The sequence below is a fragment of the Pongo abelii genome, chromosome 8 (assembly GCF_028885655.2).
Source record: "Pongo abelii isolate AG06213 chromosome 8, NHGRI_mPonAbe1-v2.0_pri, whole genome shotgun sequence".
Lineage (NCBI taxonomy): Eukaryota > Metazoa > Chordata > Mammalia > Primates > Hominidae > Pongo > Pongo abelii.
This window is the reverse complement of record NC_071993.2, coordinates 138795778-138867397: the sequence shown is the minus strand read 5'-3', so window position 1 is coordinate 138867397 and position 71620 is coordinate 138795778. Positions and strand designations below refer to the sequence as shown.

The 71620-nt window shown below is 49.0% G+C and overlaps 1 long non-coding RNA gene across 1 annotated transcript; it reads right to left on the bottom strand.

Moving 5' to 3' along the window:
• Window positions 1-24328: 24328 nt before the first annotated feature.
• Window positions 24329-44581, bottom strand: LOC129048399 (uncharacterized). Its single transcript, XR_008510725.2, has 4 exons — window positions 43624-44581; window positions 29030-29135; window positions 25943-28375; window positions 24329-24881 (listed from the first exon to the last, which is right to left on the bottom strand). It is a non-coding gene; the product is annotated as an uncharacterized LOC129048399 (long non-coding RNA).
• Between the last annotated feature and the right edge of the window lie 27039 nt (window positions 44582-71620).

The following is a 71620-nucleotide window of genomic DNA, read 5'->3' as shown; positions in this document are numbered from 1 at the left end:
CCAAAGGTCAAAGAGGAAGCCTGAGAGAAAACTAATAAGAAAAGCGGCAGAATGAAAACAAAAACAAAATATGTGAGATGCAACTAAGTGCTGAGAGTGAAATGTATAACACTTAATATTTATGGCAGAAACACAGAAAGATCTCTAATTAATAACCTCATTTTCTGCCTCAGGAAACTTGTAAAAGGAGAGCAAAAAACCCAAAGAAGCAGGAGGAAGAAATGATAAAGAGCAGAAATCAATGATATTAAAAATGAGAAGCCCCGGCATGGTGGCTCATGCCTGTAGCCCCAGCACTTTGGGAGGCTGAGGCAGGTGGATCACCTGAGGTCAGGAGTTCAAGACCAGCCTGGCCAATACGGTGAAACCCCGCCTCTGCTAAAAATACAAAAATTAGCCGGGCGTGGCAGCGGGCACCTGTAATCCCCGCTACTCGGGAGGCTGAGGCAGGAGAATGGCATGAACCCGGGAGGCGGAGCTTGCAGTGAGCCGAGATTGCGCCACTGCAGTCCAGCCTGGGGGACAGAGCAAGACTCCGTCTCAAAAAAAATAAAAAAATAAAAAAATAAATAAAATAAAATAAAAATGAGAAAATAATAGAATCAATGGGACAAAAATCTAGTTCTTAAAAAATCAAGAAAATTGATAAATTTCTAGCAAGACTGATAAAAATAACAAGAAAGAAGACACAACCTACCAATGCCAGGAATGAAACAGGGGTGATCACTATAGATTCCAAGTAATTAAAATATAGTAAAATATAGTGAGAGAGCATTACAAAAATCTTATGCTCATAGATTTGATGACTTAAAAGAAATGGACAAGTAGTTCCTTGAAAACCACAGGCTACCAAAACTCAACCAAGATGACATAGATGATCCCAGTAGCCTTTTGATAACCATTCAAAAAGTTGAGTTTGTAACTAAAATACTCCCTCCAAATAAATCTCCAGGCCCTGATGGTTTCACTGGAGAATTCTACCAGACCTTTTAAAAATAATCAATACCAATTTTATAATTCTTTCCATAAAATGGAAGAGAAGGAAAAATTTCTCCACTCATTTTGTGAGGCCAATACTAAGTTGATACCCAACCAGACAAAGACAGTACCAAAAAAAAAGGCTATAGATCAATATCTCTTATCAAGTTAGACACAAAAATCATTATTAAAATGTTAGCAGGCCAAATTCCACAAAGTATACATCATGACTGAGTGGGATTTATTCCAGGTGTGCAAGGCTGGTTCAACATTTTAAGTCAGTCGAGGTAATCCACCATATTAATAAGCCACTGGAAAAAGATAAATGATCATATCAATTAACTCAGAAAAGTCATTCAATAAAATTTATACTTATTCATGATAAAATCTCTCAGCAAGTTAGGGACAGGGAGAAATTATCTCAATTGGATTAAAAGCAGCTAAAAATATCCCTATAGCTGGCTGTGGAGAAATAGGAATGCTTCTATACTATTAGTGGGAATGTAAATTAGTTCAGCCATTGTGGAAGACAGTGTGGTGATTCCTCAAAGATCTAGAACCAGAAATACCATTGGACCCAGCAATCCTATTACTGGGCATATACCCAAGCAATATAAATCATTCTATTATAAAGATACATGTACGAGTATGTTCATTGCAGCACTATTCACAATAGCAAATACATGGAATCAGCCCAAATGCCCATGAGTGATAGACTGGACAAAGAAAATGTGGTACCCGCACACCACGGAATACTATGCAGCCATAAAAAGGAATGAGATCATGTCCTCTGCAGGGACGTGGATGGAGCTGGAAGCCATTAGCCTCAGCAAACTAACACAGGAACAGAAAACCAAACACTACATGCTCTTACTCATAAGTGGGAGCTGAACAATGAGAACACATGGACACAGGGAGGGGAACAACACACAATGGGGCCTGTCAGGGGTTGAGGGAGGAAGAAAATCAGGATAAACAGCTAATGCATGCTGGGATTAATACCTGGGTGGTGGGTTGATAGGTGCAGCAAACCACCATGGCACATGTTTACCTATGTAACAAACCACTGCATCCTGCATATGGATCCCAGAACTTAAAATAAAATAAAATTAAAAAACAAAAACCAAAACAATAAAACAAACAACAACAGAAATTCCCTACAGCTAATATCATAGACATTGGTGAAATACTAAGATCAGTAACAAGGCAAGGATGTTCACTCTCACCAGTTTTATTCAACATACTACTGGAAGTTCTAGACACTTCAGTAAGGCAAAAAGTTATATTAAATAAAAGGGATATGTATTGAAATGAAGAAATAAAACTTTTTTTTATAATCTATAACACGATTGTAGAAAATTTCAAGGAATCTACAGTCTCTTAGAATTAAAAAGTTAGTTTATAAAGATATTTGGATGCAAGATGAACACAAAAAGATCATATCTCTACATGCTAGCACTGAACATACAGAAAACAAAATTAAAAGCACAATACCTTTACAATAACTCCAGACAAATCAGTTATGTAGGTATACAATTAAAACAGGAACTGGAGTGGTATGTTGATAATTACAAAATATTGATGAAAAAAATTAAAGAAGGAGATTGACTCAGTAGAAAAAGTATCCCATCAAAGCAATCCTCTGGACCCGATGGCGTCACTGCTGAATTCTACTAAACCTTTAGAGAAGAACTAATATAAATTCATTTGAAACTCTTCCAAGAAATTGAAAAAGAGAAAATACTTCCAAATTTATTTCACAAGACCAGCATTATGCTGATAACCACAGCCAGACAAGAACACTACAAGAAAAAAAATTACAAGCCAATATTCCCGATCAACATAGATACAAAATCCCTAACGAAATACTAGCAAACAAAATTCAAGCACATTAAAAGGATCCATCTCCGTTATCAAGTGGGATTTATCCCAAGATGCAAGGATGGTTCAATATACACAAATGTATAAATATGATATACTACATTACAGAATGAAGGATAAAAGCCATAAAATCATCTCAATAAAGGTGTAAAAAGCATTTGACAAAATTCAACATTCTTTAATCATAAAAACTCTCTACAAATTAGGTATAGAAGGAATGTACTTTAGTGCGATAAAGACTGTATATGACACACTCATAGCTAACATCGTACTCAATGGTTAAAAAGTTGAAAGCTTTTCTTCTAAGATCAGGAACAAGACAAGGATGCCGATGCTCATCACTTCTATTCAACATAGGATTGGAGGTTGGCCCAGTGTGGTGACTCATGCCTGTAATTCCAGCACTTTGGGAGGCCAAGGTGGGCAGATTACTTGAGCCTAGGAGTTCAAGACCAGCTTTGGCAACACAATGAAACCCAATCTCTACAAAAAAATAAAAAACTAGCTAGGCATGGTGGCATGTGCTAGTCCCAGCTACTCCAGAGGCTGAGGTGGGAGGATCACTTGAGCCCAGGAGGTGGAGGTTGCAGTGACCTGAGGTCACACCACTGCATTCTGGCCTGGGCAACAGAGCTAGACCCTGTCTCAAAAATAAAACAAAACAAATACTCCCACCACCCCAGCCCCCACAGAAAACAGAGTACTGGAGGTCTAGCCAGAGTCATCAGGCAAGACAAAGAAATAAATGGCATCTCAATTGGAAAGGAAAACTCAAATTGTCCCTGTTTGCAGATTATGTACACAAAACTCTAAAGACTCCACCAAAAAACTAGTAAGTTTTTTCAGACTTTTATTTTATGTTCAGGAATATATGTGCATGTTTGTTATATAGGTAAATTGCGTGTCATGGGGGTTTTGTATACAGATTATTTCCTCACCCAGGTGATATGCATAGTATCAGACAGGTAATTTTTTTATCCTCACGCTCTTGCCACTCTCCACCCTCAAGTAGGCCCCAGTGTCTGATGTTCCTTCTTTATGTCCATGTGTACTCAGTGTTTAGCTCCCACTTACAGGTGAGAACATGTGATATTTGGTTTTCTGTTGCTGTGTTTGTCTGCTTAGGATAGTGGCCTCTAGCGCCATTCATGTTGCTGCAAAGGACATGATCTCATTCTCTTTTATGACTGCATTGTATTCCATGGTGTATATGTACCATAGTTTTTTAATCCAGTCTATCACTGATGCGTAATTAGGTTGATTCCATGTTTTTCCTATTTTCACCAGTGCTGCAATAAACATATGCATGCATGTGTCTCTATGGTAGAATGACTTGGATTTCTTTGGGTATATACCCAGTAATGGCAATTCTGGGCTGAATGGTATTTCTGTTTTAAGTTCTTTGAGGAACTGCCAAACTGCAGTACACAGTGGCTGAACTAATTTACATTCCTACCAGGAGTGTATAAGCATTTCCTTTTTTTCTGCAGCCTCGCCAGTATCTGCTATTTTTTGACTTTTTAATAATAGCCATTCTGACTGCTGTGAGATGATATCTCATTTTGGTTTTGATTTGCATTTCTCTAATGATTCGTGATATTGAGCTTTTTTTTTTTTTCATATGCTTGCTGGCCGTGTATATGTCTTCTTTTGAAAAATGTTCATGTCCTTTGCCCACTTTTTAATTTTTTTTTTTTAAGATGGAGTCTTGCTCTGTCACCCAGACTGGAGTGCAGTGGCACATTCTTGGCTCACTGCAAGCTCCACCTCTTGGGTTCACGCTATTTTCCTGTCTCAGGCTTCTGAGTAGCTGGGACCACAGGCACCTGCCACCATGCCTGGCTAATTTTTTTTTTTTTTTAGTAGAGACAGGGTTTCACCGTGTTAGCCAGGATGGTCTCCATCTCCTGACCTCATGATCCACCCGCCTCGGCCTCCCAAAGTGCTGGGATTACAGGCGTGAGCCACCATGCCCAGCCCTTTGCCCACTTTTTAATGGGGTTGTTTGCTTTTTGCTTGTTAATTTAAGTTGCTTATAGATTCTGGATATTAGACCTTTGTTGGATGCACAGTTTGCAAATATTTTCTCCAATCTCGTGGGTTGACTGCTTATTATGTTGATAGTTTGTTTTGTTGTGCAGAAGTTCTCTAGTTTAATTAGGTCTCATTGCCAATTTTTGGTTTTGTTGCAATTGCTTTTGGCATCTTCATCATGAAATTGTTGCCAGGGCCTATGTCCAGAACGGTATTTCCTAGGTTTTCTTCTAGGGATTTTATAGCTTTAGGTTTTAAATTTAAGTTTTTAAATCCATCTTGAGTTGATTTTTGTATATGATAAAAGGAAGGAGTCCAATTTTAATCTTCTGTATGTGGCTAGCCGGTTATCCCAGCACCATTTATTGAATAGGGAGTCCTTTCCCCATTGGTTGATTTTGTCAAGTTTGTTGAAAATCACATGGTTGTAGGTGTGCAGCTTTATTTCTGGGCTGTCTATTTTGTTTCATTGGTCTACGTGTCTTTTTTTTTTTTTTTTTTTTTAATCAATACCATGCTGTTTTGGTGACTGTAGCCTTATAGTACAGTTTGAAGTTGGGTAATCTGATGCCTTTAGCTTTGTTCTTTTTGCTTAGGATCGCTCTGGATATTCAGGCTCTTTTTTCGTTCCATATGAATTTTAGAATAGTATTTTTCTAATTCTGTGAAAAATGTCATTGGTAGTTTGATAGGAATAGCATTGAATCTGTAAATTGTTTTGAGCAGTATGGTCATTTTAACAATACTGATTCTTCCTATCCATGAGCATGAAATGTTTTTTCATTTGCTTGTGTCACCTGTGATTTATTTCGGCAGTAGGCTAATAAAGAAGAAAAGAGAGAAGATCCAAATAAATACAATCAGAAATGACAAAGGGAACATTACTACCAACCGTGCATAAATACAAAAAAAAAAACAAAACCCTGAGACTGTTACAAACACCCCTATGCACACAAACTAGAAAACCTACCAGAAATGGGTAAATTCTTAGGAAGAGACAACTGCCCAAGATTGAACCAGGAAGAAACTCAGATCCTAAACAGACCAGTAATGAGTCCTGAAATTGAATTAGTAATAAAAAGCCTACCAACCTGGAAAAGCTCTGGACCAAATGGATTCACAGCCAAATTTTACCAGACTTATAAAGAAGAGCTGGAACCATTTCTACTAAAAACTATTCCAAAAAATTGAGAAGGGACTCCTCAATTCATTCTCTGAGGGCAGCATCATTCTCATACCAAAACCCGGCAGAAGCAAACAAACAAAAAGAAAAGAAAACTTCAGGTCAATATCCTTCATGAATATAGTTGCAAAAATCCTCAACAAAATACTAGCAAACTGAATCCAGCAGCACACCAAAAAGCTAATCTACCATGATCAAATAGGCTTTATTCTTGGGAAGCAAGATTGATTCAACACACAGGGATCAATAAATGTGATTCATCACATAAACAGAACTAAAAACAAAAACCACATGATCATCTCAATAGATGTAGAAAAGGCTTTTGATAAAATTCAACACCGCTTTATGTTAAAAACCCTCAACAAACTAGGCATTGAAGGGACATATGTCAAAATAATAAGAGCCTTCTGTGAGAAACCTACAGCCAACATCATACTGAATGGGCAAAAGCTGGAAGCATTCCTTTTGAAAACTTGAATAAGACAAGGATGCCCACTCTTGCTACTCCTATTCAGCATAGTATTGGAAGTCCTAGCCAATCAGGCAAGAGAAAAAAATAAAAGACATTCAAATAGAAAGAAAGTCAAATTATTCCTGTTTGCAGATGATATGATTTTATGCCTAGAAAGCCCCCTTGTCTCTGCCCAAAAGCTCCTATATTTGAAAAACAACTTCAGCAAAGTTTCAGGATACAAAATCAATGTACAAAAATCAGTAGCATTTCTATACTTTAACAACATCCAAGCGGAGAGCCAAATTAAGAATTTAATCCCATTCACAATAACCACACACACAAATAAAACTCTTAGGAATGCAACTGACCATGGCGAACTAATACGTTAATTCAGTAAAGTTGCAGGACATGAAATCAACATACAAATATCAGTAGCATTTCTATATACTAATATCACACTTTCCAAAGAAGGAATCAACAAAACAATCCCATTTTAGTAGCTACAAAAAAAACCCTTAAGAATAAATTTAACCAAGAATGTACAAGACCTGTAAAGTGAAAACTATAAACCATTTATGAAAGAAGGTGAGGAAAATAAGGAAATGGAAAGATATCCCATGTTCATAGATTGTAATACTTAATATTGTTTACATGCCCGTACTATCCAAACAGATCTATACATGCAATGCAATCCATCTCAAAACTCCAATAACATTTTTCACACAAATAGAAGAAACAGTCCTAAAATGTATATGGAACCACAAGAAACTCCTAATAGCCAAAGCAATTAGAGCAAAAAGAACAAGCTGGAGGCCTCCGTGCTCTGATCTCAAAATATATCATACAGCTATAGTAATCAAAACAGCATGGCACTGGCATAAATATTAGACACATAGAGTAATGGAACAATTTATTTCTGACAAATTTGCCAAGGACACACAGTGTGGAAAGAACGGTCTCTTCAGTAAATTGTGCTGGGAAAACTGGATATCCACATGTAGAAGAAAGAAATTAGATTCTCACACAATATACAAAAAATCATCTCAAACTGGATTAAAAACTTGAATGTAAGACATGAAACAGTAACCTACTAGAAGAAAACATAGAAGAAAATCTCTATGACATTGGTCTGTATAATGATTTTTTGGAATGAACCCAAATGCACTGGCAACAAAAGCAAAAATGTACAAATGGCATCACACCAAACTAAAAAGCTCTGCACAGCCGGGGAAGTAAACAGCAGAGTGAAGAGACAACCTATGGAATAGGAAAAAATATTTACAAACCATTATTCTCACAAAGGTCTAATATCCAAAATACGTAAGGAACTCAAACAACTCAATAATGAGAAAACAAGTAACCCTGTTAAAAAATGGGCAAAGAAGCTGAGTAGACATTTCTCAATATGAATGGCCAATAGGTATATGAAAAAAATGCTCAACATCACTAATGGTTACAGAAATGCAAATGAAAACTACAATGAGAGGTCAACTCACATCTGTTAGAATGACTATTACAGGAAAGACAAAAGATAACTAGTATTGGGGAGGATTTGGAGGAAAGGGAACATTTACACAGTGTTGGTGGGATTGTGAACTAGTACAGCCATGATGGAAATCAGTATGGAGGTTCCTCAAAAACTTAAAATAGAAACTCCCAGATGATCCAGGATGTGCTGGGGTATGTGTCCAGAGGAAATGAAATCGGGGTGTGGAAGAGATACCTGCACCCCAGTGTTCATTGCCGTGCTGTTCACAGTACCTGGGATATGGAATCAACCTAAGAGTTCATCCATGGCTGAATAAAGAAAGAAAATGTGCTGTATCTACACAGTAGAATTTTATGTGTAGATTCTAAGGGAGATATCCTATTATTTGCAACAACATGGGTGAGCTTGGAAGGTATTATGTTAAGTGAAATAAGCCAGACACAGAAAGATGAATGCCCTGTGAGCTCACTTATATCTGGAATCAAAGAAAATTAAACTCATAGAAGCAGAGAGTAGAATGGCAGTTACCAGGGGCTGGAAATAGGGAGGATGTGGGAGGCAAAGCTCAAGATCTATTATACAACATGGTGATGATGGGGAATAACACTGTATTGTTAAAAATAAATTGGCCAGCCATGGTGGTTGATGCCTGTGGTCCCAGCATTTTGAGAGGCTGAGGTGGGCAGATCACTTGAGCTCAGGAGTTCGAGACCAGCCTGGGCAACATAGTGAGGCCCTGTCTCAATTAGAAAATAAAAAAGAAAGAAAGACAAATAAATGGAGAGACAAATCATGCTCATGAGTTAATGGAATTCCTCTCAAAATCCAAGAAAGGTTTTTGTTGTTATTGTTGTTGTTTTTGTTTTGTTTGGTTTTGTAAATACAAACAACCTTATTCTGAAATGTATATGGAAAGGCTCAGGCTGTCAAATAGCTAAAACAATTTTGAAAATAAGGCTGGAGGAATCAGACTAACTGATTTTGAGACTGTTTAACGGCGCTTTAATATCGAAACAGCATGCTAGGAGATGGAATAGATGCATATGTCAACAGAACAGAGAACTCACAGACAGAACCCACAAAAATATGTCCCACTGATTTTGAAATAGATGAATAGGGCAACAGAACAGAGAACTCACAGACAGACCCACAAAAATATGTCCCACTGATTGTTGACAAAGGTGCAAAAGCAACACAATGGAGGGTGGGTAGACTTCTCAACAAATGGTGCTGGGGCACTGGACACCCCCAGACAAAAATGTGAGCTTCAATCTCAGTGTCTCACACCTTATAGGAAAAGTAACTCAAACTGGATCACAGATTAAATGTAACACATTAAATAATAAAAACTTTTAGAAAGAAATAAGAGAAAATCTTCAGAATCTAGGGCTAGGCAGTTTCTAGATTTGACACCAAAAGCACAATTTATATAAAAGGAGAAATTGGTCAATTGAAGCTAATCAAAATTAAACATCATTGCTCTGTGAAAGCCCTTGTGAAAAGGATGAGAGACAAGCCACAAACTGTGTGAAAAATGCTTGCAAACTACATGTCTGACAAAGGACTAGAGTATCTAGAATATATAAGGCTCTAGAGTATATTAAGTATCTAGAATATCTAAAGCTCAAACTTAAACAGCAAAAAACCAAACAATCCTATTCATGGAAGGGCAGAAGACATTTCACCAAAGAGAGTATATAGATGGCAAACGAGCACATGAAAACGTGTGTGATATCATTAGCTAGTAAGGAAAGTCAAATTAAAACCACACAGATCTCAGAGCACACCTATGAGAGTGGCTAAGTTTAAAAAACAGAGACAATATCAAGTGCTGGAGAGGAGGTAGGGAAACGGGCCCCTCATTCATTGCCAATGGGAATGTCAAATGGCACAGCCTCTTGGGAACACAGGCTGGTGCTTTCCTGTAAAACTACATGTGCAGCTTCCATGCGACCCAGTCCTTGCTCTCCTGGGCATTTCCCCCCTAGAAATGGAAGCTTACAGTCACTCAAAAGCTGTGTGTGAATGCTTATAGCAACTTTATTTGTAATAGAGAAAAACTGGAGTCTGCCCAGATGTCCTTGAAAGGAGGCGTGGTTAAATAAACCATGTGCATTCACACCGTGGGTCACTATTCAGAAGTAAGAAGGAGTGAACTGTGGGTGTGCACAATAACCTGCATGGGCGTCCAGAGAATTCTACTCAGTGTAAAAGGCCAGTGTGTGGCCGGGTGCGGTGGCTCATGCCTGTAATCCCAACACTTTGGGAGGCTGAGGCAGGGGGATCACCTGAGGTCAGGAGTTCAAGACCAGCCTGGCCAACATGATGAAACTCCGTTTCTACAAAAATAGAAAAAAATTAGCCAGGCGTGGTGGTGCATGTCTGTAATTCCAGCTACTCGGGAGGCTGAGGCAGGAGAATCGCTGGAATCCAGGAGGCAGAGGGTGCAGTGAGCCAAGATTGCACCATTGCACTCCAGCCTGGGCGACAGAGCGAGACTCTGTCTCAAACAACAACAACAGCAACAAAAACAACTCAGGGTGTGTGCTGTGTAACGGTGCACACACACAACATATGTACCATATAATCCCACTTTATAGCATTTTCAAATGACAAAACTTTAGAAACAGAAGACAGTTAGGCCTCTGGATTAGTGGTAGCCCTGGTTTAGGATGGGCTGAGGCAGAGGAGGAGGCTCAGGGAGGAGGAGCGGGAGGAGGGTGGGATGGGCAGCAGGTGTGGTTATGAAAGGTCAGGATGAGGGATACTTACGGGGCTGGAGCCATTCAGGATCCTGACTGTGAGAGTGGACAGTTGACGTCATTTCCCCTCAAATTTATCTGTAGATTTGATACAATTCCCATCAAAATCCAAGAAAGGTTTTTTTTGGTAAACATAAACAAGCTTACTTTAAAACTTATATAGAAAGGCTCAGGCCGTTGAATAGCTAAAACAATTTTAGTTTATAGAATTATATAAATCTGAACACACACACGTACATAATGAGTATGAGCAAGGCTACATAGGTTTGGTTGATTTATCAATGCCATTATCCTGGTGATATTACCCCGCTGTTTTGCAGAATGTTGCCATTGTGGGATGCTGGGGTAGGTGACGAGGAGTCTCTCTGGCATTTCTCAGAACTGCATGTCACACTCCCATGACAGCGACATGCTCACCTCAGCGGATGTTGTGGAAGCAACGTGCTGCTGGCCCCATTGTGGAACTCTGGGTCTCAGACTCCTGGGTTCCAGCTCTAGGACACTCCAGCTGCCCTCCCCTGAGACATGGGGCTGATCCCAGTACCCTCCTGCTAGGATGGCAGTGCAGGTCCTCCCGAGCCGTTGTTTCCGAGGCATGGAGAATAGCAGGATGCACATCGGGCTTGCAGGTGTGGAGGGCCAGGGATGCTGCGCCCATCCAGCTGGCTGTGGAATGAGGAGAAATGGCTCCCCCAGGACACCTGAGGCTCAAGCCCTCACCCCAGGGGAGGGACAGGCAGCTTTGTGTCTCCCTCCTGCAGGGACACGTGAGGCTCACGTCCTCACCCCAGGGGAGGGACAGGGAGCTTTGTGTCTCCCTCCTGCAGGGACACGTGAGGCTCACGTCCTCACCCCAGGGGAGGGTCAGGCAGCTTTGTGTCTCCCTCCTGCAGGGACATGTGAGGCTCACGTCCTCACCCCAGGGGAGGGACAGGCAGCTTTGTGCCTCCCTCCTGACTTCCCTGGTGTGTGGCCCAGTCATTCTGAGCCCAGACCCTTGTGTCCCTCCTGGACACCCTCCTAACTGTCCTAACTGGAACATCCTGGAATTTTCCATGCCCTCTCATGGCAGCTCAGGTCGATTTCCTCACGTGCCCAGATTTGGGGGGAACGTCCAGCATCCTCTGGTTTGAGTCCTCCCGTGGGCCTCTCCTCGACCCACACCCACTTCCACGTTTCTGAGTACTCCTGGTAGAATGTGCACAGAGAACCCAGAAAAGGGGCTTTGCCTACCTTATCTAGATATTTAATGCAAACAGGAAATTTTGGATTAAATTAGGTTCGCAGCTTCATTGGATATGCACAGCTTGTCTGGGGCAGTCACTGATTGAAGGGCAGCTGCTGAGGCACTGGCTTGTGTGTGTGTGTGTTGGGGCAGGAGTTGTCTCTGTGTGTGTGTCTGTGTCTCTGTGTGTGTCTGGCAGGTGTGTGTCTCTGTGTATGTGTCTCTCTGTCTCTGCATGTGTGCTCTGCGTGTGTGTCTGTGTCTGTGTGTGTATGTGTCTGTGTGGCAGGAGTGTGTCTCTATGTGTGGTGTGTGTGTTTGTGCCTCTGTGTGTCTGTGTGTATCTATATCTCTCTGTGTTTCTGCATGTGTGCTGTGTGGGTGTCTTTGTGTCTCTATGTGTGTGTGTGTCTGTATGGTGGGTGTGTGTCTCTATGTGTGATGTGTGTGTGTGTCAGTGTGGCGGGTGTGTGTCTCTCTCTGTTTCTGTATGTGTGCTCTGTGTGTATGTCTGTGTCTCTGTGTGCATGTGTCTGTGTGGCAGGTGTATGTCTCTATGTGTGTGCTTTTTGTGTGTGTGTCTGTGTGGTGGGTGTGTGTCTCTGTGTCTCTTTCTGTTTCTGCATGTGTGCTGCGTGTGTGCATCTTTGTGTCTCTCAGTGTGTGTCTCTGTGTGTGTGTATGTCTGTGGTATCTATGTGCATTGCTGGGTTCCGAGCAGATGAAGTGAGTCTGGAAAATCTGTCTGAGTCTAGGATGGACCCAGATCGCCCAGACAGGGTTGTGCTTGATGAGAAGCAAATTCCTGAAAACAAATGAAGGTGCAAAGAGTTTTCAAAAGCAACCATTGAGCACAAAGTAAAGGAGGATTCTTTTAATCCTGGTCTGTTGTCATGCGTCATAAACAGCCCTAGCAATTGCTTCTGGGGAGAAGATGCCAGAATACGGCCAGCTTAATAGATGGGAGGGTTGGGAGTTGCTGGGAGAAGTACCCATTTGCCTTTCCCAAGTGTTACACTTTTAGAAAAAGTGCAGTGGTTTTATTTCTGGAACTGGTAGCATGAACACGGAAGGCGGGGTGCACTTTAATGCTATGTGCTGCATATCAGGTATATTTTCCCCAGTAATAAGTTTCAATTTGACAGTTCACTTATCTGTGATTATTAACTGTGATTTTGACCCATATGAACAGTGACAAATTGTCTTTAGGGTATATTTGTATTTGCTACCTTACAGGCTAAATTCTAGACACATTTTTCTGTAATATTTGGTCCAAGCCTGTCTAATCACATGGACTGAGACTCCTGAGATAATAGGAGGCTGTCCTGCTCTAATCACTGGCGTGTCACAGGGTAGCTCCAAGTCACGTATGCCATTGTGTTTGGTAATGGAAGGAAAGCGAGTTTCTGAGATGTTTCCTCCCAGCTCCCAGTGCAAGCCAGCTAACCATGTCATTAGAGCAGCTGTGCACATTTTGAGCTGCTTGCCAAGTGCCTTTGGAAACCAGGCTTTGAGACGCCTTTGTGACTCTTGTTTGCATGTTTTTTGGCTGTGATATCGAGGCATTTGGTTCTGCATCCACGCTGCTGTCTATAGCAGCTCCCGCTCACCACCTTGCATTGGAAGCTCCCAACATGCAGACAGGGTCCCTGTGGGAAGCACCTTCTCCCCTGGCCGGAAGTTTGCTGCCAGCGAAGATCAAGTCCATAAACAGGAGGTGCAGCCGAGGCCTTCCCTTGGGGTTCATGCCTGGCAGGCTGCACAGGTGAGGCATTCTCTTGACCTTGACCTGCTCCCAGGCACGCCTCCCTTCTCTGGCACGCCCCTTCCAGGCATGCCTCTTTTCTCTGGCACGCCCCTGGGGCTCTTTCTCTTCCTGCACCTGCTTCCCTCTCAGACTTTCTGTGGACTTTCCCTGCACCCTGCGGTTTCTCTGACTTTATCAGCCCCATCCTGTGCCTTTATCATGGAGTTGCCCACCCTGGTGCATTGCCCACCCTCAGTCACTATAGGGAAAAGCCATGGGCTGTCAAAAGCTTCCCTCCAGATTCCACCTAAGGCTTCACATCTCCAGGCTCCATTCCACTCTCACCCAAAGTCCAAGTTCCGGCTGCACCTTCCACTCTTGGCTCTGGATTTTTACCCCTGGAACCTGAGGAAGGATTCACCTTCCCAGGTTGATGTCAGCTCTATCCTTGTGTGCTCAGATGTTCACCCTCTGCTCACTGATCCCCCTGGTTGTGCTTGGGGGCACATGGGGGCACAACCTTGGGTCAGCTCATGGAGCTGATGCTCACAAAGGCCCCATGTACCAGTTGTGAGGCCTCAAGGCCTGTGCAGTCAGACTTCCCTGGAGATGCGTGTCCTACTGTATGCTTCATTGTTCTCTTTCCAAAAAGGCAGGCGATAGCAGAACCATCAGTATGTCATGGCTTTAATTTCAAAGCAAAAGTGGGTCCTATGGGCACAGGAGACTTCTTCTACCAGTGCTTTGGGAAAAACCGTAAGTGGGCTTGTTTGGATTTGGCCCTCACCCCATATGAAGCTCTCACCATCTCCTGTTTTCCCTCCAGCATGGTCCCAACCCCCCACATGCCTGTTATTTCCCTAGAAACTGGGAATAGAAACAAGCTATTTTCTAAAGATGTGTTGGTTCTTTTAGCAAATCCAGCCCTGGGACTCCTGATCAAACAGCTATGTGTGTCTGCATCTGAGCATGTTCGTCTCTGCATTCCTGTCTGCCGTAGGTCATCTCAGTACCCATCATCCATGGTGTGTAACAAGTCACTCCAACACATAGGTTTAACACTGAGGTAAAGCAGCAGGCAGGTTTTTTTCTAACAATTATGTGGTCAGCAATTTGGGCTGGGCTCAGTTGGGTGGTTCTTCTGCTGGTCTTATCTGGGGTCACTTTCTGACTATAGTCATCTGGTGGCTTGATGGGCAGTTGGTGCTGGCATTGGCTGTGTGGCCTTCCACTCCAGAGCCGTGGTCCATGGGAAGCAGAGTGAATCTTTCAAACTCTTGAGACCTTGTCTCAGAGGTCACCAGGCTTTGCTTCTGCAGCTTTCTGCTGGTCAAAGCATGTCACAAGGTGGGTTCAGATCCCAAAGGCAGGAAGGGGGCATTGGGGCGGGGATGAGATGATTCACTATGGCCATCCTTGTGTTTCACAGACAGGTGGAGGGAGACTGGCCAGAGCTGGCCTTGCCCTATTTCTGTTTCAGGGAGGAAGGTGACAGGTTCTAGGGGGCATGCATGGGGAGTTCAGGAAGGAGAGGAAATAAAAAAAGCTCCCTCAAGGAGAGAGAGAGAGAGACGGATGCGAAGGAGTGAGAGAAGCATGTGCATCAAGCCGCCAGTGTGTTGTCTTCCACTAACCAGACTGGCAAAGATGAGGAAGTGTGGGAACAGTCGGTACTGACAAGGATACGGCACCGCACGCTCTCAGCTCTGCTTGTGATCCTGTGGGCAGGGCTTCCTGTGTGGAAGGAAATGTGCTGACAACTTAGAATGTGAAACTCCCTTGATGTAGCAGCCTAGTGCTGGGATTGGTCTTGGGATGAACCACACAGGAGTGCAGCATCTTATGTGTGAGGCAGTATTTCAATAGCAGGGAGGCAGGGGAGAGCCACCTGTCCACTGGCGGGCTAGGTGAATGAAATATGCTTTAGCCATGCCATAGAGTTCTGCGCAGATATTAAAAAGAATATCTATTCGTACTGATAAGTACTGGTGAGATCACCAATATTAAAAGTATTAAGATGAACTTATTAAGTGAAAAAGTATATAATATGCTCTAAAATGGTATGGCACATGCAGGCTTGGCTTCCTGTCAACATTGCTGACAGGTGCCAGGGGCTGTGGCTGTCTCTGGGGACAATGGCAGGGGACAGGGGTGGAGGGAGACCTGCTTTTTGTGATATCTGCTTTGTGCTGTTGAAATTCTTTTAAAGTAATGTACACACGTGGCTAAATGCAAAAAGACAGTGGGGTAGGGAATGAGTTTGCCTTTGCTGAACTTTACATTGACTAATAAAGGCACCCTTAGACAAATATGTTGTCACCTATTTCGAAGACATGGCTAAGCCAAAGAATGTGACACAGCAGAAAAGAGGAAACAGACTTTCTCCCCCAAGAAGGCTTCTGGTGGGCAGGAAGATCCAGAAATTGCAAAGAACCTCCATGCCCTGTTCTCAGGAATGCACAGGTGGGTGCTAGCCGAGACCACCAGGACCAAGCGATACGTCCCAGGAACTGGGGATCTAAAAGAGGAGAGGAATCTGTGGATAACTCAGGCCATGGGGGGCCCATCCCAGTGGGGACAGCGTGGCGACAGAACACAGAACAAACCCACCCCCGAGGGCTGACAGCACTGGGACCCAGGAGGGTGTGTAGTGGACGAGATGGAGGTGCCATGTGCTCAGGATTATTAGGGGCTGTGCCACAGGCTCCTTTTTCCCTGTCCTCTGGCGGCTACATGCGTGCATCCTCTGTAAATATCTTGAATTTTAGAGAGAAATCCACAGTATGGGAATTGAAAAGAAATAACCTGGCATCACAGAAGAAAGAACCTCCTTCTAGAAATTAGACCTTGTCAAAGAGCAGAGGCACCTGGGTCATGGTTTCCAAATGCCTTTTCTCCCCGAAGGAACCAGGGTCGGCTCCAGACCCACACTGTGGGAAGCCTGCAAAGTGGGCCTGGAACAGCCAGTTGTGCTAGAGCAAGTCTCAAAGTATCACCACAGGCTGCTTTGTGCAGGTGCCTTCAGGATCGAGAAGGTGGAAGACGAGCCACAACCCAGTGACAAGGCATGACACCCCTGGTGGAGGAGCTGGCCCCGTGTGGGTGCCCGGGGCAGGATGCAGCAGCCACGACAGCTTTCTCTCAACACGGGAAGCAACCAGGCGTTTCCAAATGAGGTACCTCCAACAAAGCAACTGGGCTGGACCTTTCAAAACAGCAACAGGTAAATAAGAGCAATACAAAGTAGAAGCTGCTCCACGCTAAAGGAGACTGGAGACACTATGACTAAACGCAGTGTGCAACTATTTGCTGGGTCACCTGCGTTAAAAGAAACCTGCCAAGGACGTTACGGGATAATTGAGGATATTTAAATAAGGACTGCACATTTGAATCTTGAATAATTGTGCTGATTGTTATGCAGGTTCTTGTTTTTAGGAGATAGAGGAGAAGCTGAAGTGTGTGGGCGTGGGGGACCCTGAGGTCTGCAAGCAGCTGTCATGTTCCAACACCACACCCCGCTTCGAGTGTGCACGCACAGCCCCGGGGCTCCTCGCATAGAAGTGCACGCAGAGCTCGGATTGTCATTGGAAGTGTTTGGAGGTGGGACTTGAAGCCCCTGAATCCTGTGTCATCCCAGCCAGGAGTGTGTCTGAGTGACCTAAGGTCGCCGCTGTGTGCAGCCTTCCCAGCCCTGGATGAGCAGGACCCGTTCTTTAGGTGACTGAGCTTTCTCTGTTCTTGGCACTTTACCAACACCCGCTTGCGTATTGCATGGGACAGCCCTTCCCGTGAGCTCCGCAGTGGCACCCTTTGGCTAATGGAGCTGCAGAGCCCAGGGCTGTGATCTCTCGAGGTTGCCTGAGCATGGGTGGGTGGCTGTGTATGAACGCAGTCCATGTGATCCTCCAGAACTGCTAGTTCTGCCACCTGGGGGCTGTCATCTCCAGAGTGGGGCAGACAGCCAGACACCGATGTACTGAGGCAGGAAAACCGCAGCACTCAGAAGTCCCCACAGCTGGGTGGGTGCAGCCACAGGCCCTGCACACGGTGTGACCTGCAGGGCCAGCAGCACAGCCAGCAGTCCTGGTGCAGCACTGACTCAGGCGCAGGGCTCCAGCACATCCCTGCCCCCGCGCCCGCTGCACCTGCCCTTGGCTGGGAGCTGGTGGTTCCCAGCCCTGGCCGGGGAGGGTGGCTCATCTCCATGCTCTGCAGGTTCTCCTTGCATTTCATCCTCCTATTTCCTAAGTGGATTGATTTAGTCCCAAGGACGTGGTTGACTTCCATGTAGGCCTGTGTGACCGGACGAGAGAACCTGCCCCTTTAATCATAAAACCAGGAGACTCTCAGCCCAATCATCGCTTCACTGAACCCAAAATGACCACAGTGAAAAATGCTTATGACTCCTGGTGGGAATAATTCATAAAAGTTTTAAAAACTTCCTCATGGTGTTCTCTAAGCTTCCAATTTTCTGTGACAAGGAACAAAAAATGACCTCCGTTGTGCAGCCGTGACTCCTCATCACACGCTGAATCTCAGCAGGGTTGGCTGAAAGATGAGGGAAAACACAGCTGCATGGGGCAGGCAGTACCCCAGCTCCTGGGAATTTCCTCCTCAGTTTCATTACCTGAAGCTGCAAGGGCAGTTTTGTTACGAGAAAGTCCTGGATTCAGAGGCTACATACTCTTGTGTTCCTGGAGAAATCCACTAAGATGGGTGAATCATGGGGGAAATTAAGAACAACAGCACTATCCAAGGGCCAGTGTCACTGGGCTGTGCTCAGGGCGATGCTGTGTGGGATGCACGTCCCTTTGGGGACAGTCAGGTGTGTGGGGGCAGGGAAGGTCTGCACAGGGGCCGCAGGTGGGTGTCTGAGGGCCACAGGGCAGCAAACACCCACTGGAGGGGGTGGGAGGACCTGCTGTGCACCTATGGGTCACCTCTCTCCCACGCTGCCAGGCCTGCCATGGAACTCAGGTGAAGCCTCAAGAACACAGCCTCCCTCCCTTGGAGACATGACTTTCTGCACGGTTCCTCCAGCTCACACTGCTGCAGGGAGCTAAGATCCCACTGGGCTCCACTGGGCTCACAGTAGCCAGATACAGAGTCTCACCAGCTCTCCTCGCAGGTGTCCTGATGGGAAGCATTCAGTGCCTGTGGTCCACGACTGGGGGCCCTGAAGACATCCCCCTCCTCCTCCCCGGAACCTGGAAACATGGAAATTAAGCTCGCAGATGGGATTGAGGGGCTGATCAGGTGACCTTACGGTAGGGAGATTGTCCTGTGTCATCCAAGGGTCCCTCACAGCGGAAGAGGGGCTTGGAGAGGAGGTTAGAGAGACGGTGGCATGAGAAGGACTCAAGGCATGGGAGGTTCTCCCCTGGAGCCTCCAGGAGGAGCCAGCCCTGCTGCATGTCAGGTTAGTCCAGGTCGACTTTGGAGTTGGACCTGCAGAACTCTGGGAAGTCCACACTTGTTGCTCCAGGCACTAAGTCATGGTTGTTTGTACGGAAGCAACGGGAGGCTCATCCAGGGCCCTCAGCAGGAAGCGCTCATGTGAGAGGGCAGCTCTGTGCCCTTTATGCAGAAAATCCCTGAGTTTGGTCCCAACAATAGAAAAAAAACATGCTTCTTCTTGTGTCTACTCTTCCTGAAAAAATTCTCCTTTCTCTATCTTCCTTTTGCTGGATTGCAGGAGGATAAAAACCTTGATTTGTGATGGCTCTGGCCTCAGTGGGGGATGTGTGAGGCTCCTGGAAGGTGTGGGGGCAGTGATCTTCAAAGTGGAATCACTGAAGCTTTCTAGGCACCTGCATTCTTCAGTATGTGCACCTGTACTTTAGCACTTCTACTCTCTGAGCAGAGGCCTACGCATCCAGTAGACTCTCAAATGGACTCCCACGTGTGAGGATGAGACCCTCTGGGGCAGGAGAAGGGCAGGACACATGGCAGCTGGAGGCAGCAGCAAGGATGCAGGTCAAGCCCCAGGGGAAGATGTTCTTGGGGGGCACCCTGGACTGGGAGGGGCAGGGATCCAGAAGGCACCAGACTTGAGGGCATGGCGGGGGTACCCCAGAGACAGGGTTTGCCCAGGACCTCTCCTCGTGGGCAGGGCTGCCTGGGTGCAACTAGAATGTGTGTGGTTTCTCCCATGATGTCGACTGGCTTCCCGAGTTCCCAAGAACGTGCATCGGGCAGCCCCTGAGTGGCCCGCCAGGGTGGCACTGTAAGGCCATCCTCAGAGACCCTTTCCTTCCAAACACAGTGGGGTAGACACAGCTAATCAGACAAATGAAAATTAAACGCTACCGTCATGTTAGAGAAAATGAGCATTGCTGGGGCCCAGAAATAAAGCTGACACCCAAGGCAATGTGTGGGTCGAAGCCCCTGGGAGCAGGCAGAGGTGGCCTGGGGCTTGGATCCAGGGAGTCAAAGGGAGTGTGTACCCCACCAAGGCAGCGAGGGAGCGGCTCCCAACATACACCAAGGAAGGGGTAGGGCAGGAGGCAGAGCCCAGGCAAGCTGTGAGTGCCATGTCCAGAGGCACTTTCTCGGAATCTGTGCCTGGGAGGTGGACAGAGGCACCAGGGCTGTGAAACCAGGCGGGGGCTGAGTCACTGGTGGGCTTGTTGATCAACCTTGTGATGCCCTCCACGTCTCTGTGAGTCTCAGTCCCCAAGACTGAGCATGAAACTTGCTTCTGGGCCCAGGACACTGTTTGAACTGCAGAGGGAGCACGGGAGGAGAGAGAAGGGAGGAAATCACGGCCTGATGGAAATCACAGGGAGCCCAAACCAACACGGTAAACACGGGAGGAGAATGAACCACACACAACAGTGAACAACCACGTTTACAAACACAGACATGCAAACCGTGAAACACAGCAGCACATGTCCAGGACACAAGAGTGCAGACGCTGACATGTTTCATGACAAACAGACGGATGTGCAAACCATGAAACACAGCAGCACATGTCCAGGACACAAGAGTGCAGACGCTGACATGTTTCATGACAAACAGACGGATGTGCAAACCATGAAACACAGCAGCACATGTCCAGGACGCAAGAGTGCAGACACTGACATGTTTCATGACCAGGGAAATGAATAGATGGCTTCACGTCACAGAATCTGCTTCCTCTACTCATCCATCAAAAGGGAGAGAAAAGTGAATATCACTCAACGGGTACAAAAATGCCTTTGAAGAAATCATTACTCATTTATTCTAAGAAATGTTAACAGATGAGGGATAAAAGAGGATTTCCTTAACCTGACAAATATGGAAAACATATTTGATGATGAAATTCCAAAAGCACTCCCATCAAAGTCAGGAGTGAAGGGAGAACGTGTTCTGTCTCCTCTGACCTGGTTGTGTCCTGGTGGCCGCAGCTGCTGGCGAGAGCCATGAGCAACAGGCAATCCACCGGCTGGGGAGTCAGAAACCCAGTGACGGTTATTTGAAGACAGCAGGATTGAAAATGCAAACATATCTGCACACAGTTCACACTTAAGAGACTGGCTGGCAAAGTCACTGGGCACAAGAGCAACGTTAAAAACCTGATAGAGCCGGGCATGGTGGCTCACGCCTGCAATCCCAGCACTTTGGGAGGCCGAGGCAGCCCGATCACGTGAGATGAGTAGTTCGAGACCAGTCTGACCAGTATGGTGAAACCTCATCTCCACTAAGAAATACAAAAATTACCGGGGCGTGGTGGTGCACGCCTGTAATCCCAGCTACCTGGGAGGCTGAAGCACGAGGATGGCGTGAACCCGGGAGGCAGAGCTTGCAGTGCGTTGAGATCGCGCCACTGCACTCCAGCCTGGGTGACGGAGCGAGACTCTGTCTCAAAACCAAAAAACAAACTTACAAAAAAACCCCTGATAGATTCATTTCCACTGATAATAACCATCTGAAGCAATAGAAGAAAAGGTACCATCCCAAATGGCAACACAAGCTGCAAAGCTCCCACCAACAGATCTAGTAAAAGATGAGCAATGCCTTTTATACAAGAAAATGATGAGGAAACCCATAAATTATAACATTGTCCAAAGACATAAGGAACCCACACATATATGAGAGGTCTATCATGTTGACACAGCGTAAAGATGGCAGCTCTTCTCAGATGAATTTATAAAATCAACACGATTCCTATCAGAATCCCAAATGATGTTTAATGACACTGACAGCAGATACTAAAGTTCACTGGATGATAAAAAGCCCAGCCCAGGTGCACCTGAAGAGCGGAGGTGGGGGCTGCCGTGCCCAGCCCAGGCACACCTGAAGAAGAGCGGCGGTGCGGGCTGCCGTGCAGAAAGTCAGTGTTATTCCAGTATCCTGAGCACAGGTGTGTGTCCACACCCCTGCAGACCCATAGTCCAAGGGAGAGGAGGCAGAGGGTGCAGGCTGACCCTGCCACACAGGGGCTGGGGCTATGATGGGGCTGCCCAGAGAGAAGGGGAACCTGCCGCATAGGCACGTAGGAATACAGATAGAAACAGAAGCCAGTCACAAAAGAACATAACGCAGAAATGCTTTAAAGGCTGAACTGTGAAAAGCCAAACTTGAAAACTTTTGGAAGAAAACAACGGTTAACATTAGGATATGGAAGGGCTTTTTAAATCAGGCAGAAATGGGAGAACCTGAAAAGGAAAACAATGATGAAGTGATAATAGTGAAATGAACAAACATTTATTCAGGGCTTCCTTCATGCCAGGCACTGTTGAAAGCACTTTACAAACACATTGGTTGAATCTTCTCAACAGCCCCATGTGGTCGAGGCGGCGGTGGGACCCCTTTGCAGAGGTGGAAACTGAGGGATGGTGACTTGGCTGAGGAGCAGCTGGTCAGGAGGAGAGCCTGGTTCCCAGCCCGTGTGGCTGCGGACACTCCACTTCTGACTGCGGTGACAGGAATTTGATTATAGTGAATAAAACAAACCAGAAATCAAGCCACCTTCTGTATAACAAAGGATGTCGTGAAGTCTAGGAGAATGTATGTGTGATGCAATGTACGTAACTGAAAATAAATTAGTGTCTAGCATATGATAAAGCAACCAGCGGCAAGACTAGAAATCCTGCAAGGGAGAGGTCACGTGACCACTGGCACACGCAGGGCGCTCAGCCTCTCCGGATGCCAAGAAACGTCCCAGAAAACAATCACGGGAAACCGTCTCCTACCCACGTGAGGGGCAGAAATTACGGTCTGACAATAAGAAAAGTTGGAGATTTATTTTATTTTTAAACAATTTTAGTTGTAACCAATATACAAAAACTGTGTGTATTTAATGTATACAATGTGACGGGTTTAAACATGTGTACACACCTGTGAAGCCATCCCCCTCCCTACAATCCAGGTAATAAACGCACTCATCTGTGAAGCTGTCCCCCATCCCTACAATCCAGGTAATAAACGCACTCACCTGTGAAGCCGTCCCCATTCCCTACAATCCAGGTAATAAACACACTCACCTGTGAAGCTGTCCCCCATCCCTACAATCCAGGTAATAAACACACTCACCTGTGAAGCCGTCCCCATTCCTACAATCCAGGTAATAAATGCACTCACCTGTGAAGCCGTCCCCATCCCTACAATCCAGGTAATAAACGCACTCACCTGTGAAGCCGTCCCCATTCCCTACAATCCAGGTAATAAACGCACTCACCTGTGAAGCTGTCCCCATCCCTACAATCCAGGTAATAAACACACTCACCTGTGAAGCCGTCCCCCATCCCTACAATCCAGGTAATAAACGCACTCACCTGTGAAGCCATCCCCCTCCCTACAATCCAGGTAATAAACGCACTCACCTGTGAAGCCGTCCCCATCCCTACAATTCAGGTAATAAACGCACTCTCCTGTGAAGCCGTCCCCATTCCCTACAATCCAGGTAATAAACGCACTCACCTGTGAAGCCATCCCCATCCCTACAATCCAGGTAATAAACGCACTCACCTGTGAAGCGGTCCCCATTCCCTACAATCCAGGTAATAAACGCACTCACCTGTGAAGCCGTCCCCATTCCCTACAATCCAGGTAATAAACGCACTCACCTGTGAAGCCGTCCCCATCCCTACAATCCAGGTAATAAACGCACTCACCTGTGAAGCCGTCCCCATTCCCTACAATCCAGGTAATAAACGCACTCACCTGTGAAGCCGTCCCCATCCCTACAATCCAGGTAATAAACGCACTCACCTGTGAAGCCGTCCCCATCCCTACAATCCAGGTAATAAACGCACTTACCTGTGAAGCCGTCCCCATCCCTACAATCCAGGTAATAAACGCACTTACCTGTGAAGCCGTCCCCATCCCTACAATCCAGGTAATAAACCCACTTATCGCCTCTGAAAGGTTCTTCTTGCTCTCTTGTCCCTTTTTTTTGTGGTGAAAACAAGTTTTGAGATCTCCTGTCTGAGTGCTTTTCAGTGTACACTGCAGCATTGTTAGCTATGGGTACCATGTTGCTCACAGATCTCTAGAAGGTAAAATGACGCAGCTGCTATGGAAGAGAGGACCAAGAATCCTCAAAAAATGAAACATCGAAGCAACCTATGACCCTCAACCCCACTGCTGGGTATATACCTTACAGAGTGAAAATCAGGCTTGCTTCCTTCCTTCCTTCCTTTCTTCCTTCTTTTTTTTCCGTGTTCCAGTGCTTTGCTCTGGGAGGAGGTGAGGTCGTGGAGTCAAACAATGAGGGCCAAAGCTGTGTCTGGCCGGGGCCTCCATTAGGGGTCTTGGGTGTGTGGACCATAGGGTCACTGGGTCACCAGCTCAGATTGTTGCCACTGACAAAGGGACGGCTTTTCTCAGAGGGCCCTCGTGCCGTCTCTCTCAAGGGTGGTGTCCACCGGGCCTGGGGTCCTGCCTTGTCTTCTGCAGTGTATCGCTCCCAGGGGCATTTTGTCTCGGGCTCCCGGGGGCCTTTTGTCGCTGGCACCCCTGCAGGTCCTCGCAGCCTGCACACCCTGAGACCCGCACGTTGCAGGTCGACCTGCATCTGTCTGTCCCCCCAGAACGCAAGTGCTGCCGAGGTAGCTCTGTGTCCCCGTCCACATGAGCAGAGCAACGCCTTCCACCTGGCAGTGGTCTCCTTAGACCTCTGTGACCTCCTTAGACCTTCCCTTTCCTAGACAAGCAGAAGGTGGAGCAAGTCACCTGCAGGGTTCTGGGCCATTGGCAGGGGGCACACAGTGTCAGGGCTGCCTTTGTGTGGCTGACCTCATGGTCTGGCTGTGGCATAAGGAGAGATGAAAGGGAGGACAAGCCATGCTTTGCAGTTGCCAGAGAAGGACTCCCCACCCTGAGCCTCAGCCCCAGTTCCAGCACAGCCTTCCAGAGATCTCTGCTGGCAAAAGGGCAGCTCCGCAGCCAAGCAGATCCTGGAACATCCTAGTCCTCCGTGAGCCTCTCCCCCTCCACACCACTGTTCCCACCATCTTCCCAGCCTGGACGCCGCCCCCAACATTGGTACAAGCCTGTCCCTTCCTCAGACCAGCACCCCTTAGAACCATGTGGGACCAATACTGTCTACACCTTCCCCTGTGATGAGACGCAGATTTTGATTTACTACCAAGTCCAGGGGCTGGGGGAGTTTGGAGGCTTGGCCTTCCCCATGATGGTAACCATTTACCCATAGGCCAATGACCAGCAAAGGGCTTGTACCTACCTACTCCAAGATGTCTATCCAGTTATTCACGTGGGGACTGAGGCATGGCTATTGGGTCTGTCCAGGGACCCACTGGACTCCCTGTGATCCAGGCCTGAGCCAGAACTCCACGAGTCACCTGGCTTCTATGTGCCGTCTCTAATCTGGGGGCCGTGACAACTTTTCATGTCTCTGGGCATCCTCGGCAACTCAGACCCTGTGTCTAGCAGTCCCTGAATGTCTGGGGACCCTGCCCTGGTGTCCAGCTGGCTAAGTGGCCACACAGCTCCTTCTGGAGAAGGATTAGGGGACCCTCACATGGATCCTTGTTGCAGGGTCCTTTCTCCTGGGCAAGGGGTTGTGGTTTTGGACTAAGGCCACTGATCCCTGGTTGTTTCAGCTCACCGCAGGACAGCCCTGAGGGGCTGGTGTCCAGAGCTCCCCAGGAGGCTGATTGAAGCCCTGTGGCTCTGCGCCACCCTGGACTTCTTCCTGCACCCTTCCCTCCACCCCTCCCCACATATATCGATCCTGATAAATACCTTGAGCTGTCCTGCATACAAAGTCCAGCTCCACATCTGCTCCTGGGGGTGCCACCTGTGACACCCACTTACAGAGACCCGGGAAGGGGCTCATCTCAGGCTGGCATCCTCCAGAGCCAAGGATTTGGGGACAAGTGCTTTCTCAAGGAGGTGCTCAGGGGAGCCAGGAATGGGAGGAAAGCAGTCCTGGCTGGAGTGGGGATCCCAGACTCTGCCTTATCTAGTGGGGGCTTCCCGGCCTCAGTGGCTCTTCAGAAGTCTATCTTGCCCCAGGCCTGGGCGTTGGTCACAGGCTAACCCAGTACCATAAGGGGAAGCAGTGGCCCCAGTGCTCAAGAGCGGCCTCCAAAGGCCAGGTAGGGCCTGCAGGCTGAGTCTGCAGAGGCTGATGGATGGGCGCACGGTGCTGGAGGAAGATCGTCCGGGAAGTAGGCACCAGCCAGTGCACTATAGGGGCACACGTCATTGCAGAGTTCGGGACTATTTCTGTTCCTGTCACCTCACACATTTGCCTTGACTTGAGTCAAAAGGAGGACCAGAAGTCCTGTGAAAAGGTAGAAATGAGATTTCTCAACACAAATGAATCAGTCCTGTGCGGGGAAGGCTTGGTGAGATCTTTACATCTGAAAAACAGCTGGCACAGGCCACAAAGATGGTGCTGCCCTGGTAAGGCCTCTGGGAGACTGCACGACCACGGTTCAGGCCAAAGCCGATGATTCAGCCCAGTGATCTGCCGCTGGTGGGTTCGGGTCAGGATCACCTGTGTGGTCATGCGTGGATAAAAATGGAGACACGTAATTGCTCGGCTTCTGTTTCGTGAGTTCTTCTCTTTCTTGGGAAAACATCCCAAACTCATCTCCACAGAAACCGCAACAGGGACCGTGCGGGAAGTGTGTGGTGTAGCTGAGGAGGGATACAGGGAACCCAGCTCAGGATTCGGCCAAGTGATTCTTCCCCAAGCTCCTGGCTCTGCGTTTACTGCCTAGAAGTGCATCAGAACTGTAACATGCTCATCATGGGAGAGATTTAACCACCAAGTAATATGCCCTGGGGGCAGGGCTCCTGGGTCCATTTTGATGGGTCTGTGGTCAGAGTTGACCTCGCAGCTTTGAGAAGGAGAGACACGTCTGTGCATGAACAAGAGGAAGGACTGATGTTGACGTGGTGGTGCCGTTCCCATCAGCTGTTCTGTTCCGTTAACCGCCCAGTAGACCCACGGCCCTGTATTAGGTCAGCCAGCTGGCACGGTCACCTACTTCTGACTTTTTCCAAGACTGCAGCCAAAGGATGGTATCTCTGAAGGCAAAAATATGGCTTGCTGAAAATGTCCATCTTCAGTGAGTGAGATCCGATTTCTTCCTAGGAAGATTTTTGAAATCTAGATGGAACCTTCTCCAAACAGGTGGAAACAGTACAGTCTCCAGGTAATCTGCTGAGTGATGCTGTCATTCCAGAGCACAAGCAAGCTTTTGGGCACTGCACCAGTGACGTGTCATCCCCAGCACAAGAATGCCATCACTCAGAACAGCACTGGAAAAACTGCAGCTGCAGAGAGATGCTGTGGTAGGGAGCAGGTGCCAGGGCAGCCCTCCTGCATTGGGGCTTTCTGTGAAGCAGGAAAGGGCTGTGTTTATGACGTGGTGGAGGGAGAGCTGCTGTGGGCAGGTAAGGCATCCACCCAGCAAGTCAGGAAGATCATGGATGGAAAGGGCTGTCCCAACGGCCCCCAATTCGCACGCACAGCTTGAAAGCCAGGCTGCACCAGTGCCCTTGGAGATGCCGCAGCTTGTTCCTGGAAGTCAGCAGCCCTGCCCAGGAAATGTGTGTGTGCACAGCTCACCCCCAAAGACCAGGGCTCTGTGGGAGGACCCTGGGGGGCCGAGGGCTCCACCTCCTAAGGGCAGTGGGGAGACACACACCTGTTCATGTTGGCTGACATCGAGTGTGTTACTTCTGAATACTAGCGTGTCTCATGGGTGATATCCACTTCCTGCATTCTTAAAGATGAGTTGGTTGGCTGCAGTGTTGAAGTTTCCCAAGATTTTAGATCGGAGAGAAAGCAGTTATGACCCAGCAAGTACTAATGCTAATAATAGTCTCCACGGAGTGCTGCAGCAGCAGGTGCTGCAGTGAGAGGCGACCCAGCAGTGAAGGAAGAGGGAGCCACTTGGGGAACTGTTTGGTTCACAGATGCCCGGGTAGAAAAGGACCAGAAAACGGCTCCCTGGGGTACACAGCCGGAGCTCCCTGGCGACCCTGGAGTGGAAGGGCAGGAACCAGCCTGCAGTGGACGGAGGCATCAGGAGGTGGTGACAAGTGAAAATGAGAACCTGGGCCACTTTCCAGGCTCTGCTGCTTGGGGAGGAGAGAAGCTCGAGAGCTCCAGGTTCGTGGAGGACGCCTTCCGTACGGGAGAAGCTCCAGCAAGTTTACCTGTGAACGGAAAAGAGCCGTGAGCCACGGCGTGATGAAAACACAGAATCAGCAGAGAGTTTTGGGCTCATGAGGTCCTCGAAGCTAAGGAGAGGGGCTCAGGACAGGACGGAAGGTCAGCCTTGGCCAGGGAGCAGACTCTGCCCTCCTGAGGAGCAGGGACGGGGTGGCCCAGGCGTGTAGAAGTGCAGGTCACGGTGGAGGAGAGGAAAGTAATGCGGAAGGACCTCTTGTCCGGAGGCCGCTATTGGCCATTTGTAATTTTGGGGTAATTTTTGCAGAGGAGGGGGAGTGGGTCGTGCAGGAGCTGGAGAGAGTGGTGTGACTGGAAGCAGCCCCAGCAGGTGCAGGAGACACACCTGCAGGGTGTGGCCCAGGGAGGTTTGCAGAGGGGCAGCTGCAGGGGCAGCAACCTGGGGGGAACAGTTCTCTCCACCTGGGCTGGGCCCCGGGAGCAGGGGCGGGGTGGGGGGGTGTCTGCAGGGCGGGCCCACCACGGAGATAGGGGAGGGTGGCAGGAAAGTGCCCCAGTGGTGAGCTGGGGATCTCGGTGTGTTAGGAAGGAGGAGGGGGAGGGAGGGGCCGTGGATGCTGGAAGATGGAGGGAGGGGCAGAAAAGCTGGGGCTCATGGACAGAGGGTGGTGCAGGCTTACCACATCCGAGGGTGCCCTTCCTGGCGTCCTAGGCAGTAGATAGCACTGCTCGGGCCCACTGCACATCAGCATCATCCAGGAGGTTTGGAAAATCCCATGTTGGGGCCTGTTCTGAACCAATTAAATTAAATTAGAGCCTCGTGTGCCCAGGCATTGGCATCATTAAAGCTCCCCAGGTAATTTCAGTGGGTGCCCAAGGCCCTGGTCCACTGCCCGGTAAGAATGCTGGGCCTCAGGGGAGAGCGAGTGAGGACATTTGAGATGAGGAGTCAAGCAACTGAGAGGCGAGGGCAAGGGTTCTCAAATTCTGGCATCAGAATCACCTGAAGGGCAGACGCAGGGCCTCACCCCCAGGGCACCCTCAGTGGGGCCTGGGATCCTGCATTTCTGGAGGGCTCTGGGTGAGGCAGGTTCTGCCACTCCGGGAACTCCACGTGGAGAATGGTCCCCGGCCTGGGGTGTTGCTTCTCTTGTCCACATGGATGTTTGAGTGCGCACGAGGGGACAGACCTGGATCGTGGCACCCCCGTCCCCAGTGAGTGAGGCGGCGTGGTGAGGTCAGCATTGGCAGCAGAGAGGGGCCCAGGACACGGCTGGGTGGCAAGCACTGATGGGGGTCTCAGGGAGAGGAAAGCAGACCCCACCTATGGCTTCTGGGCCCTCATGGTCGGCTGTCCAAGTCCCGCTGTCCCTGCTGGCTAGCCCTCATCCGGCAGGATTCAACCATGAATCTGCAGCCAGCTTAACAACTTAAGCCCTTTGTGATAAACGCCTCTAAAATCTCTTTTACTCTCCTTGGAAGTGAGCTGAATACATCAGAAGAAGATCAGAAGGATAGGGTCATGGGGGCACGCAGAAGGCTTGTGGCATTTGCATCAGCAACGTGCTAAACGCCTGCCCCACCATCTCCATCAATTGCTTATGAAATTGGCTGAAAATCAGTGTTCTACCGTTACGGGAAAAATAAACCAACTCGTGTGTGTGTGTGTTGAGAGTGTGTGAGAGAGTGTGTGTGAGTGTGTGAGTGTGTGTGAGTGTGTGAGTCTGTGTGTGTGAGTGTGTGTGAGTGTGAGAGTGTGAGTGTGTGTATGAGTGTGAGTGTGAGAGTGTGTGAGCAGGAGTGTGAGTGTAAGTGTGTGAGAGAGTGTGTGAGTGTGTGAGTGTGTGTGAGTGTGTGAGTCTGTGTGTGTGAGAGTGTGTGTGAGTGTGAGAGTGTGAGTGTGTGTATGAGTGTGAGTGTGTGAGTGTGAGAGTGTGTGAGCAGGAGTGTGAGTGTAAGTGTGTGAGAGAGTGTGTGTGAGTGTGTGTGATTGGAAGAGGGCATTGCATTTTTATTGGGAAGTAAATCATCAAAGGTGGTGATGGCTTTAGAACATAGCAATTGGACCCTGTCACTGGGCTCATGCTCACAGAGCAGAGCAGGCCCCCACCTCTGGTGTGGCTGTGAGCAGATCCACCCCTACATGACAGTTCCCGTGGGCTGGCCCAGGACCTGCTGGGTCTGGAGCAGCTACCGCTGCAAGAACAAATCAAGGAGTGATGGCCACTTGGTGACCCAGGGAAGCGTCCACTCCACACACAGTGGCGGAATCAAAGGCCAAACTCACTCTCTCAATAAGAAGCAACTGCAGGAGCATTTGAAATTGAACTGGCCAAACCTCCACGTGTGGGCTACACACCAGGGGCCAGCTCCTGGAGGTGATTTCCAGAGGTGGTTTCCAGAGGTGGTTTCCAGAGGTGGTCCTGAGCTGAGAGCCAAGGTCAGGAGCTAGCAGGAGGGAAAGGGGCCCAAGACAGGCGCACATGTGACTGGGATGGCAATGTGTGTGACCACACAAGGGCCCAGGATGGCGGCATGTGTGACTGTGCGGGGCTGAGCTGGGGCTGGGAGCTGCTGGCCACTCAGTGTGGCTGGGTGTGGAGTCAGGGGCTCTCTGGGAGGCAGCACGACAGTGAAGAGCTTTGCTCAAGGGAGCAGTGGGCTCAGACTCCCACTGCAGGCCGGCCCCACTGGCTACAGCTGAGAAGGAGACGGATGGTGCTCGTGCAGAGGCAGGGGCTGTTGCGGAGTCCAGCGGTGGGGTGAGTGGTCGGGGGGGGTGAGGAAATCGCCAGATTCCAGGCGTCTTCCGGCAGGAGTCTGTGGGGCCTGGTGCCTATTTAGATAGTTTGCTAATGGGGACATCAGGGATGACCTGGGTTTTCTAATTGGCCAGCTGAGCGAGGGCATCGTCACTGAAGGAAGGGTGGACAGCACAAAACAAATATGTAGAGAGGACGCCAGATGTGCTGGGGCCATGCTGGGCCTGAGACCATCTGAGCACAGATGTCCACCAGACTGTCGGACCTAGGGCTTGGTGCTCAGGAAAGCAGCTGCTGCTGGAGAAGCTCGGGGTCTTCTGCGGATGGGCGTTGAAGCCGTAGGTGCCTGGGAGCCTCTGTGGGCTCCTGGTGGCGCTGGGGAGCCACACTGATGGGTGGCAGGCAGGCCTCGGAGGTGGGAACGCCTTGTGACTAGGCACTCTGCCCGGGAGGTGGGGGCAGGTGGGCAGAGCCCTGCTGGAGAATGAGGGTGAGGGTCAGTGGGCCCTGCCAGGGGCAGAGAGCACCACGCTGAGAACTGTGGGGGCCACGGGGACATGCGTCAAAGCCCAATGTGGATGGGGGAGGCAGAGCTCAAGCTGGGGCGGGCGGGTGGACAGGGATGCTGAAATGGGGCAGGGACGGGTTTGTAGGCATGTGGGTTGTGGGTGGGGGCTGGAGGCACAACCCGCAGGATGTGGTGGGGTAGGGGGGAGGCGGTTAGCAAGTGCAGGGCTTCCTAGTCCAGTTCAGTGCATGGAATGAGCCTCTTTCAAAAGGGAAGGAAGTGTCTTTATTGGGTGTCGTGTGTGGAGAAAGTAGGAACAGGACACCGTGGGACTCATCCCCTCATCACAAGAGGCTTCTCACAGGCTCCGCCCCTGTCCTGACAACAGAAGGGCTGTGTGTGCTCATGATGCGTGTCAGTGGGGTGTGTATCTGTGCATGTTTGCATAGATGTGTGACAGCATGTGCATGTGTTCATGTGTGTATATGTGTGAGTGTGCATTTGTGTCAGTAGGAATGTGTGTATACATATGTGTACATGTGTGGCGTGTATGTGTATATATGTGGTGCATGTGTTCATGTGTGTATATGTGTGAGTGTGCATTTGTGTCAGTAGGAATGTGTGTATACATATGTGTACATGTGTGATGTGTATGTGTATATATGTGGTGCCTGTGTGCATGTGTGTTTGTCTATGTGTGTGGTCAATGGGGTGTGGATGTGTGTGTGTTTGTATATTTGTGCATGAGTGGTGTGTGTGCATGCATGTGTGTTTTTGTGTAGGTGTGTGGTTAATGGGGTTGCATGTGTGTGTGCATGCATGTGTGTGTTTTGTGTGTGAGTGGTGTGTGCACTCCTGTGTTTATGTGTATATTTGTGTGTATTGTGTGTGCACGCATGTGTATGTATATTTGTGCACGAGTGGTGTGTGCATGTGTGTGTGTGTTTGTGTATGTGTGAGGTTAATGGGATTGCATGTGTGTTTGCATGCATGCATGCATGTTTTTATGTGTATATTTGTGAGTGGCATGTACGTGTGAGTGTGTATTTTTGTGTGCATATTTGTGCATGAGTGAGTGGTGTGTGTGCATGCGTGTGTGTTTTTGTGTATGTGTGAGGTTAATAGGGTTGCATGTTTGTATGTGCGTGCATGCATGTGTGTTGTATGCTTGTATGTGAGTGGTGAGTGCATGTGTGCTTTTGTGGGCATATTTGTGTGTGTGCATGTGTGTATTTGTGTATGTGTGAGGTTGATGGGGTTGCATGTGTGTGTGCATGCATGCATGTGTTTTTGTGTGTATGTTTGTGTGTGATTGGTGTGTGCATGTGTGAGTATTTTTGTGTGCATATTTGCGTGTGAGTGTGTGTATCCTTGTGTGGGTGCTATGTGTGTTTGTTTATGCATTTGTATGTGTGTGTGTGTCTGTGTGTGAGTGGCATGTGCATGTGTGAGTGTGTTTTTGTGTGCGTATTTGTGTGTTCATATCTTTGTGTGTGAGTGCTGTGTGTGTTTGTGTAGGCTTTCGTGTGTATGTGAGTGTGTGCCTGTGTGTGCTGGTGGGAAGGTGTTATGTGTCCTTCCTTCCTTTGAAGCTCAGCTGAGGCGTCAGAGTGAATGTCATCAGCTTGACGCTGTTCCATAAATCAGAGCTCTTCTCACTGAGACCTGATCATCAGTTCAAAATAGCTTCAGCCAAAACACACTCATTACTTATTAGCCTAACCTTGAATCCTGTTTTTGTTTCTGAAGAAATTTAAAAAAAATCTGTGAATAAAATAATCTGTGACTATACACAGGCTAAAACCAGCTAAAACCTACTTCATTTTGTTTTTCAGTTTCAAGAAATGTAGAGAATGGTACATAGCCCCCCATGGAGCGTGGAGTCCCTGAGAAGGCCTGAAGGAAGAGGGTCCCCGTGGGGGGTGGGATTAGCTGCAGAGCTGCCGAGGGAAGAGAGGCCGCTGTGTGGCTGCAAATGTGTGAAGCTGAGAGCGAGGGCCCAGCTACTCTGAGACAGGAGGTGATGGAGCAACAGCGGGGGTCTGGGGAGGGTGGACGGGGCACCAGGGGAGGGGAAGGGAAGCAAGCTGGAAGAAACTTCCAGGGGTCCCTGCAAAGGCACCCCTATTCTCCTGCCTGGGAGGTGCAGATGAAGCTGAGCACCCTGTCCGAGCGCAGCCTGGAGGCCAGGACTGGCTCTGCGGTGACTGGCAGAGCCACACAGGCGGGAGAACAGGAGGGAGGGTGGCTGGAGGTTGAGGGCCGCGGGGCTGGGCTGTGGGGACTGTGATTAACCAGGGAGCAGACCGACTCTCAGGACGATGGTGTGCCGCCAGAGAAATTCACCAAAATGACCAACTTGCTAAATTTGTTCAACTTACCGAAAAACAAGTTCTAAGGATTATTTAAAGACCATATTCCTTTCCGCTCAATTTAACTGGCATTTTCTTGGTGAGTAGAGCGGTTTTGTCTTCTTTAATTACATTCAGGTACTTCCTCTTCCCAAATGCAGTGATGAGAACGTGTCCATAAGGAAGCAAAAGTACTTACTGACAGTTTTCAACAAATGGACCATTTCTTACAATTCTTTTAAGAAGCATATATTTATTGAATATATTCAGGAAGTGGGGGCGGAGAGAGGAGGGAGAAATAGGGAGGGGGGGGAGAGAGAGAGCGAGACAGAGAGAGAGAGAGAGAATGTGTGTACTTCTCCAAGTATGCAAAGTTATCTGGGTTGATTCAGTGAATTGGTCATTAAGCAGATTGCTTTTTTTTCTGTTCTCTCTCTTTTTCTTTCTTTCTTTCTTTTCTTTTTCTTTCTTTTTTTTTTTGAGACGGAGTTTTGCTCTTGTTGCCCAGGCTGGAGTGCAACGGCGCCATATAGGCTCACTGCAACCTCTGCCTCTGGGGTTCAAGCGATTCTCCTGCTTCAGCCTCCCAACTAGCTTGGATTACAGGTGCCTGCCACCACTCCCAGCTATTTTTTTTTTTTTTTTTTGGTAGAAACAGGGTTTCGCCATGTTGGTCAGGCTGGTCTTGAACTCCTGAACTCAGGTGATCCACTCGCCTTGGCCTCCCAAAGTGCTGGGATTACATGCGTGAGCTGCCATGCCCGGCCTCTCTCTCTTTCTTTCCAAGTTTCAAGAACTGGCATGGCAGTGGTTCCAGTGAGGATCTGTGAGGCACGGGCACATAACAGCAAACACTACACTTACTGTGCCAAGCACATCATGGACACGGCACATGACCTTGGCCAATCCTGTGAGTCATTCCGCAGAGCAGGTGCCTCAGTCACCCCTTCTCCCTGACACAAATGCAGACTGGGCACTGCCACCAGCTGCTCCCTACTCATGTCTCAGGGGAGGCTTCGTGGGCAGTGAGGGCAGAGAGGCCTGGCAGATTGGAGAAGGCAGTGGGGCAGAGGGCAGGCGGCGTGGCTGAAAGTGGAGAGTGCCTGGCAGGAATGAGAGCAGGGGCTGGAGGGAGAGAAGGTGCTCGTCCCCAGAGCGGGTGGGATGTCAGGGTGTGAATGATTCAGGGTCCTGCCAAGGCAGTGGGTCCTGATGTGCTTTGGGGACAGAGTCTTTGGAGCTGAGGCATGTGCTGCCAGGACAGCCCCATTGGCAGGTGCCCAGGCTTTCAGCAGGGGAGGGGAGAAGGAAGGCAGGAGCAGGGTCTGAGCCAGCCCTCTCTGAGCGCTTTCCCTTTGACCTTTCATGATTTTACATCTCAGGGACCATTCTAGCAGGGTCACGTAAATGTAGACCCCTGTCTTCTGTGTGCAGTTAATTTTACTCAAATATCTAAGAACAGCCATCTTGCCAGGACCGTGGTGGCCAGCAGGCAGGGTCACAGGGGATCCACCGCGGGGAAGCCGTCCCTGGCTACTGCTCTCGTGAGCTGCCCCTTCTCAAGGCCGTTTTAGTGACTGAGTCCTGAGGGCAGCAGAGGCCCCCTACCTCCTGCCTGTGCTGTGGGTTTGTAGGATTTCACCTGACCCCAGACGGAAGGGCCTCTCACAAGGCCCACTGGTGTCTAATGACAGCCCTTCTGCGTCTGTGATAACACAAAGCTGTGATAACACAAACGTGCTCCTGTCCATCTGGTGTTCGGCTCAGGTTAAGTGTCCCTGATCGCATTGCTTTATTTTTTTATTTTTTGAGATGGTGTCTAGCTTTGTTGCCCAGGCTGGAGTGCAGGGGCGCAATCTCAGCTCACTGAAACCTCCGCTTCCTGATTGCATTACTTTAATTTTTGTGTGAATAATGGCTGGGTGGTTTCTAAGGGCAGACATTTCAAAATCTATGGAGAATAATTTCAGTCTTCAATGAGACTCCATTCTGCATGTGGATCTGGTGGGGGGATTTGGAGTAATTGAATTCAATATGAACACCTGTGTGGTAGCCGACGTGGGTGGGGGCTTCCTTTGCCTGAAGGTGGGGGTCTCTGTGGCTGGTCTCTGTGGGGTGCATCCGATGTTTGCGGGCTTTTTGGGTTCTTGACTCTTGAGTTCTCTCTGGACTCGGGGCTTTCTCGGTCAGGTTTGGCGCTGGGTGCCAGGTATTTGAAAGTCTTGTCTGGGTATCTTGGCAGCTCCTGCAATATACACCTTATACCCTGAAAAGCCCAAATTTAGATTTAGAATGTCCAAGTTTTCTTTTTTTTCATTTAAACATGTTATTTCTTAATTGTCAAATAATAATTGTGCACATTCATGGGGTACATACTGGTGCTTCAATATAACTTCTGTATCATGATCAGAGCAGGGTAATGAGCACCTCCTGCAGCTCAAACACCTATCATTTCTTCATGTCGGGCACATGCAATATCCTCCTTCCAGCGACTTGAACTCTGCACTGTGTCCCTGTCACCAGCAGCCATCCCACAGGGCCATGGGACACCAGGACCTCTTCCTCCCAGCCAGAAGCAATGGTGTGTCCTCTAACGAAGCTCTCCCTGCAAAGCAGCAGTTCCTGCGATGACAGGAGCTCACACAGGAGGAGGACGTTGATCTGAAGGCCACAGGTATTTCTGGGCTGCTGGACTCAGTCTGAGCAGGTGGGGTAGTGCAGCTGACTTGTCTTGGGTGGTCTTGCTCAGCAAGTACCTCTGTGGAGTGCTGCTCAGAGATCCCCTCTCTAGGTATAAATTGGCCTCCTCCATGTAGGATGGAGCTCCTGCTCAGGTGTCTCCATAGAGCTTCAGAGAGATTCCTGCAGCTCCCAGCATGCGGCAGCATCGGGCAGTCATGCATACTCTTTGTTCTGACCCCACCCCCGACTCCTGACTCTATAGGATTCCCGCTGCCATCCCAAACAGCCTGCCTTCGCATTCCCCGGGACTGGATATGGGGAGCTGGGAGCCTCGGGCATGAGAAGCCCTCACCATCGGGGCGGGTCTGTCCCAGGAAGGCAGGTTGTGTCTGCCACAGACAGTGCCTCCTGCGGTGTCCCTATCTCCATGGAAGGGGACCTGGGTGACCAACTCTGTGGCCAGACCAACTGCTCCACAACAGGGGGAGGGGAACCAGTTTCACTGCTCAGCCAGGGCCCACGTTTGCCCTGAATCTGCTCTTGGCCAGGTGCGGGGACCCCAAGGGCCCCTGGCAAGGCACAGTGTGGAGATGTCCATGAAAAGAGGCAGTTTCCGTGGGAACTGGGTGGTCAGGAGCCCAAGGAAGCCTCAGCATGCCCTGAGCTGGGGACAGAGGAAAGAGTGGTGGATGTGGGGCCAGGGACCTTGCACCTCGAGCTGGCCATGCACAGACCCAGGTAAGATCATGCTCCAGGGCCTCCTGTTCAAAGTGCAGATGGACACTGCTGTTCTGACTTCTGATGTGAGGGATCACATGTGAAATACGTTGAGTTCTTTGAAACGAAGGTGCTGAATACATCTGCTTACTGTTGATCAGTCCATGTTTTCTACTTGAACAGTAGTAAAATCGCTTTCCACCACAGTACTTGCTTATAAAACATAAAGGAAGCCTTGAGTGGCTGGAGACAGTCACAGCACCTCACATTTTTTGATTGCTCACTGTGGGCCAGGCACTGTGCAAGACCCTTGCAGGTGTGACTTATTAAACCTCACAATCCCTACGAAACAGACACCATTCTTATCCCCATAAGGCTTCGCCCTGGGCCTCTGACATCGACTTGCCCATCTCTGTCCATGAGGCCACTGTGCATGGCGGAAACCATCGCCCACACCTGTCCTCCACCATGATTCTGCAACAGCCCCTCGAATGCTGTCCCCACCCTCTGCTTCTCTGTCCTTTCATACGACCGCCTCCAGGCCACACTCTTCTTCCTGGGATATGCGTCCTTCCTCCCGGATTTCCTGAGTGCCCGGGGGGTTTCTCCCCTCCAAGCGTCCCCAGCACATCACTCTCCTGCGGGGCTTACTGACTCCTGCATTGCTCTCTAGCTCTGCCCACGGGGACCTCTCTTCTGGGCAGGGAGAAGGCAGGTAATCTCTTTTGTGTAATAACACCACACGTCTAGGTCGTGGGTGTCGTGGATAATCCATTTGCATAAAGAAACAAAAATACTGTTCTGCTTGATTGGATTTATGGTTTAAGTGTGTACAGTTTTGGCTGGGCCCCTGTTTCCCGGCACCGGCTACCTTGCCATGTGCATGGATCACGGCTACAACCACAGCTCCCGCAGAGGCAGATAAATCCTTGGCCAAACTCTTCCCGCTTTCCTCCACCTTATTTCTAGAAGGAGCGGCCCACACTGGCCATTCACAAGGAAGGCAGAGCTGCTGGGCTTCCATGGTGAGCCTGGCTTCTCCATCTTACTTCTAGAAGGAACTTCACATGCTGGCCTCAATATCTTTAGTTTTTTAAATTTACTTTTTATTTTTATTTTTGAGACAGAGTCTCACTCTACTGCCCAGGCTGGAATGCAGTGGCTCAATCTCTACTCACTGCAACCTCTGTTTCCGGGGTTCAAGCAGTTCTTGTACCTCAGCCTCCCAAGTAGCTGGGATTACAGGTGTGTGTCACCATGGCTGGCTAACTTTTGTACTTTTAGTAGAGATGGGGTTTTGCCATGTTGACCAGGCTGGTTTTGAACTCCTGACCTCAGGCGATCACCTGCTTCAGCTTCCCAAAGTGCTGGTATTACAGGCATGAATGACTGTGCCCGGCAGGCCTCAGTGTCTTTAGTATTTGCATTTCTGTCTTTTTTTTTTTCCAATTTGCCAATATTTTCTCTCTTTTTGGCTTATGTACTCACTTTTTATATTTTAATCTATACTCTTAACTTTTAGGAAAAATAAAGTACAATACTTTGAAATAATGTACATGCATTTTATTTGTCTGATTACTTGTTCAACTTACATACAAAAATTCATCAATGTAACATTAGCATAATCATATGTATGCATTTTCCAACCTGCATCTCATTAATATGCCCTAGGGCTCATCCGTCTTGTTCTTCAGCTCCTTGGGAGGATTAGTCCTCTCAAATGTTGTAATAAGATAGCCTTCTCCTAATATACCCTGGCCAAACAGAGTGGGCAATTGCCACCTGGAATGCACTGAGATTTCTGTCCTTGCTGTTCAGTCCTGAGTTCATGAACCAGGTGTCTCAAGCTGGGATCCACAGAAGCGGACCCTAAGATAAGGAAGTGAGTCACAGCAGTTTGAGAGGTGACCCTTGGAATCACCCATTGACTACAGAATTAGTCATGTTATGCCCTGTGCAACCAAGGCCACAAGGGCTGGATCCATGTCTGCACCTGTTCAGTCCCACGTCGAGGAGGGCAGTGGCCTCATGGTTAACAGCATGTCAAGGATCTTGCTCACTCATCCTATAAATAGTTTTCCCAGGCTAGTAAGTCTGATATGACCATGTATGACAAACAGGATGTAGATTTCTTGAAGGATCTGGGGCCTCTGGGCAGTGGCATGAGGGCAAAGTGCCAAGTGCTGCCTCCCGGGCCACCTACAAGTATGATGGGAATTCCAAGGGGCATCCTAGGACCAGCTGGAGGATGGAATGGGTTTCTAAAGGCTCCTCCTAAATTGCGGTGCAGTCAGGGCATAGCATTGTCTTCTGTATCAATTTGGGAACACTTCATGGGATTTGTTGGGATGAAGGCCAGCAAAAGGGGATAGGGAATGGGGATGCAGGCAGTGCAAGGCCTGTCTGCAAATGTGTGCCCCACAGAAGAGTCCTTCCCACCCACGGAGGCCCGGAGTAGCCCTGCGTCTTGCTTCGGCCATTGAGGGTGAGCCAAGGCACTGGGCTCTGCTCCTGTGTGGCATTGGGGGCAGAGGGCGCTTTCCCGCATCTGCGCCTCCCTCTGCCACAGTGACGGGTGGTTTCAGACAGAGGCTGCTGGGTCCATCCGGTTCTGGAGTCAGGACAGTGACATGGAGCAGAGCCCAGGCCCTCCCAGAATGAGCTCGGCACACGCCTGCTGATTTCTTTCCCCAGATGTGGCGGATTGTTTGTCTCTGCATCATAACAGCCTATTCGAACTGTCCCAAATTAGCTGTATAGCCTGCTTTACTCTAAACTAGCAGTCTCTAGTTAAACGTCCAGTTGATCCTTCAGGGAAGGAAGAGGTCACAGGTTCATTCAGTAGAACTCGGAGCCACCATGGCTGTTCCTGGAGAAGGAGGGAGGAGGGAACCTGGGTTTTCAGTCCCCACCTTCCCTAGGCCCCAGGCGTCAGTGGTTGGAGTAATTGTTCAAGAGAGACAGGTGGAAGAGGATTTGCAGCAAGCCCAGCTGCGTGGCAGACTCCCCCGAAAGGGCCAGGCAGACACTGCCTGCTTCGAGGCAGGAAGGAGAGCGAGGCTCTGCACTAAGTGGGTGGGGTGTGTGAGCTGCAGGGGAGTCTCAGCAGGACCCACACCAGCTCCACCTCCACCTCTGCAGGAGACCTCCCCTGAGGGATTGTGCTGGGGTGTGGGCTGGGCAGGTCATGCAGGGAGCGCTGGTCATCTGAGCTCTGAGCCACGCCCCTGGACACTAAGGCTTCCTTCATGTACCCTCAAACTCTGCTTGGGTCCAACTGTGCTGAATGACCACAAAGCAGGGCCACTGCACACATTCAGGCTCCTTCAGCAAGGGACACAGAGGCCGGAGGTCCAGGCCTGCTGCACGAGCCCACCACGTTCCTTCCTTCCCCTGATAAGATGCTCAAGGTTGGGGCTGGGAATATCAGCTCCACACAGAGCCAGGCAGCCTGTCCTCAATGAGATGTTTCCTCCCCTGATGAGTCACTTAAAACAGGGTGACTTGAATCAAGTGTTTTATGGGTAGAGAAAAAACCCTCGTTTCTGCGCATAACCGTGAATCCGTGATCTGAGTTGGATTTTGTTTCTGACCATAACCGTGAATCCGTGATCTGAGCTGGGTTTCGTGTTTCTGCCCATAACCATGAGTCCATGATCTGAGTTGGGTTTTGTGTGAGCCACTGACTTCACGGGGACATTTTTGCACCTGGAGAGTTTCACACGCAGAAGGTTTCTCCTGAAATCAGCACAGTCCCAGAGGGTGTTACAGGAGGCTGCTCCTTCCAAATGACCCCAAAAGCTAAAACTAGTAAAGAAAGCCAACTAGACACGGCACCTGAATGCCCAATTACCCACAGCAGTGAGGGTGGCCTTTTCCTTTGGGGTTAAAAGGAGGCAGAACAAGGTTTCCATGGCTCCCCCTCACTCTGAGCGAAGAAAGTAGGGAGTGAAGTCCACCCAGAGGAGGAATCATCTGATTTTATTTTATTTTTTTTTTTAAAGAAAGGAGCACTGGGTTGTGGGTTGAGCCTTGTCTTTGTCTTTGAGCCTTGCTCAGTGGATTTCCAGAAAGACCCCAAGTGGCCGCAGAACCGAGTCTACCTGACCTGCTGGCTTTCTGCTTGACTCTGTGGAGTCCTCCTGTCTCCATGTCTGTGCTAAGCTTCGTGCCCTCAGAGGGAGGGCCGAGGCCAGTCCATACCTGCACAAAGTGTGTAAGGACACATCAGAGGCCTTTTATAGGTGGGCAAGGCTGGGGAGGCGGAGGCAACAGATACAGTCCCATATACAAAGACAGGTGGCATACAGGAGCACCTCAGATCTGCTGACAGCATTTTGGAAAGAGTCTGCAGCATGACCATCAGGTGAGAAAATGGGGAGGAGGTGCTCTGAGGCCTGTAGGGTGCAGCGCATGCCAGGAGCCCCTGCAATTGCCTAGAAGAGTAGAGCCCCTCAACCTTTCACATGCGTCCAAGGCACCTGGGCATCTTGCTAAAGTGCAGAGTCCCATTCTTCATGTCCTAAACCTTGCTATTAAGTAAGGAAGATTTCATTTAAATCAAATCAAATTGCAAATTTGGTTTCTCTGTGTCCTGGCGACAGAGCCATGCCTGACTTGGGTGACCACTCTGGACAGTACGGGGATGTTTTGGTCACTGGAGAAAGTTGTGCAGATCGTGGGGCTCTGGCTTGAAGTAAGACAGTGTGTGCAGAGTTGCCATGTCAACTGCAATACCATCTTGTAACTCAATTATCATAAGAGGGTTTGGATGTAGCTTCATTAAGAGTCAGACCATGGACGTATGGGAGAAAATCAAAACAGCTGTTAATTTAATGTGAGTCCATATTCTTGGAGAACTCATTGAAATCAGGACTTCTAATTAATCTCGTCTGTCCCATTTTTTGCTTGAGTAAATGACCACAGTGTAGCAGCGATTGTAATATGGTGCCCTTTCCTGGTTCATGCCTATTGGATCCTATGCTTCGAGTTTGGAACCTAGAGGAGCTTTTGTTGCCTGCCCGAGTCCACGCAGGGCTGAGTCTAAACCCTGCTCAGACGTGTCCCTGCTCCCCCTCTCACTTCCACTCTGTTCCCAGCCTGCCTCTCCTAATCCATGGCAAATCTTTGAGGCTGTTCAGTCTGCTTTCAACTTCTCTCTTCTCAGATCCATCCTCCCCACAGTTGCTCGAAAATAGAAAATTAGTTGTCATCAGACTAACTTTACAACGTACATAATGGACAATGTGATAAAGCAGGAAACAGAAAAACAACTCGTACTGGATGGGAGAAAACCGTCACATCTGCCAGCGATTGGATACCCAGGGAAGCTCAGGAGGATTAAGTGAAAATCGACTGGCGCCTCCTCAAAAAAGTTCAGGAAGTTGGCCAGATTGTGCTTAAAATAGGGCATTTTCCTCTAGTGGCAACAGCCAACTAGAAAATGGACAGGACCCAACCGTGGTACCTGCCTGGAGCCGAGGGACGCGGCCGGGAGAATGCCCCCATGCCGCTCATTCTCCGGGACTCTGCAGCCAACAGGCTTCTCTGTCTCTGGGGGCAACTCTCTCGGTTCAGGTTTCCTGCTGCTGGGCTGGAGAGGCTTCATCCCAGCCCAAAGGGCCATCCCACCCCTCACCCGAGCCCACATGTGCAGGATGCACATGGGAGCTTTGGTGAGGGACAACTGGGCCATCTCAGTAGCTGCTGCCAGTGGAAGCCACAAACAAACACAGACCTGATTCCAACAGCACCTGCCAGTGAGTTCCCACCAAAGGCAAGATGGCTTCTGCCTCCTAAGTGCTCCTACCTCCCGAGTGCTCCTGCCTCCTAAGTGCTCCCACTGGCAGCCACACCATACTCTCTGCCTCCCCTTTCAAAGCCCTCCAGTGGCCTGAGTTTAGACCTCCAAGCCTGTGTCAGGCTGGGCTGTGCCCTGAACTGTGTCCCCGCGGCCATTCCCCACCCACACCCAACCACTGCCCACGGCGGCCTGTGTGGGTGTCGCCATCTACCAGGGAGCCACACCAATGCTGGAGCAGGCCAGAGGGGCTGGAGAGCTGACACCCCAGGGAGCAGCCTCACAGACGCCGGGGCGGGTGGCTCCGAGGAGCGCTCTGCATCGTCTCAGGGTCCCCAGTGCACTGAAACCCCGTGGCCCCACTCAGAGCCCCTCCGTGGACCCCCTTCCTCACCCTGTGTCACTGCCCCACTCTCCCGGGGGCTCCTGACAGACCCCCTCCCAGGTTACTCACATGCCTTCAACTCCTTGTCTTCAGGTTGGCTTCTGGGTGACCCTTCCTGAGATGGATGTTTCTTGAAGCGTTTTAGCTTCCAAGCCCCGCTGTGCAGACTGGGCTGGGCAAATGCCCTCTTGCAAATGCCAAGCCATCGGCTCCTCCATGCCCCAGCCTCAGGGAGTCGTTAGATTGTCAGGGCTGAGTCAGTGCCCAGGGTCACACAGCAATTAACTAGAGGCCCAGACTAGAACCAATGTCTGACTCGGAAACCCTAAGACTGACTTTTGAATAGGTGGACGCGGAGCCTCGGAGCTGAGGGGAGGAGTCAGGCGCAGAGGATGAGAGACCTGAGACAGCAGCCTGTGCTTCCTGATTTGACGCTCCTCTGATTCCACGTTGGCTCTGGGCTCCTTAAAACAAGGCCAGTCCTGCAGGTGGGCGGGACGTGTGGTGGGGACCAGAGCCTCTCCAGCCGGAAGTCAGAGGCTCAGGCTTTTGGAAGGACTCTGGGTCTTTCCTTGCATCTGGAATTAAAACCTCCCCCAGCTGAGGCGCGTGGATCACCTGAGGTAGGGAGTTCAAGACCAGCCTGACCAAGATGGAGAAACCCCATCACTACTAAAAATACAAAAAATTAGCTGGATGTGGTGGCTGTGTGCCTGTAATCCCAGCTACTCGGGAGGCTGAGGCAGGAGAATCGCTTGAACCTGGGAGGCAGAGGTTGCGGTGAGCCGCGATTGCACCATTGCACTCCAGCCTGGGCAACAAGAGTGAAACTCCGTCTCAGAAAAAAACAAAACAAAACAAAACAAAACCCTCCCCCTGGGGAAGCTGTGTCTATGCCACTGAGTGAGCACAATCCTGCTGGGAACCTGGGCCCCTCCATGGTTGCCTTCAGATGCCCCCGGGGTTAGCTCTGGGAGCTCAGGCTGCTCCCAAAAACGGGGGAATTGCAGCCCAGACATGCAGGCTGGGGGGCTTCTCCCTCTTCCACATTCTAGCTTGGAAACACGTTCACAACCACAGGGAGGCCATCAGCAGAGCCTGCATTTGCAGGCAGACAATGCAGAAGGAGACCCATGCTGAGCCTTTGATTAGAAAACTGAGGCCTGGGGCGGGGCCTCCAGGCAGTTCCCGGGCAGTATCAATATTTTGCGTTTATGTTGCAGATGGAAGTATCGCACCATCTTTACTTTAGAGATAAGACATTTGAAACAGTTGCCTTTCAACTGGAACCAGCTAGGCACTTGATCCAGGGTCCTCTTTGGTGTGGCTGCAAGTGCTTTCCTTCTGACATCTGGAGCAACAGCTAGAAAATTAAATGACTTGTGCGCCTAATTGCTTTGTTCTTTTAAACCTATTAGGTTAGTGCAAATGTAATTGCGGTTTTTGACATTACTTTCAATGGCAAAACCACAATTACTTTCGCGCCAACCTAAATATTTGGGCTTTGGAGCTATTTTAGCCACCTCCCAAACCTGCTGGCATCATTAGTAAATCCTCTTATTCACGTGACCATAATTCACATCCTCCTTCTCACACTTGTTTTACTGGCGTGCTGGGAAGGGAGAGGGAAGCATGGGGTGGAGACGCCACAAGGGCATGGAGAGCCCAGGGTGGAGATGCCGAGATGGCAGAGGCGCCCGCTGAGGGCTGTGTGGGCTGCGGTTGCTGCCTGGGAGTCCTCCAGTAATAGAATGAGCTAAATGATTCTTGAAGTTCGGTTATTGCATTTTAATGACTTAATATCTTTGTTTAGCAGCAGAGCTCTCCAGACTGGGGATGGCTGAGACACAGCCTGGGCTGGACAAAACAGCTTCCAGAGGAGAACAAACAGGCGCCACGTGGTCAGGGAAGACCCCATGGAGTCCGACGTGGCCGTGACTGCAGATGCCCCATGGTGAGCCCGAGTCCAGGGGAGCAAAGAAGGAGAGGGCGTGTTTGGCTACGTTAAAACAGTAGGAACGTTCTGAAATCACGGAATTCGTTTTTTTTTTTTTAAGTCTGCAGTTTGTCTTTTTATTCTCTTAGTATGTTTTGAAAAACAGGAGTTTTTAATCTTGATGTAAGGCAATTTATCAATTTTTAAAATTATTATTCTACTTTAAGTTTTAGGGTACATGTGCACAATGTGCAGGTTAGTTACATATGTATACATGTGCCATGCTGGTGCACTGCACCCACTAACTCGTCATTTAGCATTAGGTATATCTCCCAATGCTATCCCTCCCCCCTCCCCCCACCCCACAACAGTCCCCAGAGCGTGACGTTCCCCTTCCTGTGTCCATGTGTTCTCATTGTTCAATTCCCACCTATGAGTGAGAATATGCGGTGTTTGGCTTTTTGTTCTTGCGATAGTTTACTGAGAATGATGATTTCCAATTTCATCCATGTCCCTACAAAGGACATGAACTCATCCTTTTTTATGGCTGCATAGTATTCCATGGTGTATATGTGCCACATTTTCTTAATCCAGTCTATCATTGTTGGACATTTGGGTTGGTTCCAAGTCTTTGCTATTGTGAATAGTGCCGCAATAAACATACGTGTGCATGTGTCTTTATAGCAGCATGATTTACAGTCCTTTGGGTGTATACCCAGTAATGGGATGTCTGGGTCAAATGGTATTTCTAGTTCTAGATCCCTGACGAGAAGAACTCATCATCCAATACCCAACAGGAGCTGCTCCTGCCCCCGTCTTCACAACGCGAGGGCTCCCTCCTCTGTGGTCCTTGATAGCTCAGCTCTAGGGCCGCGGACATTCTTGGTAGAGTGGAACGTGTCTGCTGTTTTTCTAAAAGCTGTTTTTTAAAGGCATCTGCAACACACAACATACATTCTTTTAAACCGCAGTGAAAACTCGAATGTAAAAATGGGCCTCATGGGAATCTTTTCAATATTTTACATTTCTTTGGATACTTTTCAAAGCCCCTCTGTTTCTCCACCTCCCGTTTCTCATGTGGTCTCAGCCGGCACAGTGTGGCACGGAGGTGGACCGATTTCCTCCGGACACCATAGCCAAGGCTCGGAAAACCAGGTTTCCTGAGTTTCAGTTCAGCCATCCATGACTGTAGTGACAGGCATCGTGTCTTTCTCTTTAAGAAACAAAGAAAATTATATATAAATCACTGCTTTCAGGTGAAGGATTTTTAAAAAGCTTGCAATACCTGCAGTCATTTTTATCTGAAATTGGAAAGATGTGAAATTTGTGAGCTGATACGTAAATGTGCATCTCAAAAGCCCTTGCGCACAAGATGACAGGGTTGACTTCTGGCTTTGGTGTCCCCAGGCCCGAGCATAGGCAGTCCTGTGGCCGCCTGGTGGCCGTCATGCCCCTTGAGCTGGGGACGCCGGCATGACTCCTTCTCTCCCGGTGGCCCCTGGCTACCGCCCTTGGGGACCTGGCCTTCTAGCTGTGCCCGTACTCTCCTCCCCAACTCCTGCCGCCTAGATGGGGACAGTGGGGCGAGTGGCTGGTCTCTCTTGATGCTGTCCTATTGCCTGAATTTACTGTGTGAAATAATCGCTTTTGAGTCCATTTTGAAATGTCAAGGAATGAGAAAAGCCTTGAATATTTATAAATGTTGGGACCCACTTGCAGGATCTCTTAAAGGGGAAAGACGTCAGATGCGGAAGGAGACTGCCTTGTGCTTCTTTAAATAGAGAAGGTGCTGGCAGCTGAAGTGGCAGTTTTGGGGCTTCCAGGGAGCACTTTTCCTGGTGCCTGCTAACATGAGCGTGAGGCGGCGAGGCACAGCCCTTTACCTTCTTTCCATGTCCCCTTCCTCTCTTTCGCTTTAACTCTCCAATTGCTTTAAAATATTTAGAAGGAATATGCTATATTATTTAAAAGCTAGATTGGCTCACTGACCTAGAGGGCTCAGCCTAGTTAGCAGAGAAGCCCCACTGAGGCACAGGCGTGATGTGGCAGGGGGCTCGGAGGCACTTGACTTAGGAAGCAGGAGAGGAAAGGGGTGGCCGCAAAAACTGAATTCTTCGATGAGGAAGATGATGTTGTTTGGGAGAAACTAGTTCTCAGAATATGCAGCATTCAGATCTTAGAGATTTAACTTGCATTTTTTTCCTGAATAAGGGTCAATGAAGAAAGCTGGGACAGAGGAGGTTACGAGCTCTGCAGGCTTGGGGGGCCTTCAGGAGGGAGAACTGGTGACAGCAGGCAGCCTCACTAGGCTTGTCCTCTGTGCCAGGCGTGCGCCATGCACTCCCTTGTTGATCTGTGACGAGGGGCCACAGAGCGGGGAGACGGGCACCCAAAGCTGAAGGCTCATGTGTGGTGGAGCCAGGACAAAGCCTAGGTCAGTGTCTCCACAGGGGGATCCCTGGGTGGGCATCTGTGCAGCTCACCAACTCTTGCTGGCACTGCACCTCCAGGCCATGGCAGGATGACATTCCCTGTCCCTGAAAATGTTAGGGGTGACCACGTGACTTGCTTTGCCAATGAAATTGGTGAGAAGTGACCTGGCGGAAACTTGAAGAGCTAGTTTCTGATTTGCTACTTCCTCTTCCCACAGTTCAGCAGGGACCAGGTTGTGAGGATGGTGCCTTCCTCAGGGTGGGACCCCAGTGGGGACGAGAAGCAGCAGGGCCCTAGGCCCCAGCAGTGGCTTTCACATGATTGAGAAGTAAGCTTTTCTTTGTTTGAAGCCCCTAGGATTCAGGGGGATGTTTGTTAAGGCAGCATAACCCAGTTTTTCCTGACTCATAGAACACCTAACCTTACACCATGAATTAGAAATACATGTCTGAAGCATAAGAGGCTTAGAGATCATTGGATTCAACCCACCATTTAGTAGCTGAGAAAACACAAATGTCCATAATCTTGGCCAACATGCTTGTCTGTGATTGGAGCTGTGACAATGGAACCCACGTCCTTTTGGGAGGGGTCTAAGTTTTGGAGACCTCAGTCTGGCCAGTACTTCCCTCACCACCTCGACAGCCTTGGCCTTTCCTCTCATTTTGTGCCCCTAGAGGAACCCCCACCCTCCAAGCCCGTTAGGTCCTTTCCACTTCATAGATTTTCACCTTGGCCTTCCTGCCTTTGCCTCCTTCTAAGCCACAGAGTTGATCCAGCGAGGGCTTAGCGTCGGGTGCCGTTCCATGGGGCTGGCTGGCAGTGGAGGGAGAGAGGGTGCGAACCCCTGATGTGGTCAATAGAAGAGCAGAACAAGGAAGTCTATGTCTTCACTGGCCTGAGACTGTCTCCAGAAATATGATGAAGGTTTCTGCCCTGCCTCCACCTTTTTGTCCAATCTCACCAAAACCTCACCTTTTCTGCAATTCAAATCTGTCCTTTGTCTAAAATGCAAAAGCCTCCCTCTTGGCTCACAGGGGTCCAAGGATGTCACAGCGTTCATGGTTCCCTCAGTGGACAGCAGCTCTTCTGCCACCCGGAATGTACCTGCAGAAATGCGGACAGTGGTGACCTGGGCAAGCAGAGCTTGGGGTCAGGGGTGCTCCCCTCAGCACCCAACTTAGAAAGGGGAGAGAGGGAGGGGCTCAAGTGGTGATGTGGAACTCTCCAGGACCATGCAAGGTGGGATGCCCAGTCAACAGGGGGTTGGCAACAGAGTGTTTGGGGATCTTCTGTTTACCACATCTGATGCTTGAACCCTCTCTGCCTTCACCCCTAGCCAGCCCAATGGTGTTGCACTGGATGTTGCCAGGTGGTCTTATGGATTCAAATTCTTTCTCAGGTTGAGAAGAGATGCTCTTAGTAACCGAGCTTCATGATGTTGGCTCTTTCTGGGAAACAACTCTTGAGAGGGGAGAGAGAAATTCCATGCAGGCCCGCCACAAAGCATGGGAGTGTACGGGAATGGGGGACAGAGGTGAGGGAGAGCTGGGCACTGTGCAAAGGCCCCTCCAAGATGTGGGTTGGATATGGGGTGAGAGGCTCTAGGGCAGCCAGTGTTTTGCAGAGTGTGTTGGTGGGGGCTGCAGGATAGACCCCACCTCACAGAAAGGCTGGGAGTTCCTTCTTCCCACCACGGGGCAGACCCATCAGAGCTCCAGCTTCAGGACCAACTGAGGGGCCCAGGCACCACTTTGGAAACTGCTGTGCTAGGAAGAGGCAGCATCGTGAGTGATGTCTAGTTTAAGTCCATGTTAATTAAAGAATATATAATTGTGATTGTGATAAACCATGGTATGCTATTCCTTGTGCTTATTCTGCTTGGGGTTTGTTGAGATTCTTACATCTGTGTTTGTATTTTAAAATTTAATTTGGGAAAACTTTTGGCCATTATTTCTTCAAATACATTTTATGTCCTCTCTGTGACTTCAAGTATCTGTGTATTCGATACACTCAATCTCTTTTTAATTTTTTTCATTTTCTTATGTCTATTTTCTCTCTGTGATTCATTTTATACAGTTTTAATTGCATTTTCCTTATGATCTTTTCATCTGCCATATCCAATTTGTTATTAATCCCACTTATTATGTATTTTATGTCAGTTTTTTTTTGAAATTTCCACTTCATATGTTCCATTTACCTCCTCATTATGTTCATACTTTCATTTATATCCTCAGACATATTTGTAATATTTATCATTGCTCTTTTCAGATCCTAAATGGCAATTTTTATCACTCTTGTAATTTTGGGATCTGCTTCTATTGTTTTATTTTTCTCCTGGTTATGGGTCATATTTTCCTGTTATTTCACATGGCTGGTGATTTTTGATTGGGTGCTAAACATTGTTTTTCATCTTTGAGTGCTGATTCTGTTGGATTCCTTTAAAGAGTGTAGGACTTTGCTCTGGATTGCAATTGCTTATTGAACCATTTGGCCTCCTTGAGGCAGGCACCTAGGATTTGTTAGTGTAGCCCTTCTAGGATGAATTTAGCCCCATTTCTAAGGTTTGACCCTTCTTAGGATTGTACCCAACACCCCATGTCTCATGAGGTCTCTCCATTCTCTCTGATGGAAGTACTGAGTGCGCTGTCTGTGTGGGCCCTTAGTGTCATTGGACCTGCCACTTTGTAGGGGGTCTTTCTGCAGCCTTATTGAGCCTGACCCATGCATTGCAGTTCACTCCACAGCCAAGGACTCATGGGGCCCCCTGAGGTTCTCCAGAGACCTCTCTGCAGACCTCCCCGCTCTCTGGCATCCTACCCTACACACCCTCACTGCCTTGGCCTCTTCCAGAGAAAAGCATGGGCTTGGAGCCGGGCCTGTCCCTCCACTGGTTTCTGGGAACTGCCTCTAGGCTGCAAGCTGGAAGAAGGGAGGGCTCAGCTCTTTGATTTCTCCACTCTCCTGAATCACAGTTACCTGCTACCTGTTGTCTAATATTTGAAAACAGCTATTTCATATATTTTGTTTATTTCATGAGGAGGTCAATTCCCATAGCACTTAACCCTTCATGAATGTATAAGAAGCCAAGTGGGTATAAGGTTTTTGTTATTTAGTTTATCCTTAAAATAACTTTCTTTTTAGGCCTGTCTTGTCAGTCCATTTACTCATCTTAAAGAACAAAGAATACAGTGTGAAGGGGACCTGCCTCCACCCTGCGTCTCTCGGCTCTAGGCTGTGATTCTCTGCACAGACCACGTTGCATGTGGCCATTTGCCTGTCTGCTTCCCTTTTTGGGTGGTGATCCTCTTGGAGAATGGGAGCCAGAACTTGTCATCCTGGGACCACACAGCTAACCATGACCTGGCCCCTAGTAGCAGTGAGTATGCATGTGTGTGTCTGTGTGTGCACATGTGTAGGAGTACATGATAGACATGTGGGTGCTTGTTGAAAAGCAACCCCAGCCCAAGGCAGGGACTGAGGAAGAGCAGATCCTCCCATTTCCATGCAGCCCCTTCCCTCCCCCATGGGTGCCTCAGCTCAGCTCCCAGCTGTGTGCCAAACAGCAGAATGTGTGCCTGCAAACTCTCTGCCCCTTTTCCCTTCTTCAGCAAACAAGTCCTCTTAAAGGAGGAGATTAGATTCACTCCAGTAACACAAGGGGCTTCATTGGAGGATCTGGCCAGCCTGGCAAGGAAGACGCTAAGCTAAGTTTTGGGGGATGGTGCTATGACCTATATAGGGAGTCCTCTGGCTCTGCTGCTGGGACTGTGCTGGCCAGGAGGCTGTAAGCATCGACAGGGAGGATTAGAAGCATGACCTCCACCTGGATTTGCCTCCCTGCAGTCACAGAGCAGAGCAGAGAGTGGAGCTTCAGTGGCCCTGAAATGTTCACCTGATGAGCTCATAAACCCATGCACCTCATGAGCTCATAAACCCATGGTGTCCTCCTGCAGTGCTTCCTGGGTTCCTTGGGTGGGGGCTGCTGATCATCAGCTTCTAGGCCTCGTCCCCATCCCCAAGGTGGGGTTAGAGGAAGCAAACTTGCTTTCCTCACGGTCAGAAGGCACAGCTCTGCTGTGTGCTACATCTCAGGGGAGAGTGGGGTGGCGGGCTGTGGTGCCTGGGAATGAGCTTGCAAAGCAGAGGGCAGTCGTGAGCTCTGATGTGATCCATCAGGAAGCCTGCGAAGTCAGCACTGAGTGTGCTGGCTCAGCACTACCTGGTTGAGTTGTTTGCGGCAGGCTCACAGAGAACAGCAGCCACCACACTGGGCATCCTGTAACGGCAGCTCACTCGCTCCCAGATAGTGAGGAAGAGCCTGAGGCTCAGAGGGAGGCCACAATTTGCACAGTCTTCAGGGGAAGAACCAAATACCAAATCCACAGTTGTGCTTCAGGTTCCTGGGTGAAGGAAGGTGAGAATTTAGAGAAGCCGTCAAGGCCTGCCTGGTTATTAGGCAAAAAGCATCACATTTTACATTAAGATGGAGATGAGAACTTTCATCTGTTCATCCATCCATCCATCCATCTACTCATCCATTCACTCACCCATTCATCCATCCACTCATCCATTCACTCACCTATCCCATCATTCATCCATCCATCCATCCATCCACTCATCCATTTACTCACCCATCCTATCACCCATCCATCCATCCATCCATCCATCCATCCATCCATCCATCCATCATCCATCCACTCATCCATTCACTCACCCATCCCATCACCTATCCATCCATCATCCATCCATCCACTCATCTATTCACTCACCCATCCCATCATTCAACCATCTATCCATCCATCCATCCACTCATCCATTCACTCAACCATCCCATCACCTATTCATCCATCCATCCATCATCCATTCTTCCACTCATCCATTCACTCACCCATCCCATTACCTATCCATCCATCCATCCATCCCTCCTTCCATCATGCATCCATCCACTCATCCATTCACCCACCCATCCCATCACCTATTCATCCATCCATCCATCCATCATCCATTCATCCACTCATCCATTCACTCACTCATCCCATCATCCATCCATTCATCCATCCATCCATCTATCCATCCGTCCATCCATCCACTCATCCATTCACTCACCCATCCCATCACCTATCCATCCATCCATCCATCCATCCATCAATCCATCCATCCATCAATCCATCCATCCATCCTTCCATCCATCCATCCATCCACTCATCCATTCACTCACCCATCCCATCACCTATTCATCCATCCATCCATCCATCATCCATTCATCCACTCATCCATTCATTCACCTATCCCATCATCCATCCATCCATCCATCCATCCATCCATCCATCCATCCATCCATCCACTCATCCATTCACTCACCCATCCCATCACCTATCCATCCATCCATCCATCCATCCTTCCTTCCATCCATCCATTCACTCACCCATCCCATCACCTATCCATCCATCCATCCATCCATCCATCCATCCTTCCATCCATCCATCATGCATCCATCCACTCATCCATTCACTCACCCATCCCATCAACCATCCATCCAGCATGCATCCATCCACTCATTCATTCTCTCACCCATCCCATCATCCACCCATCTGTCAATCCATCCATCCATCCATCCAATCATTCACTCCTTGATTTCCTTCACATACTTATCAAATGCCTGCTATGGACCAGGTACTATTCTAGAACCAGATAGGCATCAAGCAAGAGGTAAACAAGACAGACAAGTTTCCTACCTTCCCAAGTTTCCACTGAATTTTTTCTTCTCATAGGAAAAGCAAAACAAAACACCAACAGCCACCATCACTGTTATGGAACGAATGTGTCCCACAAAACACATATTGAATCCCTGATCCCCAGTGGGATGGTATTTGGAGATGGGGCCTTTGGGAGGTGATTGGGGTTAGATGAGCTCATGAGGGAGGGGCCCTAACCATGGGACTGGGCTTCTTATGAAAAGAGACACCAGAGCATTCTCTGTCTCTTTTTCTCTCCCCCTCCCCTCTTTCCCCTCCCCTTACCTTGCTCTCCCTCTCTCTCTCTTGCCTCCCTCGTGCACACAGAGCAAGGTCTGGGAGCACATGGTGAGAAGGTGGCTGCCTGCAACCAAGAGTAGAACCTGCCTCTTCCAGAATTGTGAGAAATAAACTTCTGTCATTTAAGCCTCTAGTCTATAGTATTTTGGTGGTAGTCCGAGCTGACTAATGCAACCACCAACAGCAACTAGGACACAACATGAAGGATTTTTATTTCTTAGAGCAAAAAGCAGCCCAGGCGGGTAAACACGTTTGTTGACATGGATGAATGTGCATCTCAGTTTCAAATTCGGTTTCAAAGAGCATCAAAGAGATATACCCACAGCTTCTATCTGATTAGCAAGCTTTTAAAGAAGCAATTTGCTTACATGGAAGCATGGCCTGTGTCTTTCACAGAATGGCACGAAGCTCCTGTGGTCCCCATGCTGCGGCCACTGCATCTTCAGGGAAAGTCCCTGAGCCTCATCTCAGATCCTTTTCGACTTTCATTGATCTCTAAATGGTGGATGTTTTCTTGCTTAATGTCTTCATAGAGGAGTGATTTATCAGTGAGGAGAAAGGGGTGATCTCCAAGTGCTCTTTGATCAAGTGAATTCTGGAAGCCGAACACGATGACCTGCCAGTGTCTTGATGCCATGAGCCAATGGCCAGCAAAGAGCTGTCAGGAGCCCCCTAGCTTCTCAGCAGATTGGGATTTCAGGTTTCGGTTCCAGGGCTAGGAAAGAGGTCCCAGGGCTCATCTGGCTCAACATCTCATTTTAGCCATGAGGAAATCATGGGAGAGGAAAAGGGTTCCCAAGGGTCCCTGCTGTGTCATTTTTTTTTTTTTTTTTGACAGAGTTTTGCTCTTGTTGCCCAGGCTGGAGTATAATGGCACGATCTTGGCTCACTGCAACCTCCGCCTCCAGGGTTCAAATGATTCTCCTGCCTCAGCCTCCCAAGTAGCTGGGATTACAGGCATGCACCACCACGCTTGGCTAATTTTGTATTTTTCGTAGAGACGGGGTTTCTCCATATTGGTCAGGTTGGTCTCAAACTCTTGACCTGAGGTGATCCGCCTGCCTCAGCCTCCCAAAATGCTGGGATTTCAGGTGTGAGCCACTGTGCCTGGACTCTTGCTGTGTCCTTCTAAGTGGGAAGTCCACTGTATTTGGCTCAGATCATCAGTGGGGAAGTTGGACCCCTGGCCCATCTCTGTTCCTAGGAAGAAAAGGCCACATCCCTTCCCAGGGAACCAGGACCAGCAACTCCTGGCAGTGGCCTCTTGGCTGCAGTCTTTTCTGAAAAACACTTCCAGCGTTCTCGGCTTGAGGTCAGGCTGTGCAAGGGAGGCAGTGCCCTGTGGGTCCCTAGACGACGTGCAAACAACAGCCTTGAAACCTCGAAGATGAAGCATTCCCAGGGGACCAGTCAAGAGGGGCTTCTGGCCCTCAAGGGGTGAGGGTCTCTGTTTCCCCTCTTGCCAGAGACCATTTTGAAAAGTCTCACGAGACTCTGAGATCTGCCTTTCAAGCTCCAAAAGGTCTCTGTTAACAGTTTTCATCAGTTTGGTGCTAATGAGGCTGAGTTTGGAGATCTCAGTGCCCGTCTCTGCCACTGGGCATCTTCTTCCTGTGCTGCTGCACTCTGAGGGCTGTAGGAGGCATGTTTCTCAGAGGAGAAAGACCATTAGAAAAGCAAAGTTGGAGGGAGAGCCCGGTGTGCATTCATACAGACACACATGCGGTGGCGGGGGCCCAAGGTGGCCCGGGGATTCTCCCCCGTTCCACCCCAGGGCGGATGCTTTGAAAACCCCTCCCCTTGAGAGTGGGAGACCCTGTGAATATGACAGAATGGCATTCTCATGATTAGGTGATGTTCAATGGAAAAGAAGATGGGATCTTGCAGATGTGATTGTTTCTAATCCATTGGCTTTTAGTTAATCAAAAGGGAGATTATCCTTGTAGGACTCATCTAACCAAGTGAGCCCTTAAAGCTAAAGTTTTCCAGCTGGTCTTTTAAAAACGTGTCAACCATATGTTGGGAACTGTCCCTGGTAGGGGGCACAGGGCAAAAACTCCAAGAGCTGAGCATGGCCCCAGAACACAACCACCAACAGAGTTATGGTTGCTGGAAATGGAATTATGTCAACAACCTGAATTATCTTAGAAGAAGATCCTGAACCTTAGATGAGAGGGCTGCCCAGCAGGCACATCTAAAGCCCTGGTCAATGGTGAAAGACCAAATGCGTCCCTCCTAAGGGCAGGAACACAGCAATCAGTCCGCTCCCCGCAAGCCTCAGCCTGGCAAGGCCCTGAGAAGAGGACCCAGGTAGCTCGAACAGGGACTATTGACCCACATGGACTGTGTGATATTCGATGTGTGTGTTTTATTATTATGAATGTTTTTGAATTGGCTTTTGTTGCTCAGCATAATTTCTGCAGATTCATCCAAGATTTTGTGTAGGAAGAGTTAATTCGTTTTTATTGCTGAGTAGTTTGCAGGTGTGTGTGCACCGCAAGTTTCTTTAACCGCTTGTCCGTGAGTGAATGGTATCTGGGCAGATTCCAGGTTTTGCCTATTACCAATAAAGGTGCTGTGGAGGTTCATGTACATGTTTTCGTGTGAGCATAACTTTTTATTTTTCTGGGACAAATGCCCAAAAGTATAATTGTTCGGCCATGTGATAATTGGAGTTTAGTAAGAAACTACAATTTCTTATTTGCCTGTTTTCTGAGCAGCTCTACCATTTTACGTAACTACCAGTAATAGGCATCAGCCTCTCTGCCTCCCTGCCAGCATTTGGTAATGTCTTAGCCATTCTAATAGCTGGTATCGTATTGTGATTTTGACTTTGCATGTCCCTGTCAGCCAGTGATATTGATCCTCTTTTCCTGTGCTTCTTTGCTACAGAACTTCTTGCTCTGTAGATACAGAAGCTACAGAGCTTCTTACTCTGGGTTCCATCTTCCTTGGTAGACTGTTCATGTCTGGTACCTATCTTCTCATTAAACAATTTGTTTTTACGTTGTTGAGTTTTTGAGAGTTCTTTATGTTGGATACTAGTCATCTGTTGTATATGTGGTTTGCAAATATTTTCTCCCAGTGTGTAGTGTGTCTTTTCATCCTCTTAATGGAGTCTTTCTCAGAGCAAAAGCTTTTAATTTTCCAGCAGCCAAATTCAATCAATGATTTCTTTTATGAATTATGCTTTCAATGTCAAGTCTAAGAACTCTTTGTCTAGCCCTGGATCTTGAAGATTTTCTCTGAAGTTTCCTGGAAACATTTTGTGGTTTTACATTTTACATTTAAGTCCGCGAGGTATTTTCAGTTAAATTTTGTGTTAAGCGTGGGACTTCAGTGAAGACTCTTCCGGTGTTGGCCTGCGAGTGTTCAGTTGCTCCAGCATCATCGGTTGAGACCCTGTCTTTCCTCTGCTGTATTGCTTGGGCGCCTTTGACAAAAATCAGTTGGACATATACTAGTGGGTTCATTTCTCAGTTTTCCATTCTGTTCCATTAGTCTGTTCCTCTGACAACACTGCCAAGTCTTGATTGCTATAGCTGTATAGTAAGTCTTGAAATTGGATAGACTGGTTCCTCCCAATTTATCCTGTATTGAAAATTGCTTTTTGCTATTTTCGTTCCTTTTAAAAATATATATCTACTTAAATTAACATGTTTATAACTACAAAAAATCTTGCTGTGATTTTTATGAGGTTTGTGCTAAATTGGTTTATCAGTTTGGGGAGAGTTGATGTATTTACTATATGCAGTCTTTCAACCTCTAAACATAGCATGTCTCTCTGCTTGTTTAGATTTACTCTGAATTCCTCCATACATGTTTTGTGGTTTTCAGCTGTTAAAGGGAACTAAATATGGTCTGAGAAGGACTCCAAACTTGTATATTTGAGTCCTTGTGGATGAACTGCAACCTAGCTTAATAGGTAGACAAGACTGAAAACCTAACTTAGGAGTATGCACCTGTAGTGCATACTGAGTCTCAGCATGAGCTGAGTCTTGGCCAATCCCAGCAGGTGTACTTCAACCACTCATACACTGCTGAGTGTTCAGATTGTGTTCAAATAAGGCAAATGTTGAGCTGTAACCAATCCAGCTGTTCTGTACCTCACACTTCCGATTTTTGTACATCATTTCCTTTTTTTTTTTGTCTATAAATCTTCCACCATGTGGCTGCATTGGAGTCTCTGTGAATCTGCTGGGATTCTGGGGACTGCCCGACCCACGAATCATTCATAGCTCAATTAAACTCCTTTAAATTTAATTTGGTTGAAGTTTTTCTTTTATCACAGCAGACAAGTGTGTACATGAGTTCACAGATTTACACCTAAGGATTTCAGGTTTAGAGCAATGGTCAATGGTACTGCTGTTAATTTCAATGTTTATGTATTTGTTGCTTATGTATAGAAATACAATTGATTTGTGTACGTTTATCTTGTATCCCGTGGCCTTACTGAACTCAGTTCAGTTCTAAGAGTTTTTGTTTGTTTGTTTTTGGTAGATTCCTTGAGGTTTTCTACATGGAAAACCACGTCATCTGCAAAGAGAGATATCTGCATTTCTTCCTTTCTCCTCTGTATTTAAAACATTCGTTTTCTTCCTCCCTCTCTGCCTGCCCCTCCCATTCTTGCCTTATCGCTGTGGCTTGAACCTCCAATGGGATACAGTTTGAAAGCAGTGAGGGGACTCTTTGCTTTGTTATTGCTCTTAGGAGGATGCTTTCAGTCTTTCACCATTGAGTATGATGTTAGATGTAGGTCTATTTTTACTCATATTCTTTGAGTTAATTTTGCCTTATCCCTAACTTGGTGAACTTTATAAAATCATGAATGAGTGTTAAATTTGCCAAATGTTTTTTGTGCATCAATTGATATGATCATATGATTTTTCTTCTTTGACTTGTTGCAGGGTGGATTACATTTCAAACATTGAACCAGCCTTGCATGCCTGGAATGATTCCGCCTTGGTCATGATGCGTAATCCTTTTCACACATTGTTGAATTTATTTTGATAACAATTTTTATGTTTAAGTTGATGAAGATATCATCTGTAATTTTGGGGTACTGTTTCATCTTTTTACAAATCGGGGTAGTAGTATTACAGAACATTTGGGAAGTGTTCCATCCTCCAATATTTTCTGGAAAAGACGGTGTGGAATTGATGTTAATTCTTCTTTAAACAATTGGTAGACTCATCCAGCAAAACCATCTGGGTCCGGAGGGTTTTGTTTGTTTGTGTGAAGTTTTAAAAATTTCAGATTTTTAAAAGCTGAGCTCCTAGCATTTCTGGATTGTTGATCTCAACACGCTTGCTCAGGCCAGGCTTCGGACTTGGGGTGGGCATGGGCAAGGGCATGGGGGGGGTCTCATCTTTGAAGACAAGCTTGTCAAACCCATTGTCTTTGGGCTGCATGTGGCCCAGGATGGCTTTTAATGTGGCCCAAAACAAATTCATAAATTTCTTAAAACATGATGAGTTTTTTTGTGACTTTCTTTCTTTCTTTCTTTCTTTCTTTTTTTTTTTTTTTTCTCATCAGCTATTGTTAGTGTTGGTATATTTTATGTGTGGCCCAAGACAATTCTTTTTCCAACATGGCTCAGGGAAGGCAAAAGCTTGGACACCCCCTGCTCTAAGAGTTCACCATCAGGATGGGGCAGCAGCCTGTAAGCAATTGTCTGTAGCACCCAGAGGGAGAGAGAGGGTTTAGAAAGGGCTCAGGAAACTAGAATACATGGGCGCAGAGGAGGGCCCCTGAGACCACATGGGCAGAGCCTAGAGTGATGCAGCCACAAGCCAGGGAACACCAGGAGCCTCTGGAAGTGGGAAGGGGTAGGAAAGAAGGCTCTTTTCCTGGAGCTTCCGGGGCCTGGCACTGCTGCCAACTTGGCTTAGCGCTCCTGGCCTCTAGGGACATGCAGGAGTAAATGGGTACTGCTTTCTGCCACCTGGTTCCTGGTAATTCATTACAGCGGTGCAGGAAACTAGTGCATGCGCCTAGTACAGAACACTTCCGGCTCCATCTGTTCCCTCCTGATTGGTCTCCAAGGAGACAGTGGAGGGCAGGGGTGCCCATTTCCATGCATTCACACCTTTACTTGTTGGTGCATTTGTTTTGAGCACAGGCTGTGGGGTGAGCAGTGGGCCACAGGCTGAGTGGGCAGGGTATCAGGGAGGGGAGAGACAGAGGGAAAGAGAGAGAGAGGGAAGAAGAAGCATCGAACCTAGCTCTAGCTTCCAGGAGTGGGTGTTTGCTAGGGAGGGAAGACAAAAGCAGAGGTAATTAGAAGACAGAGAGAGGAAGGGTGAATGCTGAGTATGTGCCTGGAACATAATGGGCTGGTGCCCCAGGGCACGCTGGGGGAGTGCAGCCCTGGGCTCTGCTCTGTGTGTCTGAGGGGGTCACCTGCGTCCTGCTGGGTGTCCAGGCCCCGTGCCGGGCACCTTCTCCCGTTCCACCAGCTGCACCCACACACCATGCAAAGCTGATTCCTCCTCAGTCCCATTTTGTGCACTATGCACAGTGAATAGCGGCACTGCTCCTTTCTGAAGAATATTCCTTTTTGTGTTTCTTTTAATCAAAAGGGATTGTGGAGGGCTTTTCATCTTCAGCAGGGAAAAAAACCCCTGAGGACTCCCAACACCACAGCAGCAAGGGATGCCTTCCCTTGTTAGGGAGCTGGAGCCTGGCTCTTCAGCTCCTTAATGACCAAGCTCCCTACTGCCCAGCATGAGACCATGTCATTGCATCTTACAATGCAAAAAGTAGGTTTAACAGAAACTTACACATACTTCACCATTTCTTAAGGAATCCTTAAAATGTTAGCTCTGGAACCTTCAAATTCAGCAAACATGAGGAGGTGCTGGCTCAGACTGCAGCTTCTCAGCCCTGGAGAGCGAGTGTTCCAGCCCCTAGCCCGCTATGAGCGCGGCTCTGTGGAGCTCTGACTTAGGGAGCTGCATTTATTTATTTATTTTTAATTACACTTTATGTTCTAGGGTACACGTGCACAACGTGCAGGTTTGTTACATATGTATACATGTGCCATGTTGGTGTGCTGTACCCATTAACTCGTCATTTACATTAGGTATATCTCCTAATGCTTTCCCTCCCCCCACCCCTCCACCCCATGACAGGCCCTGGTGTGTGATGTTCCCCTTCCTGTGTCCAAGTGTTCTCATTGTTCAGTTCCCACCTATGAGTGAAAACATGCGGTGTTTGTTTTTTTGTTCTTGTGATGGTTTGCTGAGAATGACGGTTTCCAGCTTCATCCATGTCCCTACAAAGGACATGAACTCATCCTTTTTTATGGCTGCATAGTATTCCATGGTGTATATCTGCCACATTTGCTTAATCCAGTCTATCATTGTTGGACATTTGGGTTGGTTCCAAGTCTTTGCTATTGTGAATAGTGCCACAATAAACATATGTGTGCATGTGCCTTTATAGCAGCATGATTTATAATCTTTTGGGTATATACCCAGTAATGAGATCACTGGGTCAAATGGTATTTCTAGTTCTAGATCCTTGAGGAATCGTCACACTGTCTTCCACAATGGTTGAACTAGTTTACAGTCCCACCAACAGTGTAAAAGTGTTCCTATTTCTCCACATCCTCTCCAACACCTGTTGTTTCCTGACTTTTTAATGATCGCCATTCTAACTGGTGTGAGATGGTATCTCATTGTGGTTTTGATTTGTATTTCCCTGATGGCCAGTGATGATAAGCATTTTTTCATGTGTCTGTTGGCTGCATAAATGTCTTCTTTTGAGAATTGTCTGTTCATATCCTTCGCCCACTTGTTGATGGCGTTGTTTTTTTCTTGTAAATTTGTTTGAGATCTTTGTAGATTCTGGATATTAGCCCTTTGTCAGATGAGTAGATTGCAAAAATTTTCTCCCATTCTGTAGGTTGCCTGTTCACTCTGATGGTAGTTTCTTTTTCTGTGCAGAAGCTCTTTAGTTTAATTAGATCCCATTTGTCAATTTTGACTTTTGTTGCCATTGCTTTTGGTGTTTTAGACATGAAGTCTTTGCCCATGCCTATGTCCTGAATGGTATTGCCTAGGTTTTCTTCTAGGGCTTTTATGGTTTTAGGTCTAACATTTAAGTCTTTAATCCATCTTGAATTAATTTTTGTATAAGGTGTAAGGAAGGGATCCAGTTTCAGATTTCTACATATGGCTAGCCAGTTTTCCCAGCACCATTTATTAAATGGGGAATCCTTTCCCTATTTCTTGTTTTTGTCAGGTTTGTCAAAGATCAGATGGTTGTAGATGTGTGGTGTTATTTCTGAGGCCTCTGTTCTGTTCCATTGGTCTACATCTCTGTTTTGGTACCAGTACCATGCTGTTTTGGTTACTCTAGCCTTGTAGTACAGTTTGAAGTCAGGTAGTGTAATGCCTCCAGCTTTGTTCTTTTGGCTTAGAATTGTCTTGGCAATGCGGGCTCGTTTTTGGTTCCATATGAACTTTAAAGTAGTTTTGGGAGCTGCATTTAAATGGCGTGTGGGAAGGACCTGAGGTCCACCCTCCTTATGAAAGTTCTCCCCAGCTTCTTGATTCTGTGTGGTTGGACGATGCTTTCCTTCTTCCTGGTCCCCTTAGCTAGCACCCCTTAGCTTCTTCTTCCACATAAATGCTTTTCCTGCCTTTCTTCTGCCTTATTTCCCCTGGGGCCTCCCTCAGCCCTGGTCCTGAGGCTGCTGGTGGGCATGGCTTCTTCCTCTGGTCTCAGGGTCTTCACACGCACCTTTACCTGGAAGGCTGCAGCTGCCCCCCCCACCTGCACCAAGGCTGCTCCCTCTGGCGTGGCTGCACACTCTGGTTCTGCATGGGGGAGGGGGTCTTTGCCACTCAATGGCTTGACCCCTTCCCTGTGAGCTGTCTGAGGCTCCCTGTGAGGTAGGGGGCAGGACTCGACCCTAGAGCCTGGGCTCAGACACCAGACCAAATTGAGGACTAGCTAAAACAGGGATGAGTGGAAGCAGCTTTCTGTAAGACATGCCCACCAGGGTGCCATGTCAGTTCACCATTGCCATGGCAACAGCTGGGGTTTCTGACTCTTTCCATGGCATCAACCTGATGGCCTAGAAGTCACCACCCTTTTTCAAGAAATTTCTGTATAAACCACCCCTCAATTCATGTATAATTAAAAGTGCCCTTAGCTGCTGCTCTGCACACCCTGCCTGTCAGGTAGCCCCTCTCTGCATGGAGCAGCACCTTGGCTGCTGCTGTGCCCTGCTTTGTCGATAGAAGTCTAACACCACCACCTCCCCACCAAACTCCTTCCTGGTTGAAGCCAAGAACCCTCCTGGGCTAAGCCCCAATTTTGGGACTCACCTGCCCTGCATCCCCTAGGTTCCCAGGACAGTCCCAGCATGGGGTGGATGGATGGGTGTGGTTAATTGACAGGACAGGACATTTATAAGCCCACATGTGCATTCATGATACTGACACACACATCATCCCCTATTTCAGGTTTATTTCATTTTTCCTCCTTCTGATGACAAAAATTACAGTGTCATTTTGAAAAAATAAGGGCAAAACATAATATAAGTTTCAGGAACACTTTAAAGAAAATTATGTATTTAAAAAAAGGGAAGTAACTTCTCTCAAGAAAAAAATAACCATTGGGGAAAAAGCAGTGTTCTTAAGAGGCTGAAAAGTAATTGAGTGAAAATTACACCTTTCATACGGCATTCTTACTTGGTGAATTCAGAATACCAGAAACAGCCCCAGAAAAGGGAGGTGTTTGCAGGAGAAAACTACAAAAGCTACAGAAACACAATTATCACTGTGATTAGGGACAGGAGTGACCGTGGAAACACGCAGGTTTCCTGTTCTGAGAAATGTTCAAGATGACAATAGAAAACATCCTGTCTGTAGGCCAGGTTTGCTGTTTGCACAAGAGCTGAATATTCGTGGACAAATCTGTCTGTTTTTAAATTACGCCTTTTTTTGGGAGGAGGAGGGTGTCCTATAAGCTAATTCCAGAGAAACATCATTCTGATTGTTGCTAGAAGTGGAGTCTCTGTGCAGCATAGGGTCTCTCTTTCCCCAGCCTGGCCCTTTCTCCAGACACAGAATAAACCAACTACGGGGGCCCCACATAGTGGCCCTTCCCAGAGGGATGGAGGATGGGGGCACGTTCTGGCTCAAGAGACAGACCTGAGCGTGCCCCCATCCTCCCTCCCTCTGGGAAGGGCCACTTTTAACCTCCTTAGTTTCCTATCTGTAAAATAGGAATCATGAGCACCCACACCTGCACCTGCCAGGAAGAGCCACGAGCAGAAAGAAAAGGAGCCCTTAAAAGAATGTGTGCTCAGAAACCGAGACCCCCGGACACACCCCAACCCACCCAACCTCCACTCCCCACCCCAGCCTCCACTCCCCACCCTGCTCCTCCTCCTTACATAAAGCAAAAATGGGCAGGGGGCAAGAAAGTCCCTGCCTGGAGGCCTGGGCCTTGCTGCTGCCCTGCTGGAGAGCTGCGCCTGCACCTGCCTGCTCCCTCGTGAAAGTCTGGGGGGTGGATGCCGCCTGAGCCCTGGCTCCCCCTGGGTGGATGTGCCTGTGCCCCTCCTGTCAGGTGGGGCCACTGCCTGGTCATCACAGGTGTGACTGCAGCCAGTGATTGGTCAGACTGGGGGTCCCAGGTCTCATCCACTTGCCCTGATTCCGGAAGACTCTGAAGAGCTGTCCAGCTCTGGACTTTCCCAGGGGATTGGCAGGGGCCTTTGCTGAGGCTGCCTCTTCCTCCTCTGCTCCCAGGCCCTCCCTCTATTCCCACATTGCTGTGGAGCAAAGGCAGCTTCTCCATTAACTTCCATGGCAGAGTCGGCTTCCGGGGAGCCTGGGCGGCAGTTGGTCCATGCACCACATTGGTCCTATCTCCACAGCGCCCCTTCCTCCTCACCCTGCTTCAGGCTCTCCCTAGACTCATTGCCACCACCTCTGTGACCCCCAGGAGGGTGCAGACCCCACCCTCACGTCTGGTTTTATTTACTGGGACCTCTCAGCCCCTGCAGAAGGGCCTGGCACATAGCAGTTTCCCAACAAATATTGATAGAAAAAATGACACTCTGGGTCTTGTTTTACACATTTTTTAAGGTTTTGCTGTGTTCAAAGTTGATGTCATGCTCAATTATTTATTATCATGTATAAAACTTGCCATTGGCCATTTTAACAGTGTTGGAGTCTGTTGGGGGCACTCTCACAAAGTCCCACAGGCTGGGTGGCTTCTAAACCACAGACATCCCTTTCTCACAGTTCTGGAAGCTGGAGGTCTGAGGTCAGGGTGCCAGCAGGGTTGGATTCTGGTGAGGGCCTCTTCTGGATTGCGGAGGGCCACCTTCTCCTTGTGTCCTTGCGGGGGGCGGGGCGGCTGGAGAGGGCAAGAGAACTGCTCGCTGGGTGCCTATTAGAAGAGCGCTGAGCCCATCCACGCGGCTCCATCCCCGTGGCCTAATCCCCTCCCCACATCCTCACCTCCCAACACCATCACCTTGGGGGTGGGGATTTCAATCTGTGGATTTTGGGGGGACACAGACATTCGGTCCATTGCAGTGGTAATTAAGTTTAGCTGCAAAGTTATTTAAAGCTTGGGAAGAAGAAGGCAGGTCCCACCTGGCCCTAGGGTGTGGGAAGGCTGGACTCGGGGGGCTACCACGGTTGTTTTGTCCCCACACTTGGGGTTGACACTTTGGATGCCTGATTGGAATCGGGTGAGAGGAGACAGAAAACTTTGTTCTGATCAAATAACAAATGGATCCCAGGGTGGGAAGGAATAAAGCTCAAACCACAAGGGCCCAGTGAACCAGGGAACGCACAGCAGCCTCTGGAAGCGAAGGGGTTTCCTGGGGAGAAGGCAGTGGACGCTGATTGGTCAGTATTGCAAGTCCAGCCTGAGCCAGGTGTGTCCGCAGATGATCTCCCGGAACATTCCCAGCCCATAGAGGCAGCTGGGTGTTGCACGTCCAGCCTGTGCCGGGTGCACCTGCAGATGACCTTCCGGAATGTTTGCAGGCCATGGAGGCAGCTGTCCTGGTGTTGGCTGCATGGTGTCCAGCAGGCGCCTCGTGTGCCCATCCCATCATTCCTTTAGACTTGTCTGCAAATTGTGCTCTCCTTTCTGCTGTGTGCATGATGGCAGGCTCTGGCTAGCTCCACACCTGCTACTGAAGAAATAGATGTGTTCGGCTGGGCACAGTGGCTCATGCCTGTAATCCCAGCACTTTGGGAGGTCGAGGTGGGTGGATCACCTGAGGTCAGGAGTTCGAGACCAGCCTGACCAACATGGAGAAACCCCATCTCTACTAAAAATACAAAATTAGCTGGGCATGGTGGTACATGCTTGTAGTCCCAGCTACTCAGGAGGCTGAGGCAGAATTGCTTGAATCTGGGAGGCAGAGGTTGCGGTGAGCTGAGATCGTGCCATTGCACTCCAGCCTGGGCGACAAGAGTGAAACTCCATCCCGGAAAAGCAAAAAGAAAAAAAAGAAATAGACATGTGCTTTGCTTTTGTTTATAGCTTTAAAACTTTCAAAAATGTTTAAGCTTTGTTGTTCTTTGTTATCTAAAAGGGAAATCGGCCTTCAGGTAGAATGGCCCTGAGACTGCAGGGATCCATGTGTAGCCCTGGCCCTTGACCTCCACCTGATCCGGCCGGGCCCTCTGCCTTCCAAGGTAAGGCTCCCAAGGCCAATGTGTGGTGTGTGACTCTGAGTGGCGTATGGCTCCTGTGTGGCACGTGGCTCCCATGTGGTGTGTGGCTCCCATGTGGCACTGGCTCCTGTGTGGCATGTGGATCCCATGTAGTCCCATGTGGTGTGTGGCTCCCATGTGGCACTGGCTCCTGTGTGGCATGTGGATCCCATGTAGTCCCATGTGGTGTGTGGCTCCCATGTGGCAAGTGGCTCCTGTGTGGCATGTGGATACCATGTGTTCCCGTGTGGTGTGTGATACGTGGCTCCTGTGTGGTGTGTGTCTCCTGCGTGGCATGTGGATACCATGTGACATGTGGCTCCCGTGTGGCACATGGCTCTTGTGTGGCAGTCTGGCTGGGCTTGGCAGCTCTGGCCTTTTTTCCTGTTCTCCAGGCTCAGGGCTGGCTCAGGCTGAGGCAGGTGAGGGTGGGACCTGGGATCAGGGGTCCCGGGGGTTTGTGGGTGGCCTCTGGGGTCTGCCTCATTTCCATCATCTTCTCTTTTTGGTCACTGTTTTGTGTGTTACGGAGAACCACCTATAAGGACAAAAACAGATTCCAGAGAATGCCTCTTCCTGGAGCAGGGAAAGTGCGGGTTCCAGCAGGACTTCTGAGAAGTGTCACGTCCTCTGATGAGTCACCTGGCCTGCAGGTTTCAGGGACCCATTTCCAGGATTTCCTGGGCTCGACAGGCCGCACGAGCCCCATTTCTACAATCGGAGTCTGTGTCTGTTGAGGAGGGGTGGAGGGAGTTGTATTCTATGGGTATATGAGGAAAGGCTAAAAATGATAGAACGTGGAGCATAAAAATGGGCTTCTAGGAAATGGTGTAAGCTAAAGAGAAAAGTGAAATAAAACTCTCCCCTGGAAAGCTACAAATAAACAGAATAAAATGAGTGGAGTAATATTCTCCGGGACCTGTTCTCAGAGACATTCTCAGGAAATGTTTTAAAGTGAAATTAATACTTCATACTACCTTTAATGTAAGCATGATTTGTTTTTAATGTTAAATTAAATGTCAATTTGCAAAAAAGATTCCGTAGGTACCAAGGATCCTGCTTTTCCCAGGTAAAGGCAACCTGACAATGTTGGCTGTGTTTTAATTAAACCTGGGCCCCGGCCAGAGGGGCTCCCTGTGTAGGGTTCTCATCAGCAGAGGCTCTGTGCTCACGGGTGAGTGGAAACACGTTCACGGGAAAAGATTGGAATTAAATTGTCTTCCTGGGCGGCCCTGCATTGGTCAGCAGAGGTGAATCCCCTGCTTTCCTCTTTGAAGGGCACTTGGCCACTCCGTCTCCGCTCTTCCCCTCGTTCCAGAATTTCTAGGCTCAGCGCTGCAGTGGGACCCTGAGCTGAACAACCCGACACCCAGGCTCTGCTCCAGCGAGGCCTTACTGGTTCCTCTGGCTTCCTCTAGGACACCTGCACTCTGAGTCAGACGCCGCTCCCCAGAAACAGCCCCGGGACCCTGGGAAAAGGCACTGGCCAGGGAGGTCACGGCCTTGACCAGCTGACCAAGTGCATGGCACAGCTTGGCTGCCAGCCAGAGACTTTGCCTGCGGGTGTGTGTGCGGTTTCTGTGTTCAGGGAGGAATGAGTCTCATCTCAACCAACTCAGAAGCCAGCACTGCTCCAGCTTTTATTGCAGGAGGATTCCGGAACCTTCCATGACCTAAGGAACGTGGGCAAATGCAACAGAGGAAACAGAAGCAAACCAGGACAGGCCGAGAAGCCAGGCGAGAGAGCTGTGGACCGCCCAGACTTGCCCTGATGCCGCACGAGGAAGCGCAGTGGGACTAGCATAGCGAGAGCGCCCAGGCGTGCCCTGTGCCTGTGGGAGCCACCTGGGGCAGGCTCCTGTTTCGTGACAGCCCGTGGTCAGAGGCGGCCCCGCGAGGCCCACAGACATGGGTGGAGCTCCCTGAGGCACCCTTGCTGGGAACTCCGAGTGCAGAAGGAGGCGTTGAACACCGCAAGGCCAGCGACCCCCAGTTGCGTGGCCAGGAGATGAGGCGCTGTCTGGGCCCTGCCATCATTTTCAGAAAACCTGCAGAGGAAGAGCCCTGTCCTTCCTGCCCCAGCTCCCTGTATGAGCAGCAGAGACGGCTGTGCACCTGGGAGGCTGGTGACGCTCCTGGATGTGGCACGGGGAGGCCGGATGCATGGGGTCCAGGGTGTATGCGTCCTGCTCCCAGCCCCGTTCCTAGCCAGGCTGTCTGACCTTCACCAGCCACTCATCTTAGATGCTCTGGGGGCACCAGACCCCGTCTCTCAGAGGGGAGCACGGCCAGGAAGAGGCGGGCACTGGCCAGGGGCTCTGGGAAAAGTGGCCCTGAGAGTAGGGGTCAGCCTGTGCCAGGCTGGGGCTGAGGGTGTTCAGCTCTGCCCTGGAGTCCTTGACCTTTGTGGGGCCAGCCCCAGGCCCCAAATGTCCACAGCATCTGCCCCTCCCCAGGGTGCCAAGGATGGCTCAACCCAAGGACAGCAACTGAGGACAGCAACTGACCTCAGGCTGTGGGTGCCCAGTGGACCCTGACGTGGGCTGTGTGTGTGAGTGGAGTGTATGTGAGGGTGTGTGAGGGTGTGAGTGTGACCTCAGGCTGCGGGCACCCCAGGGACCCTGACGTGGGCTGTGTGCATGAGTGTATGCGAGGGTGTCTGAGTGTGTGAGTGTGCAGGAGGGCAGTGTGTGTCTGCTGCCTCCTTGTGTGTGTGAGTGTGGGGGTGCCGTGTGTGTCTGCTGCGTCCGTGTGAGTGTGCATGTGCCTGTGAGTGCTGCCTCTGTGTGCATGTGCATGTTTGTGTGAGTGGTGCCATGTGTGTCTGGTGCCTTTGTGTGAGTGTGTCTGTATGTGGGGTACCATGTGTGTTGCATCCGTGTGTGCATGTGTGTGTGCGTGTGTGTGAGAGTGGTACTGTGTTGCCTCCGTGTGAGTGTGGGTGTGCATGTGTGTGTGAGTGGTGCCGTGTGTCTGCTGCCTCCCTGTGAGTGTGGGTGTGCATGTGTGTGTGTGCATGTGTGTGTGCACGTGTAAGTGGTGCCGTGTGTCTGCTGCCTCCCTGTGAGTGTGGGTGTGCATGTGTGTGAGTGAGTGGTGCCGTGTGTCTGCTGCCTCCCTGTGAGTGTGGGTGTGCATGTGTGTGTGTGCATGTGTGTGTGCACGTGTAAGTGGTGCCGTGTGTCTGCTGCCTCCCTGTGAGTGTGGGTGTGCATGTGTGTGTGTGAGTGAGTGGTGCCGTGTGTCTGCTGCCTCCCTGTGAGTGTGGGTGTGCATGTGTGTGTGTGCATGTGTGTGTGCACGTGTAAGTGGTGCCGTGTGTCTGCTGCCTCCGTGGGAGTGGGAGTGGGCACTGGACCGTCGGAACTCCTGGTCTCCCCAGCAGGGACTCTCCTGCCTCCTGCTGGAGGACACTGGATGGGTGCTGCCCCCTGAGAGGGATGAGGCAGGCTGTCTCCCGCCCTGCTTGCATCAGTGCGTGCACATGGACCCCCCTCAACCTTCCCTAAAGTCCAGAACGGAGGCCTTGCTGGGGATCATGTGGTTCCCCTTCCACAGATCTCAGGGCTCCTGGAAAGCCCAGGAAATTCGAGCACACCAAGGAACAGACTGTGCCCCCTCTGCTTTCCAGGCCTCCATGCAGTATCCTCCTAGACTCGGGGCCAGCGGGGAGGGAAGCGTCCTCAGCCTCAGTGGCAGATGTGGAAATGAATGATTTGCTGGAAAACACAGAGCTAGTGGGTGGTAGGGCTGGGGTCTGAACCTTCGTCAGGCTGAGTCCACCGTGTGTGACTTTTTGTTCTATGCCACTGCCGTCTGTGTGTGGGCAATGCCAGTTGCCTCCCCAGGCCCTGGGTCATGAGTGGATACAAGGATGAGCCCAGAGGACCTGTGCAAGTTAACAGGTAGTGCCCAAGGTCAGCACTTAACGTCCCCCTGCCTGCTGGAGGGGGCATGTCCATGGCTCACCGTCTGTGGCTCCCATCCAGCCTCTGGGGTGTGGGGGGCCTCCGTGGTTTCTTTAGGTCTGTAACAGTCTTTCAGGCAAGCGCACTCTGGAGGGACCAGGGTTCCTCCCACACAGATCGTAATTTCAGTCCCAGAATCTCATTCCCAAGAAATATCGTTTAGGACCCCAAGGAACTTTTAACTAACTCAGCCTTTCTTGGAGCCAGTAAATGCAAATAGCTAGCGATGAATTCCTCAAGTTATCTGGGATAAATGATGGCTCTGGAAATGATCTCTCTCTTAAGAGCCGTGGGAATTCGTGCAGTATGAAGGGAGTCTGAGTTTCTGAGTCTGCCCTTGCAGCACGTCCCCTGGAATGAGGTTTGTGCTCTGCGTGCGTTCATTTTTAGAGCAGAAGAGAAGCAACTCTGAATTAAAATGTGTTACGTCTGTGCCTAATAGACGGATTACCAATAAATAATAGGCAGTTTATGTGCCCTGCGGGCAGGCATTTTAGAGGGGGAACGAGGTACCGCCTGCCTCGTGGTGGGGGACGACACCTGGGCAGGCGACACGGAGCTGGTGCTAACCCCTTGACTTCCAGGCAGAGTCAGTCTCAACTGCGAAAGTGAGTTGACCCGCCTTCCACTCCGCTCCGCGTGTGGGCTGATTGCTGGGTGTTTCCACTCCAGGCCACCCTGCCGACCTGTCCTTCCGGAACCTGGTCCCCACCAAACCACCTTCCCAGCAAGGCTTTCTAAAGGGAGTTCTTAGAATTTGGGATCAAAAGCACAGAAATGAGAGCCCATATAACAATAGAGAAACGGCGAGACACAGACCTTGTTTTTGAAGCTGGAATGTGAATTAGGCTCAATCTGGACGGCCTCGCTCGAGATGCAGTAACTCTAAATTAGCTCTAAAGGAAGGACGGGCGGCTGAGATTGATGCTCGCGCCTAAGAAGTAAAGCGCGCTTATTGGACGGCCCGAGAAGAATAGATGTTTTATCTCTCCC